Source organism: Plecotus auritus (genome assembly GCF_963455305.1).
Source record: "Plecotus auritus genome assembly, chromosome: 2".
In the NCBI taxonomy this organism is placed as follows: domain Eukaryota; kingdom Metazoa; phylum Chordata; class Mammalia; order Chiroptera; family Vespertilionidae; genus Plecotus; species Plecotus auritus.
Window position 1 is genome coordinate 14,760,311 of NC_137771.1, and position 63,707 is coordinate 14,824,017.

Genomic DNA, 63,707 nt, shown 5'->3' on the forward strand with positions numbered 1-63,707 from the left:
CAGTGGGGAGTGTGCAGGAGGCAGCTGATCGATGTTTCTCTCTCATCGATGTTTCTGGCTCTCTATCCCTCTCCCTTCCTCTCTGTGAAAATCAATAAAATATATTTAAAAAAAAAAAAAAGAAAAAAAAAAAAGAAAAGAAAATGTGGTTATTTTGGGATAGAATGATTTGAGGACTTTTTCTTCTTTACACTTTTATGTATTTTCTTTAATTTTCTCCACTGAGCATCTACTGCTTTGATAAAAATAATGAAGTAGATTTCAAAATAAAATACAGCTCTTGTCACACAAAATGTTTAAATAAATAAATAAATAAACAAATAAATTATTTATTTATTTATTTATTTAATCCTCACCCAAGGATATTTTTCCATTGATTCCATGTTGCAGGCATATCCCCAGTGGGGAGTGTGCAGGAGGCAGCTGATGGATGTTTCTAACTCTCTATCCCTCTCCCTTCCTCTCTGTAAAAAAATTAATAAAATGTATTTTTTTTTTTAAAAAAAAAGAAGGGAAGATGACACCAATACCTATGAGTAGAGAATTGGATACATGAATTGTGGTAGTCACACAAATGCTGGGCTACTGCTTTAAAAAGTCAGTGTTATAGAAAAGATGTGTATAGTCCTTTGACAAGTGAAAAAACCGGGCTGTGAAACAGTTTGCACAGGATTAACCCATGTTTGAAAAAAGGAAAAGAAAGAAAACAACAGTAGGTAATGCCCGCCCACAGGAAACACTGGGACTGTCCACGCCAGAATATCAGCGTGGTTTTCTGTGGGACATGGAAGTGCAGGTATTTTCCCCCTCCTTTTGCTTGCTGGTGTCAGAAATGAGTGTGTCCCACAGAACTCTCTGCCCGATAGGAACGTTCTCGGCCGCACTGTCCAGTACGGTGGCCACGAGGCACGTGTGGCTACCGAGCACTTCACTTTTGTTTAAATATGTTTTTATTGATTTTTTTTAGAGAGAGAGGGATAGAGAGATAGAAACATCATTGATTGGCTGCCTCCTGCACGCCCCCCACTGAGGATTGAGCCCACAACCCAGGCATGTGCCCTGAGCGGGAATCGGCCCAGTGGCCTCTTGGTTCATGGGTCAACGCTCAACCCCTGAGCCATGCCAGCTGGGTGCTACTGAGCACTTTAGAGGTGGCTAGTGAGACTGAGGAATTGACTTTAATATTCCATTTAATTTTAATTAATTTTATTTTTAAAAGCCACCTGCAGGCCCAGCCGGCGTGTCCTATGAACCAGGAGGTCATGGTTCGATTCTCAGTCAGGGCACGTGCCCGGGTTATGGGCTGGATCCCCAGTGTGGGGTGTGCAGGAGGCAACAGATCCATAATTCTCTATCATCATGGATGGTTCTATCTCTCTCCCTCTCCCTTCCTCTCTGAGATCAATAAAAAGTATATTTTAAATAAAATAAAATAAAATAAAATAAAATAAAATAAAATGCCACGTGCAGTAAGTGGCGACTGCATGGGGAGCACAATTCTAAGTTGTTTATAAAGAATGCACCTTGCTTTGCAAAGAGGAAAAAGGAGCTGTCATTCTTTTTCTCTGGTTTGTGTGCTCCGTGCTGCTGCGTGCAGCCCTCCTTTGGGGTCTCAGGTGCAGCCAGTGCGTGAGGGCTTTGCGAACTGTCAAGTGCTGGAGAGCATTTATGACCTTGCTCCCTGGCATATGTCATCAGTTTGGCTCAAGTAAATTCTTACAAACAACCACACAAAACTGTAAAATGCTGTACTCAGGAGGTGCTGCTGTGTGTACTGTTCTTCCTCTTGCGCTGGCCCTTTTTCCTCCTCCATCCTGGGCTCTGAGATAGAGCCCTGACTAGAGAAAGCATCTCGGGGGGCTTTCTGGAAGGAGGGGGTGGCCTGGAGCCTTCATACCCCCCTGCATTTGTTCAGCAGCCCTGTGAGCCCTTCCCCTGACGGGGACCGCACTGGCCACCAGGTACCGTGGGCGACAACGTGCACTGTCTGCCAGGCGGAGCTCAGGGTCCAGGCTGGGGAGGCGTGGAGTGGAGAGTCACAGGCTTGGACAGAGAAGGCCTGCGTCTGAGCTCCAGCTCACGCTCCCCGGGGCGTGCCGTTCATCTTCCTAATCCTCCAGTTTCTCTTCCGTAAAAGGGAGAAAATAGCGACCCTGCCTGCCCATCCCACAGGGTTGATCAGGGCTGGGAAAGTCTGCAGAGATGTTCGTGGTCAAAGGACATGCTCTTCTGGGAGAGTAACAGGGAGTGACAGCCAGTTCCAATGCCACCGCAGACATTAGCTTAATAGTTTATCATAACACACCATCGTTTCTTTTTAAAATATATTTTATTGATTTTTTACAGAAAGGGATAGAGAGTTAGAAACATCGATGAGGGAGAAACATCGATCAGCTGCCTCCTGCACACTCCCTACTGGGGATGTGCCCGCAACCAAGGTACATGCCCTTGACTGGAATCGAACCCAGGACCCTTCAGTCCACAGGCCGACGCTCTATTCACTGAGCCAAACCGGTCACGGCCACACCATCGTTTCTTGAAGCACCGTTAAAATATCAATCTTAGAAGGACCCGAGAAAGTTATCATTCAGCCATGTGACATTTGTGGATCCCCTACCATGTTCCCAGCCAAGGTGAGGTAGGGGGTCTGTCTGGAAGTACAGACATGGATTATGGCCCTTCCCTTGGGGGCCTGACAAGGGAGCAGAGGGGACACGTAAGAAAATAGCCAAACTTCATTCAGCCATTCCACTGACGTCTGCCAGGCCACCGGGGACACAATGGAACAGGACAGCCTCTGCTCTCAGGAAGCTTTCAAAGGCAGTAGGTGAAGCAGACCTTCATCAAATAACCCCTCAGATATATAACACCAACTGTGATGAGAGTAGGAGGAGGAAGCACGGGGTGCTATGAAAGCTTATCATGGGGGACCTTGATTTAGTGGTGATGGGAGGGTCAGAGAAAGATCTGAAGGTGTTTCATAAGAGGCAAAGGGGTGGAGAAAGAGAGTCCAGGTGGGAGAAAGGTATGTGCAAAGGCCCTGAGGTGGGAGGGGGAAGAGCACGCGTGAGGCCAGTGTGGCTGAGACCCAGTGGGTGGAAGGGATAGGTCTCTTCTGTGGCTGGGGAGCGGGCAGCGCCCGCGGGGTCTGGTGGGCCATGCTGGGAACCAATGAAAGGTTGCAGGGGAGGGGCAGTCAGAGTGGGTGTTTATCTGGAAAGAGCGCTGAAGGGGTAGAGTGGAAGCAGGTTGACACAGTGGTGGCTGGTGTAAGGGAGGTGGCAGTGGGGATGCAGGAAAGAGTTGAGAGCTGTAGGGGAGATGAATGACTAGTGTTGGATTTGCCCTGGGGGAGGTGGCAAGAGGGATCCTGGTGTGACCAGCTCTGTGAATGAGGAGGGTCTGATTAAAGCTGACTGGAGGGGCCTGGGGCAGGCCTTCCAATGGAGCAAATCTCCCCTGGGCTGTGGAATGGTTTGCAGCGCCCCCTGGTGGACAGAAAAGAGGAAGATAGTCTCTATAGCTGAACCCGGAGGCGCAAAACTGTGCTTGGGGATCCCGCAGTGAAATGAAACTAACGTTTGTTGAGCCCTGGCCATGTGCCACGTCTATTCCAAGTGTTTTACTTCATCATCTCATGTGACCCCCACAACAACCCTACGAGGTCGGTGCTATCATCATTCCCCTGCTATGGATGAAGAAACTGAGGCTCAACAGGGCGCTGCTGTGGGGATATGAACGACAGCGAGGCTGCCAGACCTGCCCTTCCGCCATGGTTTGGGTGACCAGACCTGCCCATACCGCTCCTGTGGTTTGGGTGACTAGAGTCTGGAAGAGTTGGAGAGGGGAGAGGGATGAGGCCAGGTTGGAGAGATGAGCTGGCACCAAGTCCTGCAGGGCTGCCGTGTCGGGATGGGGATCCGGACTTTTAGCACGTTCTTAGGGTGAGGGTGATGAGATCGGATGTGCTTGTTTGAGAAGCCACTTTGGGACCAGATGGAGGGAGAAAAGCCAGAGTGGGGAGACTGAGGCAGGGCATGGGGGAGGGCAGGAAAGAGGGCAGGAGTGTGAGGCTGGAGCGACAGGGCTCAGGGCAGGGTCAGACTCCAGGCAGTTCTAAGATAGAGTCATTGGTGGTTGGCAGGCAGGGAGTGAGGGGTGAGCACTCACACTTGGGTAACAGGATGATGCTGTTTATTTCATTCATGCATAGAGCATATTTTTATTGAGCATCTACTAAATGCCATGTCCTGGGCGAAGTGCTGAGAACACAGGGAAGAAAGATAGCACTGCTAGCCTGAAGAAGCTCAGAAGGGAGGTGGGAATTGATGGGAGAGAAAGGAGGGGAAGAGAGGGATGCATTTGGCTGGGGGCGTATTGAGTTAGAGGGGGCAGGGGATAGCCAGGTGACAGTGTCCAAGGGGCATTGGATAAAGGGTCTGGACTCTGGAGAGAGGTCAAATTTAAGATACAGGATTTAAAAATCAAGTCTTGAGCACAATTTGGTAGGCTTATTGAAAGGCATTGAATAGTACATTCAAAATGAGTACATTTTTATGATTTACTAGAGGCCCAGTGCACGAAATTCGTGCACGGGGGGGGGGGGTGTCCCTCAGCCCAGCCTGCACCCTCTCCAATCTGGGACCCCTCTCACAATCTAGGACTGCTGGCTCCCAACTGCTCGCCTTCCTGCCTTCCTGATTGCCCCTAACTGCTTCTGCTTGCCAGCCTGATCACCCCCTAACCACTCCCCTGCCAGCCTGATTGATGCCTAACTGCTCCCCTGCCAGCCTGATTGCCCCTAACTGCCCTCCCCTGCAGGCCTGGTCACCCCTAACTGCCCTCCCCTGCAGGCCTGGGTCCCCCCCAACTGCCCTTCCCTGCAGGCCCGGTCGCCCCCAACTTCCCTCCTCTGCTGGCCTGGTCACCCCTAACTGCCCTCCCCTGCTAGCCTGATTCCTCCCAACTGCCCTCCCCTGCTGTCCATCTTGTAGTGGCCATCTTGTGTCCACATGGGGGCAGCCATCTTTGACCACATGGGAGCAGCCATTTTATGTGTTGGAGTGATGGTCAATTTGCATATTACTCTTTTATTATATAGGATAGAGGCCTGCTGCACAGGTGGGGGCCAGCTGGTTTGCCCTGAAGGGTGTTCTGGATCAGGGTGGGGGTTCCCTTGGGACGTGGGGTGGCCTGGGTGAGGGGCCTGTGGTGGTTTGCAGGCCAGCCACGCCCCCCAGCAACCCAAGCAGAGGCCCTGGTATCTGGGATTTATTTATCTTCCATAATTGAAATTTTATAACCTTGAGCGGAGGCCTGGGCCAGCCAGGGTGTGCAGGAAGCTTGGCTTCCTCCATCGCCAGGAAGCCCAAGCCTCCTGTTCGCTCCGTGGCCGCAGCCATCTTGGTTAGGTTAATTTGCATACTAGCTCCTGATTGGCTGGTGGGTGTGGCTGGTGGGTATAGCAGAGGTATGGTCAATTTGCATATTACTCTTTTATTAGATAGGATACTGTAGATTATATCTCATTAAGGCTTAAAATGCCATTAGGAGAAAAACCCCAACAGGTCCCAAATTTTCTAAGAAATCATGAAACAGGGAGGAGAAGAATATTCCAGACAGAAGAGAGAGGGCAGCAGTGAAAGCCTGGTGACATGAGTGGACGTGGGTGAGATGAGTGGATGTGGTTCAATTTGGGCAGCTTGGGAGGGGTCGGAAGGAGATGTTGCCTCGCTCTCTCAGGCCAGTTGTACTAGTCACTGACCTGCAGGTGGTGCAGGGAGTTTTGATCCTTGATCAAATCAAGCCTGCCTATCTCCAGAAGGGGAGGTGCCATCCTCATTTTACAGACAGGGAAACTGAAGTTCAGAGAGGTTAAGCAAGTTACCTAAAGTCACATTGCCTTTTCAAAGGGATAGAATCAGTCCAGTTGGCTCGATTGACTCCAAAGTTTGGGCTCCTAATTAACACCCCATGAGTTTTGCCACATGCAACAAATGTCCCCATCTAAGCACAGGCAGGCAGCGGTGGGTTGGGACCTGGGTAGGGAGACCTGGGGTTGAGATACCGGCGCCACAACAGCGCCATCTGCTGGCCAATAATGGAAAGACGCTCACTCTCCAGCTTGGCACACACAATTCTCTTTTTCTGCCTCTTTCCTGGATCCTGTTTCCTCCCAACAGCCCTGGGAGGCTAGTAGGCAGGAATTGTTGTCTGGCCTCAATTTACCAATGAGGAGACAAGGCTCAGAGAGGGAAGATTTCTCCAAGACGATTCAGAGAAGCAGAGGAGGAATGTTTGAAATGTTTGTCACACCCCATCTGTCCCCGATGTGGACTCAGCCCCCCTGAGTGGCCCCCAGGGCATTTTAGGGGCATCTAGGCCAACGCCCTCCCTTTCTGATTCACAGGTAGGGAACCAGCTTTCGGCAGTGGCCTGACCTCCCCAGGTGGGTCTGCACGGATTTTGACTGGCAGAGGACCTGTGCGGGGTCATGCTGGATTCTGGGCTGGGCAGGAGTCCCTCCCCACTGGGGAATCTCAGCGAGGAGGCATTTCTCTTTGAGGGATGGCTGCCCTTTCTCCTTCTCCAACCCCTCGGGTATCTGGGTCTCAGGTTCAGGAAGGAGGGAGGGTTTGAGAAGAAGAAAGGAGGCCCAGGTAGAACAGGACAGTTCGCTGGAAGAGGAGAGGCAGGGCCCCAGCAGGAGGCAGAGGTGCGGGGTCAGAGCAAGGCCAAGGTGGATGTGAATGATAATGACGGCTCAGCTCCCACTGTTGAGGGGCAAACACCCTGTAGGCAGGTGCTTTGTGGTGATATCACCCTTAACCCTCTCAGCGACCCCCAGAGGTGGGAAGGTTTGCGACCCTCCCTTAAGGTTAAGGAGCAGCATCAGAGTTTGAATAATGGGCCCAAGGCCAAGTGTATGAAGCTGGAATCTGAGCCCAGGAAATGTGACTCCCAGGAGGAAGGGACTGGTGGAAAGTGGAAAGAAAGGGGCAGCAGGATATTGGAGCAGACAGGGGGAGGGGGAGCAGAGGGTCCTGGTGCCTGGTATGGGTCCTGGTGTGTACGCACTGTGTATGTGCCGCAGGGAGGGTGTCTGAGAGTCTTGATCACGGCCGTGGGGCATGAATTGTCTGACTGTGGCTGAGTGAGCTGGGGTTGGTGAGGGGCCTGGTTAGTGGCAGGACCTCACCCAAGGACTCTCCAGCCCTCCCACCTCCCAGGCACCTGTATACAACTGGAGCGCAGACACACCGTCTGTGGCGTCCTCAGCACCCAGGTGCCGGCGGCTAACTCACAGGCACCTTCAGCTAAGCACGTCCTGGACACAGGACTGTGGGTCCCCTCCCTGCTCAGCCTCCAGGTGCCCTCGGCACTGGTCAGGTCTCAGCCACCTCATCCATCTCCGCCTGGCCCGGCCTCACGTGGGCAGGCGCCCACCTCCGGGGGCCTGTGCTCAGCAGAAGGGCTAGGACCAAACCCCAGCTCCCGGCTCTCACGTGATGGAGACGCAGTGGCAACCCTTCAAAAAAACTTTTTGTTGTTTTAAAACTGGCGTTAAAGATACGCAGTATGGCGGTACAAGTTGGTCAACTACGGAAATATTTCTCCTCCGGTTGATAAATAGCAGCTGCCCCAAACCCTGTGAATGCCCCAGCCCACCCAGAGACCCTCCCGCCTCTGTAAGTATTTCTAGAAAGGATACCCCTGTAATTCTATTTCCTTTGGACAGATACCTGGAATTGAGTTGCTGAGTCAAAAGGATACCCACTTAGAGGCTTTAGATTCCAACATGCCCTGCAGGGGAAGTTTATTGAAAGTCCCATCAACAAAACATTCGAGTGCGTTGTTTTCCCACATCTCCCCCAACCGTGGTTTTTACAGTTCTGTACTGAAAGCCTGGAAGGTAAAAAAGTATATGTTGTTTTAACTTGTATGTCTTTGATTTAGAGAAATGTTGAATATTCTTTTTTGGTTTGTTGGCTCATTTGTGTATTGGCAGAGCCTCTTCTTATTGATTTGAAAGAAGTCTTTGTACATTAAGATGATGGAACAGCAAAGTGGACTCTTGATTCCAGACCTGATTTGCCTCTTCTTCTCGTACTCCCTCTGACCTCCTCCGTGGATCCCGGAGGAGAGGAACAATGTTTACTCAACCCAGGAAGGCTTTTTATAGGAGGAATCCCGAGAAGATGGAAAACACTGGCTGGCGTGGCTCAGTGGTTGAGCTTCAACCTATGAACCAGGAGGTCACAGTTCCATTCCCGGTCAGGGCACATGCCCGGGTTGTGGGCTCGATTCCCAGTAGGGGCCGTGCAGGAGGCAGCCGATCCCTGCCTCAGCTGTGGAAAGGTCCAGGGTCCTACTGTAGCCAGAATAACTGAGTCACGCCTCATGACAAGGTGTGATCTTTCTGGCTTGCTACACTCTCTGGGCCAAGTGGGTCCCCACCCAGGAAATCTCCTCGCTCGAGCTGCGCTGACACAGGTAAGAGCAGGCCACTGCCATCTCACCAGCCCTGGTTCACGTCGTCTCTGCTGCTCACCGGCTGGGTGCCCTGGCACCAGGCCCTCCCCTTCCCTGTGCCCCAGTGCCCTCATCTCTGGCATGGGGAAGTCATTCCCCGGCCCCCAGTTGTTGTGAAGATTAGAGGAGGTCATTCATGTGTATAACGCACTGGGCACAGTGCCTGGCACCGAGTAGGTGCTCAAGAAACGTGTCTAATTAATAACTGGGGGCTGTTTTTCTTTCAGTTCGTTCTTGTTGTGGCGTGAGTGTGTGTGTGCGCGCCCTTGTTTAGTTTTCTGTTTTGTTTTTTTAACTGAAAAATAGATTTTTTTAAAAATATATTTTTTATTGATTTCAGAGAGGAAGGGAGAGGGAGAGAGAGAGAGAAATATCGGTGATGAGAGAGAATCATTGATTGGCTGCCTCCTGCACGCCCCCTACCGGGGATCAAGCCCGCAACTTGGGCATGTGCCCTTGACCAGAATCGAACCTGGGACCCTTGAGTCCACAGGCTGACGCTCTATCCACTGAGCCAAACCAGCCAGGGCTGGAAACATATTTGACTTTCAGGAAAAATAATAAACCGAACCTCCGCACTTCAACCTGTGCGGTTAGGAACCTCTGGTGACAAGGAACACAGGTGAATAGAGAAGAAGGAAATGGGGAGAATTCATTACGAAGACTCACGGACTCCAAGGGCTTGGGCTGGGGTTCTTCTCGCTGCTTCTTCCTGGAGGCTTGCTGCGTCCCCCTCTCTCTTCCTCTCCTTCCCTCTCCCTCCCTCCTTCTGGACTGGCTTTCTTCACCCGGGTGGCCACCACCAACTCCTGCTTCTCCCCGTCACAGTCTCAGCCACGTGCAGAGACTCACCATCACGGACCCTAAATCCCCAAACCAGGTTCCTGTTAGAGAGATTGTGAGCTGCCGGGTCCAATCAGATGTTGACCCTTAAATATACAGCAAGCCCTAGCCGGTTTGGCTCAGCAAGCCACCTGCGCTGGAGAGTAAATGAGCTCATCCAAGCTCCTCCCGTAGGCAGGGGAAACAGAAAGAGTTGAGAAGCTTGAGTTTTCTGAGAGGCAGGGGTGGAGGTGACCGGAAATGGAATTCAGAGCGCACAGAATTGACCCCAGATGGTCAGAGTGTGACCTTACCTTGTCTAATCGCTGCCCACGTTTTATAAAGGAGAAACACTGTCCAGAGGTTCGTGGTTTGTCCAAGGCTGCCCCGCCAATCAGAGACAGAGCTGGACCCAGAACTCAGGCCTCCTGGCACCACGGCTCAGCCTCAAGGTTTCAGAAGGCCAGAGCAGTGTTGTCCCAGAGAACTTCCTGTTGATGGCGATGTCCTAATCCACCCTGTTCGGTATGGTGGTTACCAGCCACGTGGGGCTCGTAAGCACCTGAAATGTACCTATAGTGGGTGAGGAACTGAATTTTAAATTTTACTTACTTTATTTTATTTTTTATTTTTTTTAAATATATTTTATTGATATTTTACAGAGAAGAAGGGAGAGGGATAGAGAGTTAGAAACATCGATGAGAGAGAAACATCGATCAGTTGCCTCCTGCACACCTCCTACTGGGGATGTGCCCGCAACCAAGGTACGTGCCCTTGACCGGAATCGAACCTGGGACCTTTCAGTCTGCAGGCTGACGCTCTATCCACTGAGCCAAACCGGTTTCAGCCAAATTTTACTTACTTTAAATAGCCCTAGCCAGTTTGGCTCAGTGGATAGAGTGTCCATCTGCAGACTGAGGGGTCCTGGGTTCGATTCCAGTCAAGGGCACGAACCTCAGCTGTAGGCTCCCAGCCCTGGTCCGGGCGCATGCAGGAGGCAACCAATCAATGTGTGTCTCTCACATCAATGTTTCTCTCCTCTGTCTTACCCTCTCTCTTCCACTCTTTCTAAAAATCAATGGAAAAATATCCTCGGCTGAGGATTTAAAAAAAATTTAAATAGCCACATGCGGTTAATAGCTACCATATTAGACAGGCAGCGCTAGAGCTGGAAACAGTTGGTTTTCTTGGAAAAAGAGTAGAGCCTGGCTGGTGTGGCTCAGTTGTTGAGCATCGACCTACAAACCAGGAGGTCAGGGTTCAATTCGCGGTCAGGGCACATGCCCAGGTTGCGGGCTCAGTCCCTAGTGGGGGATGTGCAGGAGGCAGCTGCTCAATGATTCTCTTTCATCATTGATTTTTCTATCTCTCTCTCCCTCTCCTTCCCTCTCTGAAATCAATGAAAAATACATATACTAGTATATATATAAATTTTAAATATATCTTTCTAGTTTTTAAAAAATATATTTTTATTGATTTCAGAGAGAAAGGGAGAGGGAGAGAGAGATAGAACATCAATGATGAGAGAGAATCACTGATCAGCTGCCTCCTGCACATCCTCCACTGGGCATGTACTCTTGACCAGAATTGAATCTGGGACCCTTCAGTCCACAGACCAATGCTCTATCCACTGAGCCAAACCAGCTAGGGCTATTTTTCTAGTTTTACTGAGAATTAAGGCCACAATCCAGGCATGTGCCCTGACCAGGAATCAAACCATAATATCCTGGTTCATAGGTTGATGCTCAACCACTGAGCCACTCTGGCCGAGCAATAAAACAAAAAATATGTTTTTAAAAGCTGCCATAAGCCTCTTGGTAAATAAACATTTGCACGTGTTCTCAATGCTTTAATTAGAATAGGTTCCTAATGAATCTTCTGACACATACTGCCCAACTGCCCTTGAGAAAGGTTAGAGCTGCCATTGGCAGTGTTCCTTCGGATGGTGTTTGAACATTCGCACGCTGGGCACTGTCCTTGGTGCTGAGGGTTCTGCAGAGACAGATGCGGCTCTGCTCATGGCACTTCATCGTGCTGGGGGAGGACAGGGTATAACGGAGTGGATGGCGACAGATGCTAAGAAAACGCTAATGAAGGGTGAAGGCATGACATGAGAGAGTTACTTTAATATCAGGTGGTCAAGGGGGCCTCTCCTATAATGACATTAACACAGAAACCTGAAGCGTTGATGCCCAGTTCCCCAACCCTAGGTAGTATCACACATTTCAGTTAGTGAGATACAGGGGTCTGATTGCTAGGTCTTTTTGAGAGCTTATTAAGCACCCACTATATTTTGGATGCTGGAAAGAAAACAAAGCATCCAGTCAGCGGACTAGGTAGAGTTAAGGTTTAGACTCAGCTCTCAAGAGACGCCAAGCCCTGACCGGTTTGGCTCATGGATAGAGCGTCAGCCTGCGGACTCAAGGGTCCCAGGTTCGATTCCGATCAAGGGCATGTACCTTGGTTGCGGGCACATCCTCAGTAGGGGGCGTGCAGGAGGCAGCTGATCGATGTTTCTCTCTCATCGATGTTTCTAACTCTCTATCCCTCTCCCTTCCTCTCTCTGTAAAAAATCAATAAAATATATTTAAAAAAAAAAAAAAAAGATGCCAAGTTCTTCAAACTCATGGAGGAACTCGTCCTCGCTGAGGAGGCCCGTGTTTGAATGGGGAATTGGCCGCATCATCAACTTCTGACTTGAGCCTTGGGCAACCTACTTCTGACCCTCAGTTATCCCCTCTGTAAAAAGAGGAGATACTCTTCTTTTTTCTTACAAGTTTGAATTATTTATATAAAAATGCTTACTAAATTTTCCAAGGCCTATCTATCTTCCCGCCCCCCACACACACACTTCTGAGAGTTGAATATTAATAGAAAGAGTAGCTTTCTTCTTGGGCCACCAATTTTTGAGTCCATGAGACCAGAAGTGTTGTGTGTGGTTTCTGCACTGCAGTCTGCTCCTCTCCCAGGGAAGAAGCTTTCCTCTTCTGGAGCCCTCTTCCCGGCCACCAAGGCCCTCCCTCACCTCCCTTCCCAGCCCTTTCCCCACGGCAGTCACCGCCTGCCCCCTCCTCAGAGGGCCTCACCAAGGACTGAGTGACCGACCCACCGCTGTGAGTTTGCTGTGTGTGACCCAGGACACCTCTCCCAGTTCTGCCTTTAACTTCTAGTTCTGAGGAAGAGGCCGGTGTTTCCCTTGGCACTGATGGGAGACGGAGGTTCAAAGCCGGGAGATTTGCTCAAGGACGTATGGCTGGAAAGGAGACACTCCATCGGGATTCTGATAGTCTGCCCGGCCTAAGGCCCAGGTGCTGACCAGTCCTGCTGCTTTGATGGTCTGGCCACCCACTTGGCCCTTAACTTCAAGCACCTTGATTCTTTCTGTACCTCTTCTGTCCTGTATTTCCAGTGAACGGATATGTCATCTTTCAGGGTGAAGATGATGTCTCTGATGGGCTTTGGCTGGGGCTTTCAGAGGGATAAATACAATGTCTGCTTTAAAAGCATGCATATTGCCCTGGCTGGTTTGGCTCAGTGGATAGAGCGTCCACCTGCGGACTGAAGTGTCCCGGCTTCGATTCCAGTCAAGGGCACATGCCTGAATTTCGGGCTCCATCCCCAGTGGGGGATGTGCAGGAAGCAGCTGATCATCATTATTGATGTTTCTATCTCTCTCTCCCGCTCCCTTCTTCTCTAAAATCAATAAAAATATATTAAAAAAATAAAATAGCCCTAACCGGTTTGGCTCAGTGGGTAGAGCATCGGCCCGTGGACTCAAGGGTCCCAGGTTCGATTCCAGTCAAGGGCATGTACCTTGGTTGCAGGCACATCCCCAGTAGGGAGTGTGCAGGAGGCAGCTGATGGATGTTTCTCGCTCATCAATGTTTCTAACTCTCTATCCCTCTCCCTTCCTCTCTGTAAAAAATCAATAAAATATATATTTAAAGATAAAATAAAAGCATGCATATTATGCACTGTCCTACTAAAAGTCATTTCCCTAGAAGGTCTTATACTCAGTGATGCTGCCCCTGCTTACAGTCTGCTTGTCCAAGGGCATATCGCTATTAGCTGGCCAAGGCAGGGCCTCAGCTGCCTTGAGGAAGGCCTTAGTAGCCTCCACGGCTCAAGGAGAAGCCTTGGAGTTGCTCTTGTGTTGCCTGAAGTGTCCTACACCTGCCCTCGCTAATGTGTTTTTCTTTTTGCTGATGCGTTTGCGTCATGAGAGGAAAGCATAGCACGTCTTTTTGCCTCTGCCTCTCCGGACCTGGATGTCTCAAGCAAGGAAGGAGCGGGAGAGTGCGGGGGCTAATTCTGCCCCCCTCGGCTTCCTTTCGGGGACCTGACTGGTGCAAGAACCACAGAGCTGGGCTCCTGGCGAGGGAAAGGTGCAAAGGGGAGCCCTGGGGCAGCTTTGGCCCTGACCTGGCTCATCTGCTCTTAGAACCGGATTGGACTCTGGCATTAGACTGCAGATTTACGTAGTGTCTATAAAACTTACTACACTTCTGTGTGCCTTGTTTGTCCATCTGTAAAATAGGAAACAATAGTATCTGACTCCCGGGGATGGTAAAGGTCAAGTGAGTTGGTACCTGCTGGCCATGGTAAATTAGCTATTGATTAGCTATCCTCATCAACACAGTGTGGGTACTGGGTCAAGTGAGAGCTATTTGGGGGAAGTTCAGTGGAGAAAGTTGGGGGGCAGAGAGAATAAGACTGAACTTTGGAGGATGAACTCTTTTATCTTCCTAGGGGACATGTTTCCCTCATTATTTTCTTTTTAAAAAAATATATTTTTATTGATTTCAGAGAGGAAGGGAGAGGGGGAGAGAGATAGAAACATCAATGGTGAGAGAATCATTGATCGGCTGCCTCCTGCAGGCCCCCTACTGGGGACTGAGCCCACAACCCGGGCATGTGCCCTTGACTGTAATCGAACCCGGGACCCTTCAGTCCGAAGGCCGACACTCTGTCCACTGAGCCAAACCGGCCAGGGCCAAATTATTTTCTTAACTTCACTTTGACAATTTGAGAGTCGCAGAGAAGTTGCATCAACTCTCATGTATACTTCACCTAGATTCCCTAAATCTTAAATGGACCACATCTGCTTTATCCTTTTCTCTCTAAGTACAATATGTTTTTCGGAACCATTTGAGAGTAAGCCACAGTTATAATGCTCCTTTACCCCAAACCGAATGTGTAATTTTTAAACCCAAGGACATTCTCCTATGGAACCAAGGTTAAGTAATCAGAACGAGGGCTTTACCGGTAAATTAACATGGGTACATTGTGAAGTCTACAGATGTCATTCAGATTTTGTCAGTTATCCCCAAAACATGCTTCACAGCAAAAGAAAACCCAGGATCATGTGTTTGCGTTCAGTTGCCTCTTTATTCCAAGGTTTGAAACAGCCCCTCCTTCGGCTCTGCCCTCTCCTGGAGGTCTGGCTGAGGCCCCAGCTCTGGGTGAGCCAGTGGCTGCTTGAAGGAGGAGGCTGGAAGGGAGGCCTTTTCCCTCCTCCATCAGACCAGCTTCCCAGAATGCCCTTTTGTCCCAACGGATGGAACAGAGAGAGCCTAGGGGCCTCTATCTCCCCTCTAGGGACCAGAGAAGGGAATTATGGCGGCATAAGGAAGCGGCTTGGCTCCTTTCCCACCAAAGTCCTCTAAGTTCTTCTTTCCCCATTGGTTCCTGTTAACGGAACTGGCTGACTCAAGGTCAGCTCCTGCCTGGGATATGGATCCTGGCAACCTCTTGGGTCCTGCTGCTAAGGATTTAGTATAAGTCAGGGAGCCCTCTTACAGCCAGGTTTGGAGACCTCATCTGTCAGAGACTGATCTATAAGCAGTCTTGGTGTCTGCAGGTGACCCTCTCTTAATTGTATACCATGTCTAACACTTTTTGGGGGGTTGCTTGGGTATGGTAGGGTTATAGTAATAACAAGACTAACCACTTATTGTGGACTTACTATACGCTCTACACAATTACCTCATTTAATGTTCACAATATCATGTACCCATTTTAAAGATAAGGAAAACTGAGGTTGAAGGAGGTCTAATTAGTAACCTGTCCAAGGGCATATAGCTATTAGCTAGCCAAGACAGGACACATCTGCCTGTCTTCACAACTCAGGATTCAAGCCACTCTGTTCTAACTGTATAAATGTCATTTGTTGCAGAATAAATTATTTGCTTCATAATTTGTGTAATTGATTTAATGTAGTTCTGGCTGTCTCATCACGCAAGACCCCCCAGGTCCTGAGACTGGGCCGGGGGAGGAGGAGGGCCGGGAAGCTCAAGTAAAACCCAGTCTGGAAGCTTTCAAAACTGAAACTCGGGTCCTGGTGGTCCGCCAGCGTTGCCTGCAGTTGCTAGCAGTGCCCACGAGGGGGAAGCCGACGCCACGCCGCGCCTCTCTCTCTCCCTCTTCTCTCTGGTTAGCGTGGGAAAGAGCCCGCCTCCTGTCCCATAAGGCCCTGCTCCGGAAACTTCACTCTCTCTTTCGTCACTCATCATGGCGGTGAGTAACCGAGGCCCGGGTTAGCTTCCCTTCATCCGCCTCCATCCACGGCCGGCCGAGCCCCCGAGGGCTGCCTCGCCTGCAGCCCGAGGAGGACGGAGCCGTCGCTGCTGGCCGTCCCTAAACTTCGGAGCCCTGCGGGCCGAGAGCGCGGAGCCGGCCCCCGGCGCCTCCCTCACGTCCTCTTCAGAGCGAGCTGGGGCAGCCGCCCGGAGGCCCCGAAGCACGGGCCCTGGGCTGCAGCGAGAGCGAGCGGCTCGAACGAAGGGGTCCGCACCTGTTTCCGATCCCGAGGCCCTGAGGCTTGGCCGGTGCTGGGGAACCCCGGCCGGGACCTCCGCACGGGAAGGGCCGGCCTTTTGCCGCAGTCTCGGCGCTGCTTCCGAGTGGGATGAGGGACGCGGCACTAGCACGTGCTTCCCGTTCCCTTAACAGTTAAATTCTATATTTCCTTTCCCCTCATCGGCCTTATAATGGGGCGCTCCTCGTCACCCTACATGTTGAGCCCCTGGGGGTTCATCCTCAGTGTCCATAACCTTGATCCTCGGGACCTGCCCGACGTTTCTATTCCCCTCTTCCGCGCGTGGAGGAAGGAACAAGATCCCGAGCTGTCTTCCTCGATGCCTCCCAGACGAGCACGGGGACAGCTGCTCAGCTCTTAGGGCTTTCGGTAGGAGGTGGGCTGAGCAGAGGTAAACGTGCAATGTGTAGAAAGAGCGCTCGCAGCTGTGGCGGCTGCGTGTGGTGACCGCTGCGCTCCCTGTTCACAGCAGGATCAAGGGGAAAAGGAGAACCCCATGCGGGAACTGCGCATCCGCAAGCTCTGCCTCAACATCTGTGTGGGGGAGAGCGGGGACAGACTGACGCGGGCAGCCAAGGTCCTGGAGCAGCTCACGGGCCAGACCCCTGTCTTCTCCAAAGGTGAGTGGCGGCACGAAGGGGGCTGGAGGCCGGTCAGCCTGGGCGTTTAACTCCCCGTCTGCCAAGCCTTTTGAGCGCCCATTTTGAAAGTGACGGATGACATCCCAGCTTTTTGGCCTAACCCCCTAACCCAAGAAGTATCTTCCTTTTAGGGTTGGTTGTGGCGTTTGGACTTACAAGGTTTTAACGTGAGCAGAGATTAGGACTAGCCCAAGCAAAGATTTTCCAAGGAAGGGACGGGGCAGAGGGGAAACGCTGGGGAAGCAGTAAATGGTATTAGGCCTGATTAGCAGGTAGGGTTATATAGGCGACATTGAGAACAGGGTAAAGAAACACCATCTGCTTTAAGATAGTGGAATATGGCAAGTCCTTGGGTTCAAATCCCGCCCCTTATTGCCAACTGTGATCTTAGACAAGTTAGTCTCTCAGAACCTCATCTGTAAAATGGGGATGACAGTCCAATAAGGTTTTAGCAAACATTAGCTATTATTGTCCTAATGTTGTGTTTTTTTGTAGAACACAATGGTCACCTTCCTTTCTAGGGGCCTATTCTGGTTGTGAACTTGCCTTCCTGAGACCTTGACATTACCACTGAGCTCTTAATTGCTTAAGTGTGGCTGAGTGACTTGGAGTTGGAAAAGTCTTTGTGTTTCAGGTGAAACCAATGAAAAGATGTAGGTGACACTGGTTAGAAGACCACCACTTAGAGTGTGGATAGATCCTTAGTATCTCTTTGGCGTTAGGGAGATGGTGTTCTGGGGAATAGGCAGTGGGAGTGTGACAACACCTGAGTCCCTGTTACTCCCCGGCCTGCAGCCAGATACACCGTCAGGTCCTTTGGCATCAGGAGAAATGAAAAGATTGCTGTCCACTGCACAGTCCGCGGGGCCAAGGCAGAAGAAATCTTGGAGAAAGGTCTAAAGGTGAGGCCCATCCCATCGTGGGGTGATGCTAACGAGCACCAGTTTAACACCTGTACCTTTTTTTAAAGTATAATTAACATAACTTTGTATTAATTTTGTGTGTGCAGTATGCTATTTATTGAAATTATCACAGTAAACCTGACTAGTTACCACCTGTCACTGTACAACATTAAAAAATAATTTTTTCTTGTGATGAGGACTTTTAAGATTTAGCAACTTTCAAATGTGCAACACAGTATTAACCATGCTGTATATTACATCCCCATGACTTATTTTATAAATGGAAGTTTGTCCCTCTTGACCCTCTTCACACATCTCTCTCTCACACACGCATAGACACACAGCAACCACCAATCTGTTCTTATGGCATCTAGGAGTTTTGTTTTTTAGATTCCATCTGTAAGTGAAATGATGGTGTTTCTTTCTCTGTCTGATTTATTTCATTTAGCCTAATACCCTCAAGGTCCTTGGCATTATTGCAGATGGCAAGATTTTTTTTTTATGGCTGAGTAGTATTCCATTGTGTGTATATATACCATATATTTATCCATTCATCCCCTATTGAACACTTAGGTTGTTTTCATATCTTGGCTATTGTAGATAATGCTATAGTGAACATAGGGTTGCGTGTGTCTTAATTTTTTTGAAAACCTCCATACTGATTTTCATAGTGGCTGCACCAATTTACATTCCCACCATCAGAGCACAGGAGTTCTCTTTTCTCCACATTCTGACAACACATATCTTTTTTATAATAGCCATTCTGCCTGGTGTGAGATGTTATTCCTTTGTGGTTTTGATTTGCTTTTCCCTAAAGAGAGGAAGGGAGAGAGAGAGAAAAAACCATCAATTTGTTGCTCGACCTATTCACACACTCATTGATTCTTGTGTGTGTCCTGACTGGGGATCGAACCCACAACCTTTGTGTAAGGGGTCGGCACTATGTCTGAACTTCTAAAGGATTCTTCCTGCATTTGGCAGAGTTAAACTATACTCTGATGTTACCCTGGGTTTTTCCCTGCCCTTGGGAAGTTGGGAAAGTTCTGTGAAATCCATAGTTGGGATGTGATTTGGTGTAGTGGAGAAATCAGATTTTGTTTCTGGCCAAATTGCATCTAATTGTATTTCTGGAGTGCCGAGTGTTACCAGCCAAGTTTGTTATTTTGGGGGAATTTGAGTTGACAAGGAGTGTGATGGCTACATTTATCTCCTCAGGTGCGAGAGTACGAATTACGAAAAAATAACTTCTCAGATACTGGAAACTTTGGTTTTGGGATCCAGGAACACATCGATCTGGGGATCAAATATGACCCAAGCATTGGTATCTACGGCCTGGACTTCTATGTGGTATGAATATTTGGTCTTTTCCACTTCTTATCTGGGAGGAGCGTGGAATCACTACTCCTTCATTTCATGTGTGCTATTTTGATGTTCAGATGTTGGATTGAAACTTTGAGTGTTGTCTGCCTTTGTCTTCTTTCCCTTTGGAAGATGTGCCTCATTTGTGCCGTGTTTAGGGATGCAGCACTGAACTAGACAGACAAGGTCATGGCTACTGTGAAGCTTAAAGTCTAGGATCTGGCAACCACCAATATGGCTGTAAGATGGAGGAAGAAACAATGTCATCCAGCCACTGGACTGAAAATTTGAGAGCGAGCGTTGGGCGCCTCATTTGGCATTTGGGTTGGCTGCACTGAGGCTGCTCTTTCCAGCTCCTTCCCCTAGCCCCTGCGGGAGGGTGGCTTCCATCCAGAGCGCAGGCTTGGCGATGTGGCTGGTTTGTGTCAGATGGGGATTTCAATGTAGGAATGACCATTTGTGTTACTGTTATGCTTTGGTCCAACCATCAAACTAAATAGCAAAAACCAGAAGTCCTGACTAGTGTGGAGCCTGAATGATGGCAGCACCCTTGTCGGATTTGGATATCCAAACAGTCATGAGAATCGGGTGCTCGTTGGGAGTCAGGGAACAGCAAACCTAATTTAAGAAGGACTTTTTGCGCTGAAGTGGAAGGAGAGAAATAAAACTATTTCTTTGTAACTTCTCAGAATTTTAAATTCTTTACAATGCACATGTAGTAAAATTGTTCTTAATATTACTTTTAAAAATTAAAAGTGCTTTGGAAATTGGGAAGCAGTGGTGGAGAATCCTTAGCTGCCACTGGAAGTGAGGTAGGGAAGAGGGCAGGTGCAGCCAAGTTCCACCCTCCAAAACAAACCTATAGTGCAGTGGTCGGCAAACTGTGGCTCGCGAGCCGCGGTTTGCCGCTCTGTTGACTAATGAGTTTGCCGGCTACTGCTATAGTGTGTGTGGTGGTGTATTGTCCAGGGTGCTGGTACCAGTTCCATCAGTTCCAGAATTACTGGGCCTCCAGATGATTTTTGAAGATCGATCTCTCCAATGTGTGAGTCTTGTCTGTCTGCTGTTGACTCTGAGCTGGCTAGGTGACTGTTGGTTATTCCTGGGACAGGTGCTGGGTAGGCCAGGTTTCAGCATCGCAGACAAGAAACGCAGGACAGGCTGCATTGGGGCCAAACACAGAATCAGCAAAGAGGAGGCCATGCGCTGGTTCCAGCAGAAGGTAAAGCTGATTTATCTCAGGTGAAATGATGGAATGTGGTGAATGGAGCTGGGATTTGGGGATGCAGAATCTACCTCCGATTGGTTGGTAGCTTCTTTGAAGATAGAGTATTTGAGCAGCTTGGCAAGTGGGGGCTTCCAGGGTTAATGGTTTAAAAGAACACCCAGAGTCAGGCCTTTCTCCGCCCCCATGAATGCTGATAGCTCGGAGGGTGGGAAAACGGCTCTCCAAGAGCCCCCTTTTTCTTGGGATATAGTGCAGGTGAGCACAGTGTAGCAGTTGTTAAAACTGGCCAGTTTCCTGTTTAGTTCAGAATGGGTATGGGATTCAGAGCCAAATTATGTGTCAGATTTGACTTCTCAAATGAAACATTAGCCATTGCTGCGATCTTTGCTGTTGCCTCCTGTTCTGAAAAAAAAAAATCTCTTCTCTTTCAGTATGATGGCATCATCCTTCCTGGCAAATAAATTCCCGTTTCTATCCAAAAGGCCAATAAAATGTTTTCAGTGAAATGTACGTTACTGTGTGTGTTCTGTGAAAGGAGCCTGGCCATATTCAAGTCCTTGGACCTCAAGCCATTAAAGCTTCAATGGGAATAGCTGGTAACAACCCTGTCTTCCTGTGGATGCCAGCGTTTCCTGGCAGGGCTAAGCCTGAGCTTTACAGCATTGCCTGTGCTCGCCACACCCTTGTTGATAGGCTGTGGTGCAGTAGTCACAGGAGACGGATTTTAGAGGGGAAGGTACGATCGGGGCTGGGATTAGAGCCTTGATTAAAGGTGGGGTGCAGTGTTTCCATGTTCTAGGAGGCTCCCCCTCACTCAGTGAGTCTGTTCTTCTCTAGAGATGTTACTAACATGCCTGGTGAAGGGATTACAGGCTTCGGTGTGATGCTTGGGATTAAATTTTGGTTTAACTGTTCAGACTCAGTGTTCCTTTAAAATGAGCGTCTGTAAGGTTGTTAAGAGGCAGTATAAGTAGAGAAGAGGGTGGCCTTTGAAGCAAGTTTTCTGGATCGATTCCCACCGTCTTCTAGGTGTGTGAACCTTAAGCAAGTTAATCCCTGCCTTAGTTTTCTCATCTGTATTATGGAGGCAATAATAGTAATGTCCCTCAGAGGCTAAAATGGGTTAGTAGTTGTAGAATGTCTAGACGTGTACCAGGCATGTGGTGCTCAAAAAGGGATAATGTTGTGTTAATGGATGAGAAATGTTTCTCATAATCAGTTTGCTCCCCCTTTAGTGTGAAAGTGGAACTTTCTTGCCTACATATTTCCAGGTCACTGAAGTAGTGACATTCAAAAGCCACCATTTCTCTCTTGTGACTAACAAGTTCAGTTGTCCTTGGACCACCTTTTCATTGCTGTTCATGGTGCTGTAATGTTAGCTGTCTTCATAGGTATTTTAAAACCCAGAGATTACTTTTTGTGCCTAGTTTTTTATGAAAATGTGACTTATTTTGTCTTCCTGATAATAAAGTCTTCTTACCCAATAAGACCAGATCCAGTTGGCTACCAGGAAGAATCATGAAATATGTTGCCAAATACATTTTATTTCACTTAAGATATAAATGTTCTACCACTTCTCAAGCTTTTACTGCAGGGCCAGGGCTATCACCTTGTAAACAGAATGAGAACTTGTGACGGGGTCTTGATTCTTGTAATTCAGCTTCATTTTTCAGGGGGAGCCTCATTCATGTTAACTTCTGTAATTATAGTAACAACTGCCGGAATGAATATTTTTTAGAACAGACTTCTTGGTGAATAGCTAAGGTGTTGGGTGCTAGCTGCTATGGGAAGTTGCATGTTGTACAGGGGAGATGAAGAGCATTTGCTAGTTTTATCTAAAAGCACTTCAGAAATACGGACAGTGGCAGTCCCTCTACTGCTGTCCTAGTGCATGTCAGTGATAGCACTTCGCTCTTTGCTGTGTATCTGTATGTTTTTATGTTTGTATTACTATTTAATTTTAACCGTATAAACCTGCCTACCCTTCATTTGGTCCTTCTGTATTCTCAGTTGAGTTAATTTCTCTGTTTTAAAATTAAACTTCCCTGGGCTCCTGGCTCATTGAAAAAATAACTCTTGGGAGTTCAGAGATCTAACTGGGTTTTAGTGCTAGCTCTAGCTATATTTTAAGTGAGTCATGAAACATCTTGGGGACTGGAGCAAGTGGGAGTACTTCCCTATCCAGTTTAGAGCAGATAGTACCAGGAAGGCTTACCCTCTGTTCTGGTTAGCACTGGGCCCTAAAGCATTGATATTTTAGGTTGAGCTGCTAGAAGGTGGATGGGATCACCTGGGGAATTGTTGAAACTCTTGGGCCCTGCCTCAGACATCTACTGCATTAGGTCTTGAAAAATTGTGTGAGCATGCATATGTTGTTTTGAATTGTTAGGTAGAAAATACAAGAACTTTATGCCAGGTTACTATTTTAATTTTATTTATAGATTTTCTAGCAAGGGGAAAGGAGAGAGAGAAACATCTGTTTTTTGTTTCACTTATTTATGCATTCATTGTTTCTCCCCCATTGGAAACACTAGTTAGCAAACATGGCTAATTTATCTTCTAGGCTTTTTTTTTTTAACATAACGGAGGAAACTTGCTATAATTTTAATTTGCCTTTTTCCCTTTTAATTATGTTATGGTACAGTGGCTTCATAATATGCCATCTAGATGTGTAGGACATAGAGCCTTATCTATGTGACCAGCACTGAAGGTCAGGAATGTCCGTTCCATAGAATTGCCCCAGTAGAGACGTGTGTGTGTGTGTGTGTGTGTGTGTGTGTGTGTGTGTGTGTAAAACATTTTTAAAAAATAGATATTTTTATTGATTTCAGAGAGGGAGAGAGAGAGAGAAACATCAATGATGAGAATCATTGATTGGCTGCCTCCTGCATGCCACCCACTGGGGACCTAAGCCCCCAACCCGGACATGTGCCCTTGACGAATCGAACCTGGGACCCTCAGTCTGCAGGCTGATGCTCTATCCATGGAGCCAAACCAGCTAGGGCAAGGCTCTCTTTTTGTCCTGTTGTCCTGGTCCTCTGTCCAGTATCTGTAAAATCCTTGCATAATATCTTCAAGCTGTAAGGTGGTGTGGTATAGTTGAAAGAATGCTAAGCTGGAAAAGTCAGAGTTGTTCTCACTTCTCTGCTTCCTCTGTTAGAATGCTGACAAGGAAGTTAACAAAGCAAATTGCAGCTTTCCTGGCTCTCCAGAGCAGGCTGGACTATTGGATTTTGTGTATAACCCTTTTTCCTGCAGTTTAACCACCTGCTAATCCCAATCTGTCAAAACTCCACACATGCTGAGGTGCTTTAGCCAATGGTGGGTAAAGATCACAACGAGTAGGCTGCCAGAGGTCTGAGTCCTGAAGGGTTAAGGCCCAGGGTTCCTAGGTGAATGGTGAGGTCGGTGCCCAGAAAACACAAATAGTTTAAGCTGCCAGCCGCTAGGGACCTAACTGGTGCCTGGGGTTACAGAACCACTTTCAGAGCAGCTTGTTATGGAAACCTCAGTTTGTGGTTGTCAAAGGGGAATCCAACCTAAGGCACCCGGGGGCACTGGGAGGACTTGAACTTGACTATGTTCAAGATGTAGGTACGGGAAGCTTAGGACACATACAGATGGATCGTTTTCACAGGTCTGAACAAAAAGGAGTTGTGGTTGTACCAATTGAGGAACTTAAGTAATTTGCTTTTAAAGTGTGTAATTATATTTGTCACTTGCTTTTATTTGCTCTGCTATAAATGTCTCTTACCTAATCTGAAAGTAGCTTGAAAGGCAAAGGTATTCAACAATTTAAGCAGAAATGATGTTCTAGACTCCCTCAGTGACCCTGGTGAACATAATGCTTTGACAAGTCTTTCAAACCTTTTAACACCATGTTGATAGTCTGGAAGTGTTGTCCTATAGTGTATTTCTGGTTTTTTGCTTTTAAAGGTTGGTTCTGCTCAAATATATGGTATATCATAGTGGATAAGATCACAGCGTTTGAAATTTAGACTTCTCAGATCCCTTATAGGTCCCTGGCAGGTAGGATTGGCTTATATTCTATGAAGACTTCCACTAGCTGCCATCTGGCCCTTCTTCCAACCCTTGATTTTAGGAAATAGTTGCACAATGGTGGTTACTCCCAGGGGACAAGTATACTCTCCTAGGTGTTGTTTGGAACTCTTTCCTGGCATATAGTTTTTATGGCTACGACGTGTGAAAATGATGACACCGAAAGGCATAGAAGAGGAAATGAATTGCCCAAAGTCATCGTAGAGGTGGTGGAGCCAGTCTTCAAACGGAGCTTGTCAGATTATAGAACCTCCAGACCTGCTGTCTTTTGTAGGTTTGTAGCTCTTAAGCAATGAGACTGAACCACACATCTGTTCCTTGAAATATACTTCCAGCAGCTTTTCCCTGACATTAAGTTGACCAATCTACAAAATGCTGTTTTACCATTTAACTGATACTCCTCAAGTCCCGAAGGAGGACCGGCAATCATAGAAATGGAGTTGGTCTTAACTTGTCAATATTGAGTCTACACTGCCTGTTCTGGGATGTGACTGTCCCTCTTTAGGAGATGACGCCAGGTGTGGGGGTGAAGGAGACACTATTGCCACCTACCCCTGACAACCCCAACCACACCCCATGCCTTCCCTCTTGCATCACCACTTCTAAACCCCCATTTCCTTATTTTTGAGAGCTTTTTTAACAAAACAGAAAACATGAAAAAGCAATAATTAAGTCTATAGGGACAAACACCCGAGTAGCCCCCAAATTATAATTAAAGACAGTACCTCAAAATGGGAGGTGTGTGCATTTTTAAACAATATTTTTTTATTGATTTCAGAGAGGGGGGAAGAGAGAAACATCAATGATGAGAGCGAATCATTGATTGGCTGCTCCCGGCATGCTCCCTACTGGGGATTGAGCTCACAAGCTGGGCATTTGCCCTTGACCGGAATTGAACCCTGGACCCTTCAGTCCGAAGGCTGAGCCTCTGTCCACTGAACCAAACCAGCTAGGGCAGACTGTGTGCATTTTGTAATTGATGTTCTGTAATCTCAGTCACAAGGCTGCCTCTATATGTCTCCAGTGGCTGACCCCCAAGACCAGCTTGTTCAGATTGGGCACAGATAGCAATACTGCCATTTACTACCTGGGTGAGACCTTGGGCAAGTCAGCCAACCTCCCTGGGTCTCAGGACTTGTGTAAAATAGGTCACAAGAATTAACGGTAGTATATATGTAAATCACTTGGCACATAGTAGGACCTTGAGATAAGATTATCCTGGATTATCTGGGTGTGCCCAACATAATCACAAGGATCCTTATAAGTGAAAGAGAGGGAGAAGAATTAGAGCTGTGGCTCAGAAGCAGAGGTTGGAGTGATATGATTACTGGCTTTGAAGATGGAGGAAGGGGGCCAGGAGCTAAGGAACATGGGTGGCCTCTAGAAGCTGGAAAAGACAATTTCCTTCAAAAAGGCGTACAGCCCCGTGACACCTGGATTTATAGCCCACTGAGACCCATTATGGACTTAACTTCAGAAATGTAAAATAATTTTGTGATACAAATCCAAAGTTGTATTCCCACAAACATCTATTCCTTTGCCACCCCTAGAGGTGCACACAGCAGTGTTCTCAGGAGGGACCAGGGAAGAGGCTCTGCTCTGGAAGAGAGGCTGGGACCATTTGAGCAATAAAATGTGGGGTTTAGCACTTAATGGTATGGTCTAGGGATTATGCTGTGGGCATCTTGGGGGGGAAAGGGGCATTCTGCCTTCCACAGGTGGAAAGAAAAGGGGGTTGGTCAGAGGCTAGTTTTCCTTATACCACCCTATATCCAAGAACTCAGAATTCTAAATTCAGTGTGGCCTTCCAGGTTATTATGAAGAGACATTTGTCAAGGTAGGAGAATAGGATAGAAACTATATTTAATGGTTTATTTTAATTTATAACATTTATTTTCACCCAGTCCCCTAACTGCCCTCTCCTCTGGCAACTATCTGTATCCATGAGTCTGTTTCTGTTTTGTTTGTTCATTTATATTTTTCTTTTAATTTTTAGATATTTAGACATATGGGGCCACCATTTGCATTCCTCCCACCAGCCCTGCAAATATTAGGGGTAAGCCTAACCCAAAGTCACCATACCACAAGCGAGTTCCCAACTTAGAACATGGATCATCTGTTTCCACCACACAAGGCCACGTCTTCAGAGAAGGAAGACAACAGGCTGCTACCATTGACTATTGTACTCAGTTTTGATGCTGTATTTATCCACCTGCCTCCCTGGCGGTTACAGTATGAGTTTTTGAACCTCCTATCCAGCACCTTGCTTCATGAAGCTTCTAAAGCTGTGATTCTCCTCTAACTAGTTTCCAATCTGGTCATACCTTGCTTGTCTGCCTATATATATAAAAGCCTAAGTGACCGTTTGACTGGTAGCTATGATGTGTGCTGACCACCAGGGGGCAGACGCTCAACACACAGGCATGGAAACATGGAACAGACTGATGAATCTCAGAAGGGAGAGGGCAAGAGGGAGAGCAGGAAGAGATTAACCTAAGATCTTATATGCATACTAGAGGCCCGGTGCACGGATTCGTGCATTGGTGGGGTCCCTCAGCCTGGCCTGCGGGGATCGGGCCAAATCCGTGCACCAGACCTCCAACATCCCCCGAGGGGCCCTGTATTGGGAGAGGGCTCAGGCCAGGCCGAGGGACCCCACCAGTGCACGGATTCGTGCACCGGGCCTCTAGTACTAAGTATTGTCCTGTGTGAGTACTTCTTAATCCAGACCTTCCTCTGTTTCACTCAAATTCATTCAAGTTTACCCCAGTTGATTGTGTCTTCCTAAATCTCAAAATCCACTTGCTTCTCTACTTCCTTAGCTGAGGCTCTCCTTCTCTCACCTGGATCACTAAAACCACCACCCCCTCTGCACCCAGCCCCACTTGTTTCCCACGGAGCTGCCAGTTCAGAGCATGGTCTCCTATGGCCTGCAGCCCTGGCTACAAATTAGAATCAGGGAGTTTTTAAAAGTGATCCCAATGCACCAAGTCCCCAGAGCCTGTGAGATTCAGAAGAAACTGGTTTGGCCTGATCCCCGGCTGAAAATTAGAATCACCTAGAAAAAGAAAAGAATCAGCTAGGGAGTTTTTAAACAACGCCTCCATGGGCATACAGAAATGGTGTAGTCACTGTTCCTTCCCTCAGAAGCTCTCAGTCTAGTGGAGGTGCCAGACAATGATAGCAATAGGTAGAGTGGTGGGTATGTGGATAATCTGGCCAGATCTGGGGTTGGGTTGAGTAGAGACTTTTGAGAGGAAGTGGTTCTCAAGCTGAGTCTTAACTAGGCCAGGAGGCTGAGGACTAGAATTTTGGGCTAATAGAAAGGCATATTTATAGGCCCTGATGTTACAGCAGTGAAAGTTTGGGGAATCTCAGATAGGTCATAATGACTACAACAGAGTGGAAGGAGGCAGAAATAAGACTTAAAGTACTATGACCCTGTTATTCCATACACTTCATGAGGGGCCTAAATGTTATTTATTCTTCACTTAGCCTCCATGCCAGCAAGGTGTCTGGTACATAGCAGATGCTCAGTAAATATTTGCTGGAAGATTGAATGATACTGAGTTCCTGAATACCATACAGAGGAATCCGCACTCTATATCCTGGAGACCAGTGGTTCTCAACCCTGGCTGCACGTTAGAATCACTTGGGGGAACTTTAAAAACTAGAAATTTGGGCCACACCCCAAGCCAGTTTCTTCTGAATCTCACAGGCTGTGGGGACTTGGTGCATTGGGATCATCTTTAAAAACTCCCTGATTCTAGTTTGTAGCCAGGGCTGCAGGCCATGGGAGAACATGGGAGGGTTTTACCCAAAGTCAGATTTGCATGCTAGAAGTGCTCTGAACTGGCAGCTCCGTGGGAAAGGAGTGGGGCTGGGTACAGAGCGGGTATTGATTTTAGTGATCCAGGTGAGAGAAGGAGAGCCTCCGCTAAGGAAGTGGAGAAGCAAGTGAATTTGGAGAGATTTAGGAAGATACCATCTGAAATAAATAAAATACTTAAAAAATAAAGTGTACAAATTTAGGTGAACGAAGATGTTTGATCCATCAATTTTTTAATAAAACAAGGACAAACTGGAGACAACCTAAATGTTTTTAAGGAGATAAGTTAAATAAATTATATTATGTCATAGACGAGAGTACCATGCTGATAGGGAAAGTGCTCTATGGGGTGGAAGACACACTGCAGGGTGGTATGTGGTATCCCACTTTGGTGTTAAAGGCAAACAAAATGTTTATGACTTGAAAGAGTGGCACTGAATTGTGAACTGGTGACGACAGAATTGTTGAGCCCAGGAGTTGGGGACATGATCTGTAGAAGCTCCAAAGGCCTGCCAGTGTTGCACTGAGATTGAAGCCCGACAATGAACTATAGGGTTCAAATCCCAGTTCTGCTTCTTACTAGCTGTGTGACCTTTGACAAGCCATTAACTTCTGTGCCTTCATTTTTTCACAAGTAAAATGGAAATAATTGCCCTGACCGGTTTGGCTCAGTGGATAGAGCGTCGGCCTGCAGACTGAAGGGTCCCAGGTTCGATTCCGGGTAAGGGCATGTACCTTGGTTGCGGACACATCCCCAGTAGGGGGTGTGCAGGAGGCAGCTGATCGATGTTTCTCTCTCATCGATGTTTCTAACTCTCTATCCCTCTCCCTTCCTCTATGTAAAAAAATCAATAAAATATACTTAAAAAAAATAAAATAAAATGGAAGTAATTGTTCTTATCTTACAGGTTGAAGTGAGAAATTATTTAGTTCATGTACAACACCAGTGCTTAAGCACATGAATGTGCTTAATATTAGCTAAATCCAAGATCCGTGAGTTGCATTCCAACCTTGCCACTCACTGGGCAATTTCTTAACTTCTCTGAGCCTCGGTCTCCTGCAGGGTTGTAAGGATTGGGATAGTAGTATGTAAATATCTTGCTGAAGAAATTGTGTCTGGCTGTAGTTCCTGGCCTCATTGCAGAGTTGGTAACACCAGTCTCTGGATTTTATCCCTGAGAGTAGATCCCATTAATCTCCAATTGGTGGCGGGGGTGGGTGGGGGGGGAAGGAGGGGAGCTGGGGAGAGCACACTTTAGTGCTCCCAGGCCTGCAGAGAGAATGGAAGTCCCAGCACGGAGGGTGGGCCAGTGGTGCAGATATGGTAAAAGGCTGGGTTCAACTGCCACTCAACTCCAGCCACGTGTTGCCCCATGGAGACTGGGTCAAGAGCTGCCAGATTTTACTGTTTTCCAAGGGAAGTTGTGAAATCTCTTGATTTTTAACTTTTGGCAATTAGTTCAATTTTGTAAACACTGTGAGGGCAAACAAAATGTGGCAGCAGGCCATATGTAGCCCATGAGCTGCCAGTTTGCTGTCTCTGCTCTAGCCTTTCTATGCTTGGGTTAGCAAAATATTGACTAAGTGCCTGTTGCACCTGTCTGTACTCCTTCCGTGCTTGGTCAGATTTATTGTTTGGCAACCTTGGGCCTGCTGGCCCAGTACTCCTATCAGGTACTAATTCAGCCTGGTGGGTTTGAAATGCTATTTAATTGCGGTTTTACTTTTCACTTCCCTGACTACTACTGAGATTGAATGTCTTTTTATATATCTATAGAAGTTTCCTCTTCCTCAGTAAAATTTTTGTTCCAAGCCATCCTCTAATTGCTGATAGACTTAGGGCTTTCCTAATGGAGTTTATCTTTTGAATAACATCACACCCACTGGACTAGACTTCTTGCCTGCACATCTTAGGAGGCCCAGCAACAAGCACAGTGCCTGGCACAGAGTAGGGGCTTGATAAATATTTTGAATCAAGTGCTGTTTCAAGAGCATGATATTTATTTAGCAGTTCTTGGCACAAGTATTATTGGTTTAGCTATGAACTTATTTAACAAGCACAACTCCCCTACTTTGATGAGAAAACAGACTAAGAGAGATTTGTCTGTGTCTTGCTCCATTGAAACCAGGAAGTAAAAAGAGGAACTGGCTGGCTGTAAGGGAACAGTGATTCTTTTAGGTGATTAGGGGAGTATCTACTGAAAGGGGTATTGGAGCTTGAGAGAGGGCAAGATTGGAATTCTGATAGCCATATACACAGAGATTATCCTAACAGGAGGCTGAAGAGGATAAGGCCGAGCTGTGAGTACCCTCTTGCTAGTTTGCGCATATCAGTACTGGAATTGAATGTGCCCCTTGTCCCATGACAGAGAGTCATCCCTCCTTCAGTAGTCAGTCACAAAATGAAGCCTCTCTTGTGGTGAAGTGGGAAGAGCATTGTTTTTAGAGCCAGAGACCTGGGTTCCAGTCCCAGTGGTTCCCTTACCTCAGCAAATCTGTTTCTTTTTCTGTAAAGTGGGGACAATAATACCCACCTCATTAGGCTCTCCTTTAAATGAGAAAATAGTTAAAGCACCTACTTCTGCTAACAGTGCTGAGCATCCCATTTTATTTTTGTTATTGTTGCTACCGTAACTACTCTGCCTTCATACTGGGTTAGAGGATCCTCTTATCTCGTGGGGAGGATCTGACACATAATAGTCGGTGAGTCAATCTGCCTGTCTTAGGCAGTTGTGCTCCCATGAGTGGTCTTCCTGTGGGTTTGCTGATCAAGCCTGGTCTTTATCAGTGATGACAGCTTCTCTGATTCTTGGTTACACAGCAACTTCTCTCGAGAGTAAGTTCCTTGAGGGAGGTCACGGTGCTTGAACATGGTGGTTCTGTGCAGCTGACAGTCACGCTGGTTCGCACACAGTGGTATGGCTGGTTTTGCATCTGTGTTCAGATAGAGTACCTGCTCTTTGTCTTCAAATAGAAGACTGCCATCTTCACAACTTACTGAAATACTTGTGGGTGTGTTTATCTGTTTCAGGGTGCCTTGAACAGGATTGGGGGAGGGAGTACACTGTGAGCATTGCCTTTTCCCTCAGCTCATTTTCATCTACCCTGCACTCAAGCCATGCTTCCATGTTCTCCAGTACTGCAGACTCAGACCTCCAGTCCTTTACACCTGCTGCCTCACCTGGAGTGCCCTTCCACTCACTTCTCACCTGGAAAATTAATTCCTTCCTAGCTCTAGGACAAATGATCATTTTCCGAAGCCGCCTCTGACCCTGGCGGCTGAATTAGGCCTTTCTTCTTTGTAGATCTTCGTTCTCTCGCTCACTTGGTTAGCTAAGCTTGAGGGTTCTACTCTGTGCCAGGCAGAGGCTACTGACATTTATTTTTTTAAAAAGTGGTCCTGCCTTGCTCGGTGTGGCTCAACTGGCTGAGCATAGTCCCCTACACCAAAAGGTCGCCAGTTTGATTCCTGGTCAGGCCACATGCCGGCTTGCAGGCTCTATCCCCAGTAGGGGATGTGCAGGAGGCATCCAATCAATGTTTCTCTCTTACATTGCTGTTTCTCTCTCTCCCCCCTTCTCCCTTCCTCTCTCTCTGAATAAAAAAATAAATAAAAAATCTTTTTTAAAGAAGTGTCTTTTCCTTAAAGGAGTTCATAGGCGTGTAGAAGGGACAGACCCAAGCATGCAGACAGACATGCTAACTACATAGGGAAGCTATGAGGAGGAGCACTTCACTTGTTTTGGGGGATAGATGACAAGGAAGGTTCTTGAAGGTGGTGACACTTGCATCCTAAGAATGTGTGGGTATCCAAGTAGAGGGATTGATTGGCTTTGGCAAAGGCACAGAGGAGAGAAATAAATGTGGTGTGTGCAGGACAAAGGCAAGCAGTTGGTTTTGCTAGAACGTAGGCAGGGGTCAGAAAATGTAGGACTTTCTAGTAGGTTGAACCGTACGAAATAGTCATTTTTGTATGTTAAAGCAAAAATGATCAGATATCATCCATTTCTTTTGGTTCAAGCTAATATGTCACCCTAAGGTTCTTGGATCATAGTGTTTCCCAAACTTCTGTCATTCCTGAGCCACTTTTATGATGTTTACCTTACATGAGTTTCTACCTACTAAACATCCACTTATTTTTATTTATTTATTTTATTTATTTATTTTATTGATTTTTTACAGAGAGGAAGAGAGAGGGATAGAAAGTTAGAAACATCGATGAGAGAGAGACATCGATCAGCTGCCTCCTGCACGCCCCCTACTGGGGATGTGTCTGCAACCCAGGTACATGCCCTTGACCGGAATCGAACCTGGGACCCTTCAGTCCGTAGGCCGACGCTCTATCCACTGAGCCAAACCGGTTAGGGCCACTTATTTTTATTTAAAAGGACTCACTTGCCCTACCCAGTTTGGCTCAGTAGTTAAGAGTGTTGGCCTGTGGACTGAAGGGTCTTGGGTGTGATTCTGATCAAGGGCAGGTACCTCTGTTGCCGGCTTGATCCCTGGCCCAGGTCAGGGCGCATGCGGGAGGCAGCTGATTGATGTGTCTCTCTCACATTGATGTTTCTTTTTCTGTCTGTCTCTCCTCCTCCTTCCACTCTCTCTAAAAATCAATGGGAAAAAAGAATATCCTCAGGTAAGGATTAACAACAAAAGACTCACTTTTTTTATTGAAGTAAATTTATTTTAAAAGGAAACTTTATGTCATTGTTATTATTATTACTTTGACTCACCAATCCTCCTCAGTTAACAAGTGAGGTACCAGACTCCTCTTTATTTATTTATTTATTTAATATATATTTTACTGATTTTTTACAGAGAGGAAGGGAGAGGGATAGAGAGTTAGAAACATCGATGAGAGAGAAACATCGATAAGCTGCCTCCTGCACACCTCCTACTGGGGATGTCCCCACAACCAAGGTACATGCCCTTGACTGGAATGGAACCTGGGACCTTTCAGTTCGCAGGCCGATGCTCTATCCACTGAGCCAAACCGGTTAGGGCTCCTCTTTTTTTTTTTTAATTAATCCTCACCTGAAAATATTTTCCCATTGATTTTTAGGGAGAAAGGAAGAGAGAGGATAAGACAGAGAGAAACATTGATGTGAGAGAAACACATCGATTGGTTGCCTCCTGCATGCGCCCTGACCAGAACCCGGGTCAGGGAGGAGCCTGCAACCAAGGTATGTGCCCTTGACTGGAATCGAACCCAGGGACCTTTGGTCCACAGGCCGATGCTCTATCCACTGAACCAAACCAGCTAGGGCAGGTTCCTCATTTTTGATTTGTCATTTACATTTGAGCTAGTAGCTCAATCTCTCTGAGCCTTGGATTCTCATTCTTTTTTTAAAAAAATATATTTTATTGATTTTTTACAGAGAGGAAGGAAGAGGGATAGAGAGTTAGAAACATCGATGAGAGAGAAACATCGATCAGCTGCCTCCTGCACACCTCCTACTGGGGATGTGCCTGCAACCAAGTTACGTGCCCTTGACCGGAATCGAACCTGGGACCCTTCAGTCCGCAGGCCGACGCTCTATCCACTGAGCCAAACCGGTTTTGGCTTGGATTCTCATTCTTAAAAGGCCTCACAAGATTGTTGGGAGGTGGAGAGATGATATATAGAAGGTGGCACAGAGCTGAGCATTCTAGAAGGCACTGGGCAAGTGGCTGTTATTCTCACTCCCCTGTGGTACTTTCTTAATCTCTTAATCTCCTCTACTTAACCCAATGGTTTTTCATCTTTTTTTTTCCCCAATGAGAGGAGGGAGATGTAGACACCCAAACTCGGATGGTTCAGAGACCTCTTTAAGAATGAGAACCCAAGCACTAGCCGGTTTGGCTCAGTGGATAGAGCATCGGCCTGTGAACTGAAGGGTCCCAGGTTCGATTCCGGTCAAGGACACATGCCCAGGTTATGGGCTCAATCCACAGTGGGGGATTTGCAGGAGGCAGCCAATCCATGATTCTCTCTCAACATGGATGTTTCTCTCTCTCCCTCTTCCTTCCTCTCTGAAATCAATAAAAATATATTTAAAAAAAATAAAAAAAGAATGAGAACCCAAGACTCAGAGAAGTTGAGCTACTAACTCAAATGTGGTAAATGAGCATCGACCCATGAAAACTTAATCCAGGATGAATTGAATCAGTCCTTCTCTCCTCCCTACCCCTCCTATTACCTGTCTAGCCCCATCAGCTCCCAGCTAGCTGCCTTTAGTTTACTACTTCATTCCAAGGGCACTCTCAGCAAAGACCACAACTACATGCTAGGTTTCTGGAGCTGAGGGCATGCTATCACTTAAGTTTCCTAAGCATCAATTTCCTTCTCTATAAAATGGACAGTGATGCCCTAACCCAGTGGTTCTCAACCTTTCTAATGCCGTGACCCTTTAATACAGCTCCTCATGTTGTGGTGACCCCCAACCATAAAATTATTTTCGTTGCTACTTCATAACTGTAATTTTGTTACTGTTATGAATCGTAATGTAAATATCTGTGTTTTCCGATGGGCCCACAGGTTGAGAACCGCTGCTTTAGAGCCTAAGACCATCGGAAAGCGCAGGTATTTAACATTACGATTCATAACAGTAGCAAAATTACAGTTATGAAGTAGCAACGAAAATAATTTTATGGTTGTGGGTCACCACAACATGAGGAGTTGTATTAAAGGGTCGCGGCATTAGAAAGGTTGAGAACCACTGCGGCCTAACCGGTTTGGCTCAGTGGATAGAGTGTCAGCCTGCGGACTCAAGGGTCCCAGGTTCGATTCTGGTCAGGGGCATGTACCTTGGTTGCAGGCACATCCCCAGTAGGGAGGTGTGCAGGAGGCAGCTGATGGATGTTTCTCTCTCATCGATGTTTCTAACTCTATATCCCTCTCCCTTCCTCTCTGTAAAAAATCAATAAAATATATTAAAAAAATAAAAATAAAATGAACAGTGAGGATTAAGATAACATAATTGGTTGGTAGCACTTTGCTGTCAACACACATAATCTCATTTAATCCACACAGTAATGCTGTGAGGTAGATCTTTCATTCAACTCAGACAGTATTTGTTGAGCGCCTACTATGTTGCAAGCAGTCTTAGCCACAGTGTTGCCTCATGGAGCTTACATAATGAAAAGAAGTTTAAAAACATGAGCACTAAGTAAGGTCATTTCAAACTGTGATAAATGGTATAATAAAAACAAAACAGCCTTGGCTGGGTAGTTCAGTTGGTTGGAGTGTCATCCCGATACACCAAGGTTGTGGATTCAATCCCTGATGAGGGCACATACAAGAATTAACCAGCCCTGGCTGGTTTGGCTCAAGGGCCCGGTGTTCGATTCTGGTCAAGGGCCCGGTGTTCGATTCTGGTCAAGGGCACATGCCTGGGTTGGGGGCTCAATCCACACTAGAGGGGGAGGGGTGGGTGCAGGAGGCAGCCAGTCTGTGATTCTCACCATCCCTTCTCGCTCTCCCTCTCCCTCTCCCTTCTCTCTGAAATCAATAAAGATATGTTTAAAAAAATCAGTGAATGCATAAGTATGTGGAGCAACAAATAAATACGTATTTATGCATTCACTGGTTGATTTTTTTCCCTCAAAAAAAAACAAAAACCCAAAAATCAAAAGTAAAGAGCTAAGGAAAATCATTTAGGTCAGCGATTTTCAAACTTTTTCATCTGGCACACATAAATTCATTACTAAAATTCTGCAGTGTCCAGCCAGTGTTGCTCAGTGGTTGAGCATTGACCCATGTCCCAGGAGGTTGCAGGTTCAATTCCAGGTCAGGGCATATGCCTGGGTTGAAGGCTCATTCCCCAACAGGAGGTGTGCAGGAGGCAGCCGATGGATGTTGATGTTTCTCATCCATGTTTCTCCCTCTCCCTTCCTCTGTCTCTAAAATTTAATAAAAACATATTTTTAAAAAATTATGTGGCACACCAAAAAATATATTTTTTGCTGATCTGACAAAAAATAGGTATAATTTTGATTCATTCACACTGGATGGGTATTGTCATGATTTTATTTGACAAAGGGAAAAGAGGTCAGTGCCCCTGACTAAATAGTCACGTATTGCGTGTTTGAAAAGTCTTGCTTGCAGCATACCAGCATGCCACTGCTGATTTAGGTTATTATCTGGATACAGTTTACATAAATTCACGATATAAATGTATTAAAGTATTTACTCATTACTCTCTGATTTTTATGATAGCATTTTTTCTGGGGTGCTTCTCCATGGGCATTGTAGAATGCTGCTATCTGCCCTCTTTAGATAATGGACCTCAGAGGATTTCTAGGCCTTTTAGATATTCTTAAATTAGTGGGGATTTCATCCAACTTCGAGGCAGTCTGAAAGATGTGGATTTTGAACCTCAGACACCATTCCCTGGAGCTGGCAGTCTCCACTTGTATAACTATATTTAAGGAAGGCAAACCCAGCCTGTGGAACCCAGAAAGATGCCATCCCTGATTAAATAACCAACTGAACATGTTTGAAAGATGTGAAACAAAGATGAATATAGTCAATTTGAAAAATGAGCCCATTGAGAGAACAGTGGCTACAGCTGTGCAGAACAAACTGCTCAGATGGAGTTTCATAGTCTCCTTCACAGCAGAACACAAGATTCCCTTTACCAAGGCAATGAATCTTCCCTAATAACTGCTGCTTAAACACACACACACAAGCACCTAATATGACATGAATTAATATGACATGAATAAGCGTCACAAGAAATCTGTAAAGTAGGAGGAAGTAATGTCAGTGACTTTAACGACCTGGAGCCACGGTTAGCACTGGTAGAATTGAGTGTTGGAGCTCAGGTTGTTACTGATTCCCCAACCCTGTGTCCTTTACACCCATCATCCAACCAATCTCAGATGCAGCCTACTTGGTAAGATAGAGTGGCAGAGCCAGACCAGGAGAGGCCCACGGGGAACCCCTCTGCCCACCAGTATTCCTCACTCCACACGCTGTCCAGCCCATAGAATCTCACTTGATCATGCCGTGAAAGGTGAGGGCTCCGTTTTCTATTGAGGACAAGATGGTTGGTGGCTTTTTCTCACTTACCTCAGTTTTTTAAATGACACTAGCACCAGCCAACCTGGGATTGCTCTTCTCCAAAATTAAAGTAAGTAGCCCATATTTGTTGCAAACACTCAGAAGTGTGTATAGCAGAAGGTAAGAGCTTCCTGCCCATCTTTCCCCTCTAGTGTAGCCTCAAACATGCCTTCCCAGCTGAATGAGATGGGTCTTTTAATTCCTCCCACAGGGGGCCCTATACAGTGCTGGCAAGAGAGCTAGGGAGTCCTCAGGTTTTCAGATAATACTCTGGGCTAGCCTTAAATGTAATAATAATTAGTTAAGTTTTCAACAAACCTTCACAGAATGTCACCTGTGTGCCAGGTCCGTGGTCGGCAAACTGCGGCTTGCGAGCCATATGGCAGCTCTTTGGCCCCTTGAGTGTGGCTCTTCCACAAAATACCACGGCCTGGGCGAGTCTATTTTGAAGAAGTGGCGTTAGAAGAAGTTTAAGTTTAAAAAACTTGGCTCTGTTGACTAATGAGTTTGCCGACCACTAAGCTAGGTGTTGTTGAGCCAAGATGGACAAAACAGCCTCTGACCTAGGCGTTGAACAACCTTGTGTAAACTAAGGATTATAGTGGTAATCCCCTAATGAACACATTCAAAGGACCATTTTAAGAAGTGGTTATGTCTTTTCAATCAGAAAGACATAATTAACTGATCAGAGTAGTCGGAGTTCTTTGCAGTTAAGCCTAACTCAGGCTGACATAGATGCAATGGAAGGGTAGGGTAGATCTCTCCAGAAGCCCCTAGCAGCATGAATTGTTTCTTTTCATTCTGGTTGTTGAGATCTCCCTGGGTACCATGCGCAAAATATTCCACAGCTTCCCAAGTATATGCCAGGTCAGTTAGTCAGCAATTCTGCTTCAAGAATCTGCTCGTTTTCCATTGCATAAATGCTACATTCTCAGCATGGGAGGAATTTAAAATGTAAAAGTATTTGCTGTGTAAAGGAGGGAGACTCTAGGGCTGGGACTAGAATCTGCTCCCCTCACACCCAATTTGATGCCTTTTCCATTACACCCCATGATTGAGTTTTACAACACCAAGTGAGTGGTCATTAATCTTGTATGGACTTATCCAAGACTGATGATCTCAACTGGATTGTGCCAGCAGCAGAGATTTAATGTTGGACAGGTCAGTCACTGCATTTGATAAGCAAACAACCCAGTGACACGACAAAAATAGGTAATTTATCTACACCTTGAAAAGGGTCAATTTCAGTGGGAGAGGCACTAAGCAGAGGGTGGGAACACAGGTGGGAGGGCTTCTCAGCATAGTGAGTGTATGAAAGTGCATTTGAAGAAACATACTAAGTTTCCTTTTCCAGATTAAGGAACCAGAAGACTCTCTGTGCTTCCCCCCCCCCCCCCCCCCCCCGCATTGAGAGGCCAGGTACATTGCCAAGTTACTGCTGGAGATCTGCCTAGGATCTAACCTTATCTAAGCAAATAAGATGTGATCATTGCTGGTATTTTTTCAGTTGAATTTATTGGGGTGACATTGGTTAACAAAACCTTACAGGTTTCAAGTGTGCAACTCAATGAAACATCTGCACACTGCACTGTGTGCCCAAAGTAGTCTCTTTCTGTCCCCATTTATCCCCCCTTTGCCCTCTTCCACATTCCCCTACCCCTCAATGTTGGTATTTTAAGTCTGTTTTCAACTGTTTAGTTCTTTTTATTTTTTTAATATTTTTATTGATTTCAGAGAGGCAGGGAGAGGGAGAGAGAGAGAAATATCAATGATGAGAGAGAATCATTGATTGGCTGCTTGCTGCACGCCCCCCACTGGGGATCAAGCCCACAACCTGGGCATGTGCCCTTGACTGGAATCGAACCTGGGACCCTTCAGTTTGCAGGCTGTTGCTCTATCCGCTGAGCCAAACCAGCCAGGGCATTTAGTTCTTTTTAGTATTAATAATAGTAACAATAAAATTTAGTGTTAGGATAAGAGTAAGTGCCCTCAAGGATGGTGTCTTGGGTTGGTCTGATTCAGGCCCTGCTGCTTCAGAGGAAACAACCCCATTCATTCATTCATTCGTTCGTTCGTTCGTTCATTCATTCATTCATTCATTCATTATTTGGTTCCTATGGTACCAGATAGGGTTTGGGAGGAAATGGAGACACAGGCTATTACCTCAGGTAGCTAAGCTGTTTGATTTTTCACAAATCCCTTTCTCTCTGGGCCTCCATTCCTCCACCTAGACTATTTAGATTCAAATTCCAGCTTCACCTCTTTCCTGTTAAGTGATCCCATCCAAATTAATTTGGTCTCCGTGAGCCTCCATGTCCTCATTGGAAAAGTGGGGATGATATAACTAAAGTTTCATCGGGTTGTATTGAAGGTGAAATTAAGGTAGCACTCAACCTAGGGTGGTCGCAATCGTTAACCCCTGCTGAATCCCTGAGCGGCGGACCCGCCCGGGAACCACTGACAGGTGTTAATTAGGGCGTGGCTCACAGTTCCCCACCCGATTAGGATTAGGATTTATAAAGCCAGAGTCTGGGGCTGTGGCCTCACTCCGTCTTAACTAGGTACGAGACACGCCTGCCAGGCCTTGGCTCTGTACACCGCGGGCTGGAGCGGGCTGCCGGGAACGGCGGACATAAGAGAGAGCGCCTGGCCCCACCGGCCCAGCTCTCGGTGCGCGCGGCCGCGGAGCGCGCACTGGGGCCCGGCCCGCGGGGCCTGGGGGCGGGGCCTGCGGCCGCCCAGCTCCCCGCGCTTCCCCACCTCGCCGAGGCCCGGAAGGGGCAGTAGCGCTTCCGTCTCCGCCGGGGATGCACGGAGGGCGGAGCTGCGGCCCGAGGACGCGACGCGAGCCCAGTTCCGGCGAGGAGGCCGCGCCAGTGACAGCGATGGCGGCGGAGTCGGCGCTCCAAGTTGTGGAGAAGCTGCAGGCGCGGCTGGCCGCGAACCCGGACCCGAAGAAGGTGAGCGAGTGGGCGGCGCGGAGCGGGCGGGCGTTGAGCGGGCGCGGCCCCGGCCCCGTAACGGTCGTGGGCCCGAGCGCGGCCCCTCCAGGTCAGCCGGAGCCGTGGGGCTCGGACCCGGAGCCAGGCCCGTCGCGCTCGCAGCGCGGAGTCGGGAAGTTCCGGCCCTTGGCCACTGCCCACGCGGAGACATCCGCACGTCAGGCGGCGGGTCTCGGCGGCCGGGCCTCCCTGCCTCCCGGCCGGCCCGGGGCGGCGGCGGCGGCGGCGGCAGCGGCAGCGGCGCGCACCGTGCGGACACCGCGTGTCCGCGGGCTCCCGAGCCTCCCTGGTGTCCCGGGCCAGCTGTTTCCTGTCGGGAGCGCTCGCCCGGAGTTAACTCCTGCCCGCCCCGTCCCTCCCTGCGAAGGTTTCTAGTCTTTGATGTTTGTTGGGAGGAGGGGGTGATTCTGCCTGTGCACGATGGAGGCTAGGCTTGGTGTGTGGTCCTGCGTCTCCAAGAGACGTTTTGGTACTAGAACTTGGACCTTTTCACTTTCCGAGTAAATCCCCTAAAAAACGAAGCAATATGAACCTCACGTCTCCTCTGTGTACAGAGCCTAAAAACTTAGATTGTGATTGGAAAAATAAAAAGAGGTTAGAAGTTGCGTGTAGATTTCCGTCTGGCCTCACTTCATAGAAAGGTAAGAGCTAACGTTTCTCGTTTTGCAGTGAGTGATGGGCAACCATTTTTAATTGTATCCAGCTAGTTTTGTTTTATTTTTTTAAAGCTTTTCTTAAGTTGTGTATTCTTCTCCCTCTCCGACTTTCTGTTATCCATCTTATCCGTGTCTGGGAGAGGTGGATGTTAGAATTTTTAAAAATTTAAATACACGGATGAAAACACCTCGGTTTGACATTCTCTGTCAGCATTCTAGCTAGAGTGTGCAGTTTCTAAGAGTTGGGTCTCAGCCCCAGAGTGCCTCTGAAGAGGAAGTAATCGAGGAGGCGGTGGAGATGAAGGGGTGATGAGATTCTGGTTCTAAACCATTTACCAGCCATGGACGTTGGGGACATTCTTTGCTCAGCCTGCTTCCTCACCTGCTGCTTCCTAAGACTAAACTAAAAGGCAGAAGAAAGAAGTGCCAGGTTCATGGGAAGTGCCCAATAGATATTAATCACCACCCTTCACAATTTTTTTGAAGGGACCCTTTCTCTTCACCTTGTTCCCAGCTTGTCAAAGATGAGGGTTTTTTTCTCCATTTGTAAAGGCTGCATACAGCATCTCACCATCAGGCCACTTTTTAACTCTTCGAATTCATACCTAGCTCAAAGATCCACCAAGGAAGCCATTTTAGTTTTAAATCTGTGAAAATGTAAATGCTTATAATTGCGTTATTTTCTATTGTGGCTTCAGTACTTAGTGGCCAGGCATATTTACAAGTTTCTTTTTATAGCAACCCTTTTTGGACGTCTGATAAATGTTCATTATTTTTTAGTACCAGTTTGTTTTCCCAAACTCTGTAGGTTTGTGACTGATCTTTAAAACCTTAAAGCAATATTATGTAAATCCATCTCCCAACCCTAATTTTGGTCTAAAATTAGGTTAAAAATATGCACCATGTAGTATCACCATGTAGTCATTCTTCCACTAGAATTTAAATTTTGAAGTAGCTTTTCTAGGAGTAGATGTGAATGAAATTTCAAATCGGGAAAAGGTTTCACTTCTCGTCCTATTTGAACTATTAGAGATGATTGCCAGTATTTTGGGCTTTCTCTTCCCAGATAGGAAATCACCCTGAACTTCTGGCTTTGTGTTCTGAAGTGAACGTTAAGAAGATGAGAAAAGCCCTGGCCAGTTTGGCTCGGTTGGTTGTCCTATACACCAAAAGGCGGCAGGTTCCATTCCTGATGAGGGCACATACCCCGGGTTGCTGTTTGATCCTTAGTCGGGGTGTATGTGGGAGGCAACCTGTGGCTATGAGGTTGTTTCTCTCACTTCGATGTTTCTCTCTGTCTCCTTCTCCCCCTCTTCCCCTCTCCCCCTCCATCTCTCTAAGATAAATTTTTAAAAATTAAAAATAAGATGAGAAAATGTTGGGAGATCATTTTTGCAAAGGGCACATTAGCTAGCGTTCAGAAATGAGCTAACTGCAGGGGGGAAACTGCAAGCTGGCACAATGGCCTTTTCCTCAACCTTCTGTTAACCCAACAAGCTCCCACAGGTTGTTCTTGAAATTGCAAGATGATTATATAGCAGTACCGAATTCCCAACTAAATCCTGATTTCAAACCATTATTACCCAAAGGGTGGATTCCATGCATATGTTCGTGGATTTTCTGGTATTAATATTGGTGTTTAACTATTTTCACTTTTTTTTAATGTTTTTGTGGTTTGTTTTTTTAATATTTTCATTGATTTCAGAGAGGAAGAGAGAGATAGAAACATCACTGATGAGAGAGAATCATTGATCGGCTACCTCCTGCATGCCCCCCACTGGGGATCAAGCCCGCAACCCTGGCATGTGCCCTTGACTGGAATCGAACCTGGGACCCTTCAGTCTGCAGGCCAACACTCTATCCACTGAGCCAAACCAGCCAGGGCTATTTTCACTTTTAAGGCCATCTATGGTCAAGGTTTACTTGGTGCAAAGGTGTCAGGCAGAGATCAGGATCACTTGATTCCTACTATTTTATGGGAAATGATTTTTTTAAAAAAATATATTTTATTGATATTTTACAGAGAGGAAGGAAGAGGGATAGAGAGTTAGAAACATCGATCAGCTGCCTCTTGCACACCCCCCACTGGGGACGTGCCCGCAACCAAGGTACATGCCCTTGACCGGAATCGAACCTGGGACCTTTCAGTCCGCAGGCCAACGCTCCATCCACTGAGCCAAACCGGTTTTGGCTATGGGAAATGATTTTTATGGCTGGTAAAGTTACCTGTCCATTGTTACGTTTTGAATGTGAGACTACCCAGAACACAGTTTGATGGCAAGTGGAGACTTAAGGAGTCAACTTTATGAACATATTTTGCTCTTTGGGTTTGAAGGAGTGTGCAGAGGACAACTGAAATTCCTAAGCATGTATTGTGCAAATGTTTGACATTTCTCAGTTCTCAGTGATCTGTTATCAGTTCTTGCAAACTCTACAATGGTCTGTTGGCATAATAACAAGTTTCCATCTATCCGAGGATGCCCAAAGTGCTTTTACCTTGTTAGTGCTTTGTGTGTGTTTTTTCTTGAGCCTCATTGACAATAGAGGGCTCTGAAGTCCCTTTTCTCTCACTTAGGGAGCTAAATCATTTTGAAAATCTCCAGGGCTTTAGTTTTGTCTGCTTTTAAGTCGCCCTTACCGACCCAAAGCAAACCAGGAAGATAGCATTTACTCCTCCAGTTCATGCTAGGCTTTGAGATGGAACACACCCTCAGTGACTTCTGACCCATCCTTAATGTTGGCGTCCTAGAGGTCCTGAGGATCCTTTGTCCCCAGGGTGACCTTTACGCTGTGTACTCTAAACTGTCTGACAGTATACTACAAGGAGGAGCTTTTTGCTTTGGGGTAAGCTACAGCTCTGTTTCCTAAGGACAGTATTGTTTTGGATGTTTCTCCTGGCTTTGTAGCACATGCTGTGGTAGTATACTTGATTACTAGCTCATTAGGTAAGTCTCCATATCTATAAAATGGGGAGAATAATATCCACTTTATAGAGGTGGTTAATGAAGATGGAGTAAATGAAGTGACACATGTAAGAACTTAACATAGTCATCTAGACACAGTAGATGGTATATAAATACCTTCCTGGGAATGGTATTAGGGGAGACAACCTATTTCTAACCTTTTCAATGCTTCTAAGTTTTCCTTTAAGGAAAGGAATTGTCATTGATCTTTGTACCCACAGCTTTGATGGCAAGAAATGCACATAAACTTTCTCCTAAGTTGGATGTTGGTGATGATCAGATTTGAAGTGGAGTATAATTTTCACTCAACTATGAAGGTGATACTCTCTAGATCCACTACTTGCTTCTCAATTGTTCCTTGTCACACAGTGTTATTACTTGTGATCCAGTTGCTCTACCTACTGACCATATTCAGTAATTATTGAAGTAGGGTGACTAGAAAAACATACTTGCTACTCCACCTATAGCATTGTGACATACTTACTATGCCCTAGGCTACACATGGAAAAAGAACAGATTGTGTTCTCTACTGTGTAAATGTAAAGGTAGTCACAGTTCCCTATTTTGAACTACTTGTAATTTGCAGCTTCTTGAATGGTAGTATGTTTACATGTACATATATATTTTCTAGACACATGACTAGTCATGACTTTCGGTGGAAATGGAGCAAGTAGAACTTTGAATTGGCTGTGGACTATCTGGTCGAGGTCAAGGGTAGGCATTTAAAGTTCTGTTTGAGCTCTAGCTGGTTTTGCTCAGTGGTCCAGTGTCGGCCCTCAGACTGTAGGGTCAAGGGTTCAATTCTAGTCAAGGATATGTACCTCCGTTGCAGCCCCCAGTTGATGTATGTCTCTCACATTGATGTTTCTCTCTGTCTCTACCCCTCTCTTCCACTCTCTCTAAAAATTAATGGAAAAAAATATCCTTGGGTGAGGATTAACAAAAAAAACAAAGATCTGTTTCTTGATGAATGAAATGGTTAATTATAAACACTATTGAGCTTTTATAGGATTCCATGGCTAAGGACTACGCATGGTTGTTTCAGTGAATCCTCACACTTGTGAAGTAGAAACAGTATCCAGTTCCTGTTTTGCAGATGGAGTGAATGAGGTGCAGAGAGGTTACTGACTTGTACAAGATCGCCTGGCAAGGAGGTGACAGGGCCAAACTGAAGCCTGTCTCTGACTCCGGAACTCTGTCCTAACAGTAGTGTTATCCTGATTTTGACCTAGTTTTAGGGACTACGGAAAGGAAATGTGACCAAACCCAGATCACTTTTCTAATATACCCAGACATTGTGTGTTTACCATTAATGGCAAAGCTCTGATTCTGGCAACTTGAAATTGGTCTTGCCTTCCCATTGTTTCCAAAAACCAGTTCTGTTAAACACTGCTGACTCTGCCTGGAAACATGATACCCTTTCCCTGTGGAGACTTCTGCTCCTTTTTCTTTTCCTCTGTGCCAAGTCCATGGGTAATTTCCCTAAAATCAGTACCTTTGTTAGAAATTCTCTCAAAATGGGCAAAGTGATAGTTGATAACTTTTCTTAGAGTTGGTAGGTTTGATTCTCTTTAAGTCTCATTTCCTGTTGGTGTAGCACAGTGGTTTAAAGCCGGGAACCTAAGCCACAGACCTGAGTGAATCTCGCCCTACTTGCGTCCTAGGGCAAGTAACTTACGTTTTCCGAGCCTGTTTTCATGCTTGTAAAATTGGGGTAATCACCATACCTGTTACTGTACAATACTTAGACTAAGTATTTAACCGTAGGATATTATTCTTATTTGTTCCAGTGAATGTTTATAGGAATTAATGTTTATTTTATTCTCTCTATAGCTATTAAAATATTTGAAGAAACTCTCCGCCTTGCCTATTACAGTAGACATTCTTGTGGTAAGAACTGTATACCTTTAGATCTTCTATAAAACTATATCCTTTTCCCTTCCTAATGGGAGAGATTGTCCAGTAAGACAAAGAGCATGGGCTTTGGAAGTGAAGGGAAGGAAACACAAGATCATGTATTGTATGATTCCATTTATATGAAATGTCCACAATAGGCAGGTCATAGGCAGAAAGTAGGTTAGTGGTTGCCAGGGGGTGGGGGCGATTGGGAGCAGCAGGGTTTCTTTCTAGGGTGACAAATGTTCTGGAATTAGACAGTGGTGGTGGTTGCAAAGTATTGTAAATATTCTGTAAACCACTGAACTAGACTTAACACTTTAAAATGGTTAAAATGGTGGATTTTATGTTACATGAATTTTATCTCAAAAATATTTTTCTAAAAATTGAAAGAATGTTGGCTTTGGCATCAACTAGTCCTGAGTTCAAATCCAAGTTCTGTTACTTTAGCCCAGTGGCCAGCAAACTGCGGTTCTCGAGCCACATGCGGCTCTTTGGCCCCTTGAGTGTGGCTCTTCCACAAAATACCATGGCCTGGGCGAGTCTATTTTGAAGAAGTGGTGTTAGAAGAAGTTTAAGTTTAAAAAATTGGGCTCTCAAAAGAAATTTCAATCGTTGTACTGTTGATATTTGGCTCTGTTGACTAATGAGTTTGCCACCACTGCTTTAGCCTGTTCTGTGTAAAATGGGGTAGATTCCTGCCTCACAGAGTTGTTACTGTGAGGATTGATTGGGATACTGAATGCAAAGCCGTTAGCTCAGTGTCTGGCGCCTGCCAGAATCACTGGTTATTGTAGAAGTGTTTTAATTCAGTATCTCCTCTTCCGATCTGCTATGCTTTGTTTGCTACTGTGTGTCAGAGGTTTGGGGTACAGAAACAAACTAATTTTGTACTGAGGCTTGCAAGATACATTTTAGGAAGGAAGTTATTGGTTTGTTGAAAAGCAAGAGTCTGATTTCTTTGAAAACAGTGAGCCTATTTCCACAACCCTCTAACAATTCCTGTCCAATTTGCAGGAGACCGGTGTTGGGAAGACAGTAAATAGCTTCCGAAAACACGAGCACGTGGGAAGCTTTGCCAGGGACCTCGTGGCCCAGTGGAAGAAGCTGGTTCCTGTGGAGCGGTAAGAACATTACTCTGGGTCTGTTCAGTTTCATGGTTAAATCTGGCATTTGGCGTGTTTACAGACAGAAATGCTTGTCTTTATTATTCCTCTCTGCCTTATTTAAAATATTTTGCCTCAAATATTAAAATAATCCATGATTATAGTATTAAAAAGTACTTAAAAATAGAAATAAGGATCAAAATTTCTTAAGTCTACCACCCAAAGATAAGTATTATTAACAGTTTGATGTTTCTAATGTTTTCTTAAAAGGCTTTTTATGTAGTTGTGAACAAACTATATATAAAAGCCCCCTTTTTTTTATGTAACAAATATGTCCCTGTATGAAGCATTTTCATGTCTATAAGATATTTGATCTTTGTGTCCTATAGTTAAACTCATCATTTTCCATTAAATATATGAGTTTCCAGGTTTTGTGTTTTTCGTTTGTTTGTTAATCTTCACAGAAGGATATTTTTTCTGTTGCTTTTTAAATTTTTTTTAGAGGGTGGTGGGAGAGAGAGAGAGACATCAGTGTGAGAGAGATCAATTGGTTGCCTCCCACATGAGCCCCGACTAGGGCCGGGGATCGAACCTGCAACCCAGGTACATGCCCTTGACCAAGAATCGAACCCAAGACTTTTCAGTGCATGGGCTGATGCTTTAACCACTGAGCATGCCGCCCAGGGCATGAGTTCCTAGTTTTAAAAAGTTAAATGTCTTTGAGCAGAACAAATTTACTTTCTTCCCAAGACCTTATTTCTAACTCTTGCCTTCTCTGTGGGTCTTTTGTGAGTTCAGGGTCCGTGACTGTGTCCTGAACAAGGATAACGCCGAGATTTTTAACTGCTTTATCTGTATATTCTTCTATTTAGAAACACTGACCCTGACGAACAGGACTTTGAGAAGAATGATTCCCGAAAGCGCCCCAGGGATGTTCTTCAGAAGGAGGAGGAGGAGATAGAGGGGGACTATCAAGAAAATTGGAAAGCCTCCAGTAGCCAACCGTATAGTCCTGATCACAGACAGAAAAAACACAGAAAACTCTCAGAGTTCGAAAGACCTCACAAAGTGTCTCACAGTCAGGAGAGACGAGATGAGCGAAAGAGGGGCCACAGGGTTTCACCAGTTTACTCTTCAGACCATGAATCTTCTGATTATGGCCATGTTCAGTCCCCTCCATCATCCAGCAGTCCTCGTCAGATGTCCGTGGACCATTATAGGTCCCCCGATGAGGATCACGAGCCCTTTGTTCCACAACAGAAGCCTGGAAAGGGCCACAGTAATGCCTTTCAGGACAGACTCGGCGTCAGCCAGGAGAGACACCTGGGTGAGCCCCGGGGGAAAGGGGTTGTGAGTCAGAACAAGGAGCACAAATCTTCCCATAAAGAAAAACGTCCAGTGGATGCCAGGGGAGATGAGAAGTCTCCTTTGAGCAGAGAAAAATCCCACAAGGCCATCTCCAAAGAGGAAAACCGTAGGCCCCTCTCCGGGGATGGCACAAAGGAGAAAGCGCCCTCTAGTGGTATCAAGAAAGAGAAGGACAGAGAGGGCAGCTCCAAGAAGTTTCTATCCCCCTTGGAGACTGCTTCAGACAACCACCGCAAAAAGCAAAAGCACAAAGACTCAGAGAAAAGTAAATCAGACAAAAACAAGCCAAGTCTAGACAGCTTAGACAGAGGAAAGGGGGCCGGAGACCTGCTGCCCAAGGCAAAAGAGAAGGTTTCTAACAACCTAAAGACTCAAGAAGGGAAAGTGAAAACTCCTTCAGATAGAAAGTCAGGGGGCTCCCTCCCTAGAGTTGAGGAGACGGATATGGATGATGAATTTGAGCAACCCACCATGTCTTTTGAGTCTTACCTCAGCTATGACCAGCCCCGGAAGAAAAAGAAAAAGATTGTGAAAACATCAACTGCGACTGCTGGAGAAAAAGCACTAAAAAAAGATTCGAAAGGCACTAGTAAAAGCTTGGACGCAGTTCAGAAATCGCCTAAGGTGAACGAAAACAAGTCAGAGAAGCATCAGGCAGCTGGAGCCGATGCAGCCAAGCCGAGAAAGGTAACCCCTTCAGCCCCTTGGTGGCTTCCCATTCAGAGCGTCTGGCTCTGCGGAGCTCCTAGGACCCAACCTGCTGCTGTTTGCTTGGCTGGCTTTTGTGTGGCTGGTTGAATTTCAGTTTGAAGTAATTTCCTCCAGGCCTCTCCCTGCCAGGGGGTGGGGGATACCCAAGAAAAGTGCTTGCTGAGGTGCCCTGGGTGCTGGGCTCATCTTTATGTATTTCCTGACCTAGGTAGTGAGACATGCCTGTTGCCCTCCTCCAGCCTGGATCTGCCTGGCCCACTCTGTTGGGTATGGACTGGAGGAAGGGAAGCTGTGCCTGTAGAAAAGGGCACTCCAGTCACTGGTCTCTCCTCTGCAGGTCCCCACCGATGTCCTGCCAGTGTTGCCAGACCTCCCATTACCTGTGATACAGGCCAATTACCGGCCACTTCCTTCCCTCGAATTGATATCCTCCTTCCAACCAAAGCGAAAAGGTAATTTTCTGTATCTGTTTTTTTAAATGGAAGAAAGATTTTAAAAATCATGATCTGTCATCAGATTTTGGTGAGTTTCTTAATTGGACAGGTTCTGGAGTTTGATGTCTTGGGTTTGAAGCCATCTCTGCCTTCTACAATTTACATGAACTTGGGTAGTAACTTAATTTCCTTGGACTTCAGTTTCATATTCTATAGGTGAGAATAATAATGGTTTGTTTCTTAGGGCTGTTAAGTGGATTAAAAGCTGATAAAGCTCTTAGCTACCATGTTTCTTTCTTTTTTTTTAAAATTGATTTCAGAGAGGAAGAGAAAGGGAGACAGAAACATCAACGAGGAGAGAGAATCATTGATCAGCTGCCTCCTGCACGCCCCCTACTGGGGATTGAGCCTGCAACCCGGGCATGCGTCCTTGACCGGAATTGAACCTGGGACCCTTCAGTCCACAGGCCGACGCTCTGTCCACTGAGCCAAACTGCCAGTTTAAAAATCTTTTAAAAAATGTGGAAAGCCTATGTACTGACATGGAATGATTTCTAAAATGTGGTAAATGAAAAAAATGATGATAGTAGTGAGTATGTTATTAATTGGTTAAAAAGAAACACAATTCATATTTGCTTACTTTTGCATAGACTGGAAGGACACAAGGAACTGGTAACATTGGTTGCCGCTGAGAAAGGGAACTGGGAGGCTGAGGAATGGGGTGGGAAGGAGAGTTTTCACTAGATAGCTTAGAGCCTTTTGTAACTTATGTTCTGTTTTTCTTGCGTTACAGCACACTCTTCTTCCCAGGAAGAGGATGAAGCTGGATTCACTGGACGGAGAATGAATTCTAAGATGCAGGTGTACTCTGGTTCCAAGTGTGCCTATCTCCCCAAAATGATGACCTTGCACCAGCAGTGCATCCGGGTACTTAAAAACAACATTGATTGTAAGTCACATGCTTCTCTCCAGCTCTCAAGCACGTTGTGCCGCTAGGGCCATATCACTGGGTGGCTTGGCTACTACTCAGCGCTTTCACCTTTGATTCTCTGCAGCAATCTTTGAAGTGGGAGGCGTCCCGTATTCTGTTCTTGAACCTGTTTTGGAGAGGTGTACGCCTGATCAGCTGTATCGCATAGAGGAATACAATCATGTGAGTATCCTGTTTGGGTGGGAAGAGGGCACTTTTCTGGCTTGTGTCTCCAAAAACTGTTCTGGGCATGTTTGTTTTGCCAATGGGCCTTTAAACAAAAATATTTTAGCATCTGTCTCTGGCATCTTAAGTGGGCCTCTTGGGCTAGAATCTTAGGTGGGATTCAAAGGGAGCAGGAAAGCTCTTCCCACACCTCCTTTGAGCTTAACTGGTCACAGAGGCAAAGGGAGAGTTCTGGCAGCACCACCCTGGGATCCAGGCCCGGGACAGAGCTTTGTGTTGACACTCAGGGGTCTGGTGAATTTTTTAAAGAGCACAAGGGGCCCTAACCGGTTTGGCTCAGTGGATAGAGCGTCAGCCTGGGGACCCAAGGGTCCCAGGTTCGATTCTGGTCAAGGGCATGTACCATGGTTGTGGGCACATACCCAGTAGGGAGTGTGCAGGAGTCAGCTAACAGATGTTTTTCTCTCATCGATGTTTCTAACTCTCTATCCCTCTCCCTTCCTCTCTTGTTAAAAAAAATCAATAAAATACATTAAAAAAAAAAAAAAAAAAAAAAAAAAAGAGCACAAGGGGCTGGGTGTGTCCTAGGCACATTGAGATCGATCCAGAAATCCTTTTAGATGGCCCCTCTTATAGTTCAGTGTAGTACTTGGGAAATGCCTGGATTTGACTTCATTCCGGCTTGACCCTTCACTGATGTTTCTAAAGGAAAAGAATGATCTTAAACTAATTTTGTGTTGTCTTATCTCCTAACCCCCCCAAAAGCAGCTAGTATAGTACATCACATTTAACTTTAATTTTGTGATTTGATTTTTTTCTAGAGCCATGGTATTTTAATATATTTCTATATAGACCAAATAATCATTAGGAAATCTAAGTGATTAAGGGTGGAAAAGAGATACATAAGAGTGCCTGCATATAAATGATGTCCTGGTTCTGGTTTTAGGTATTAATTGAAGAAACAGATCAATTATGGAAAGTTCATTGTCACCGAGACTTTAAGGAAGAAAGGCCAGAAGAGTATGAGTCATGGCGGGAAATGTACTTGAGGCTTCAGGATGCCCGAGAGCAGCGGCTACGATTATTGACAAAGAATATCCGGTCTGCACATGCCAATAAGCCCAAAGGTAGGCGGGGCAGGGCAGGACCGGCAGGACGGGGCCTGGCAGAATAGTGAGCCCTGTGCTCTGGTCCACAGCAGGGTCTTGGTAGACCCCGCTGATGTAGGGCCTCTGGCCCCTAAATCTCTTGTATTTGCACAAGTGGGGCAGAGGTGAGGTTTTTCTACCACTGCTTACACTACCCTACAAAGCAGTTTTCAGGGTTGGTGAACCCTCAGCTTTGGGGGCACTTGTTAAGCTTTTAAATGGCAATAGTGTAGATCATTGAAATAACAGTAGCATCTCTGTTCCAGAAGGCAGGTATTAATCTCCATATTTCTCCACAGGCCGACAGGCAAAGATGGCCTTTGTCCACTCTGTAGCCAAACCACCTCGTGATGTTCGAAGGAGGCAGGAGAAGTTTGGAACAGGAGGAGCAGCTGTGCCCGAGAAAATCAGGTACCATTTCTGCTGCTCTGGTTTCTGCAAGCTCAGAGAAGAGAGTCCATGAGATTTCATTCTCCCTGAGAAGGCAGCCCAGGTGCAAGAAGCAATTCATTTTGGGGGGAAAGCATGGCAGTGCAGAGTGGGTTCTGGAGCCCCAGCTTCCTTGACTGCAGTGCAGGCTGGATAATTATTGCTGACTCTCAGAGAGGCCAAGGTTAAGTAGAGAACAGGGCCTGACTTCTGGAAACACTCACTTATGCTTTCCCTTTCCCCATTTAAGCAAAAATGGGGTTTACTGTATGACTAATTTATTTAATACTAGTGGTCCAGTGCACGGATTCGTGTATATTGAAAGGAAATTAATTAGAAGGTGGCCAGCGGGGTGGGACTAGGCAAGACAGCGAGATACGCCCTGGAGCCAATCTCCCACGGTCCCTCCCCGGCTGCCCATGGTGCCGCGGCTTGAAGGGCATCTGCGGTCACTGGTCACTGCAGCTCTTCAGTAAACCAGATTTGGGGCCAACAGTGCCCCAGCAACAACAACAACCCACGGCCAAAGGTGGAATCGCACGGCTCCATGAGGAATCAGGCTCCCTTCTCTCTGGTTCCAGGGTGCATTGAGCGTCTGCCCCCGGCGGTCCGCGCACATCATAGCTACCGGTCAGATGGTCGAACCGTCACCAGTCACTTAGGCTTTTATATATATGTATTTTAGAGAGGAAGGGAGAGGGAGAAATAGAAACATCAATGACCAGAGAGAATCATTGCCTACCTCCTGTACACCCCCCCCCCCCCCCCCCCCCCATCGAGCCCACAACCCGGGCTTGTGCCCTGATTTGGAATTGAACCATGACCTCCTGGTTCATAGGTTGATGCTCAACCACTGAGCCACTGGCCTGGCTGAACTCTTTTTTTTTTTTTTTATTTTTTTATTTATTTTTTTTTTTTCTGGCTGAACTCTTAATTTTTACCTGATCCTCTCTTGGTTTTCCCATCTGGGCAGATGGCAACTCCATCCTTCCTTTTGCTCACACCACTGCTCAGATCGTCCTTGACTTCTCTCTCTTACCCCCATATCGGATCCAGCACAAATACCACCAGCCCTGCCTTCTAAAGATGCCCCTAATCTGACCCTCGCCACCTCCATGGCCTAACCTGTGTCCGGGACCATCAGTTCTTGCCTAGATTTGTGTAACCGCCTCCCCACAGAGCACCCCGCTTCCACCCTTGCCCTGCAGATTTACACCTAAACAGTGAAAAGTTAGTTGAGGCTATCATTTCCTCTGAAGGGCTGACACTGTCATCTCAGCCACTTCCAGAAAACCTGGAGGTAATATAAATACAATCTGGGGCAATATTTATTAATTAAAAGTATCTGATAGTTTACAAAGACACTAAATAACAACAAAAGTATAATTGACCTTAAAATGCTCAGTGAGACTGAGGCTTCACATCTTCAGAGTTCTGGGAGTCACTCCTCCGGCAGGGAGGTACTCGTCAAAGCCACGAAACTGAGTCTTCCTCAGAAAGGCCGGCAGCTTCAGGGTGTTGGTGCTGCGGGTGGATTTCTCATGCTCGTGACTAACCAGCTTTGTTGTGTGTTGCAGGATTAAGCCAGCCCCATACCCCATAGGAAGCAGCCAAGCTCCCTCCAACAGTGGCAGCAGCAATAGCTTTACTGCCAGCCCGGAAGAGCCCGCCTACGATGGCCCCAGCACCAGCAGTGCCCACTTGGCGCCTGTGGTCAGCAGCACCGTTTCCTATGACCCTAGGAAACCAACTGTGAAGAGTGAGTGACTTGGGGTTTCTGCTCAGATATTTCAGTACTAGTGTTTGAACCCCTTTAATGTCATTACCCTGCATCATTTTGTGTGCTGGATGTAGCACATGTATGATGCCTTGCACATAGCTGGTCTAAATGTCAGTGCCTCTTTTCCCCCGCTTTGTTCATAATGCATGTGTATCTTTCAAATAATGATAATGAATGTTCATTTTCACAATCTGCCTTTTAAATTTAAATGTAAAACCTTCTCCAGGCAATAACAGGGTTCATAACCATTATTGACAGCTACATGATAGTTCATCTTATTGAGGTTTTTACAACCTTAAAACCCCAGCTTCCAAGTATTTATTTTTATTGTTTAAAGTATTACAAATAGTAGTACATATGTCTCCTTTTTTCCCCCCATTGACCTTCCCCCAGCCCCAAGTATGTATTTTTTATATCTAGTTGGGTCTGTTTGTATGTTATTAACTTGATTACCATAGATGATGCCCAGTATTCTAAGGAGGTGTCCTAACTTAAAAGCATTATTCTCTCTTCACTTCAGAGCCCATGGGAGAGTAGGAATCCTGACTTAAGCTTTGGCTGAGCGCAGGTTAACCAGTCCTTAGGCAGTATTTGCATTTAGCTCGTGTTAGGCCTATTGCTACACTGGGTAGACGGGTGGGAAGGGAATGCTTTCTGCTGGCTTGGGTGTTGTGAGACAGAGTTAAATTATGGCTCAGCATGGCCTTCAGAGTCCGGATTGAATTCCAGTTCTGCCACTTACTGGGGCAGGTTGGCCAGTGTGTGAGTCTTGGTGAGGTTGTTAGAATTAGAAATAGTTATTGTTTCAGGTCTGGCAGGTGCTCAGCAGGTGGTAGCTCTGTGCTGCTGCTTCTGTTGTGATGTTAGCCAACAGCTACTACTTGCATCCATTTTCCTGGTGGTGCAGAACCAAGAGTGGCAAGACTTCAGCTGATTGTAAACTTCTGGTGTTGTATGTCTAAACTGCCACGGATCTGAAACAATGGCCTTATTTCTCTTTCCACAGAAATTGCCCCCATGATGGCTAAGACAATTAAAGCTTTCAAGAACAGATTCTCCCGACGATAAACTGAGGACTTGCCTTGGAGATGGAATTTGGGGGCGAGGAAGACAAGGACAGTGGGGGTTGGGGAATGGAACTTACAAAGGAGACCCAAGTCATCTGCTTTGTGGCAGCTTTGGTCTCTGAGTCCTGCACAGTCCGCAGGTGTCGCATCTGTGAGCCTGTGCGCGCCACTGCCTCCTGCCTGAGAACACTTCAGAACTCTGAAGAAGATGTGAAGCCTCAGTCTCACTGAGCGTTTTAAGGTCAATTATACTTCTGTTGTTATTTAGCTTCTTTGTAAACTATAAGATAGTTTTAATTAATAAATATTGCCCCAGATTGTATTTATATTCCCCCCAGGTTTTCTTTTTTTGTTTTTTTGTCCTCTACCACATACTTAGCCTTTATGTTCAGGTCCTTTATTAAAGTTAAACAAAGGCCTAATGAAAGCCATTCTCCTGTCCCAGTCAGCTCTCCTGAATGGACTCTGGTACAGAGGGTGGACTGGGCCTCCCCAGAGCCTGTGTGGTGCCCACTCCACAGGGTGAGGAGCGGGTCCTGGGCTGCCTGTCCTAGAGGGGCCTCAACAAGCAGACAGGAGCATCCAGGTTAGACCCCTCACCTCAGACCCTGCTCAGTGTTGCTTTGAGTTCCTCTGCAGGTACAACTCTTTATTATTCATTAAATAGTATTTATTAAGGGAGGTTATTTGTAAAGGTCTAGTCTTCCCCCCACCCATCCTTTTTTGCAGTTCCCAGTTATTTTTATTTTTTATTTTTGAGGCTCACTAGAGGACACAGACCCTTGGGAGAGCAATTTGCACAGAAGCCCAGCATTTTTACAATTTCCAGTGTCTGATTCAAAACTTTAGGGTTTTGTTTTGTTTTTTTTTGTTTTTTCCCCCCCCCGTTTTTCCTTCTCCCATTAGCATGGGAGAGAAACACAAATACATGGCAGGGCTTTCGGTAGGGCTCCCCACCCCCAGATATAGCATCAGAATTTTAAAAGCCAGCACTTTAATCTCAATCTCTATGAATTACTACTAGAAGTGAATGGTTTTAAAAGTTGTAATGCTATGTTGGAAATTGATTTTGTTTTTGCTTTCTTTAAAAGGTAAGATCATGTGATTGAAAGAGCACAACAATTTGCTGTTTTGTAGAGAACTTTGCAGCTGAAGCTCTCTCTACTTTACGAGTGTGTAAGCCAGAATTTGGAGGGAAGGGCCAATGTAGCAAAAGTGTCCAAGCTATAGCATCAGGGTGGGAGAGGACCGCAGGGGCATCCATGTGGTTTGGGAAAGGAGGGCCGCACTTTTGAGTTTACTTAGGAGCAAGATCAGTGCATTGCTGTGCAGGTGCCTGCTGTGATGTGACATAAGTATTGCTCTGTTTTAATTTGCTGTTTTTTAACTGGGTGAAACATTATTTCTCTTAATGGATTTTATTTCTCTTGATTGATTGTATTACCATTCCATCCCTATCCCCAAATCTTAGGAATATTAGGAAGCCTCTTACCTAAAACCAAATGAACATCTGGGTCAGGTGCCTAGAATAGCTTCCTCAAGGTGTCCACCTTAAATCTGTCTCTTAGCTGTGTGTCCAAGTCTGTCATTGAGACCAGTTTTTCACATTTCAGATTCAGTTGTGTATGATTTCATTTCCTTTATTAGGAGTCTTTAGACAGGGAGGGAAAAACACACATTTTCATCCCAACATCATTACCATAAAGATTTTAATTACCTGTTTGCATAGAGCCAGGTCTTTCCTCCACCCCTTCCAAGCATGTCTGCATCAGGGATGTGACTTGGTGAAACCAGGAAGGAAGGAAGAGGAGAAACCCGATTTCTAAATGACCTCCGCACCTGGGTGCTTGAAATAGCTGCAGAGCAGACATAGGATGACGTCGAACTTTTGGTCTCATTTGTGAAAACGTGTGCAATTTTTTTCCTGTGCTACACTACATACAAATCAGCAAATTACAAATTAACCCTTTGTGATCGTTGATATAATGAGCAGTTTCTTTAGGGCTTTCTCTTTCTTTCCGGCAAGCGGGAGGGGAAGGAGCAAGGTGTCATCCTGCTCTTCATTTGTATTTTGGTCCCAAAATGTAAATATAATTTTCTATGTTACTTTTTTGTGGTAACTACCAAGATGAATATTTTAATTAGATAAGTTATATGAAATGAAAGAAAAATTCCATGTCTAAATAAAAAACAAACAAAAAATCCCATATACTGTTCGTCTTTCTCCCTTATTGTGTCAAAGAATGGAAGTTGGTCACAAAAGGTCTGGTTCCTGGGCTGTGAGGCAGAGATCTTAATCCCTGGGCTGGATAAAGGGGGTGGATTTTTGTCTGTAGCATAGCAGGCTGGGAAAGGGGAGAGAGCCCTGTAAAAAAGGGAGGGACTCCGGGTAAAAGGAACAACGAGTGGGGACAGGCACTGTCCTTGGTTATACTTGGAGCCCTGGACTAAGCTATTAATCCCATTATAGTTGAAGCTGAGGGTCAGACCATGAAACAGCACAGCCAAAAGCCACATAGCTAGGAAGTAGCAACAGAAAGGATTTTAAATTCAGATTCTCTGACTGCAAAGAATACCCCTCCACCTTTCGGTCACTTCTTGTGGGTGTGAAAGACAGAGGTAGGTCTCCTCAGTCCTACACTGGCTTCCTAATGAGAACATAATGAACAATGAAGCGGACAGGTCATGCCAACAAGGAATTAATGAGAACCTGCCATGTTGGCTGAGCTGCTGGAGTTTCAGCAGTTGCTAATGAAGCCAACGGCTTGGTTTCAGCCCCTGCATACATCCAGTGGGTTGGATCTTACCTTAAACCTACATCTCACAACAACACAGTTTTACTACCCCTTCTCTCCTAAAGAAGGCATTTTGGGTGTATATATAGTCTAGACCAGTGGTCGGCAAACTGCAGCTCGCGAACAGCGGTTTGCCGCTCTGTTGACTAATTAGAGTTTGCCGACCACTGGTCTAGACTTATTTTCTCCAATTCTTTATTGGATCTAATTCTCACTGTTAGAAATTACTATGCATTGAAGTTAATTGTGGAACATGGTATCTGATGGATGACTTTATCCAGAGTTTGTAAGTTAGCCCTTAGTCCCTTATTCAACATTTGCTGAGCCTGGACCTGTATTAGACCCTGGACTACAGACTAACACAATCAAGTCTGGCACTCAGGTAAGAGTAACTGGCCCTGCTGGTTATGCACCTACTATGTGCTAAGCAGCACTCTGTCTTGTATACATTGTCTCCGTTATCACAATGATTCCACAAGGTAGGTGGTCATGGCCCCAATTTAAAAATGAGAAAACGGAAGCACAGAGAAATTAGGAACTTAGGGTCACACAATCAGTGAGCAGTGATGCTGTGTGTTGGCCTGACTCCCAAGCACACATTCTCAGTCACATTTAACTATCTCATAATCAAACATACATATCCAATGTAAGGCTTCTGCAGCAAGCTGACTCCAATGCAAAAGATGCCCGGGCCAAGGCCCCAATCACTTCTAAGAATGATTGTTTTTTTGTCCGCTGCACGTAACTGATGCCCAGAAGAATCCTCAGCAACTCGCTAATTGCCTTGACAAATGCCCCCGTCACAGGGCTTCTCCACTAGCATTCCACATCCACTTGTGTCTCTCCCTGGTTATTGGCTAAATGGTGACATAGACAGTTTGTCTTCACAGGTCCACAGACTTCTCTTTCTGTGATGCCTACTGTCTTATTTTAAAAAACTTGGAGGAATATGAGGAAAGTTCGGGTCATCAAGATTGTATATAGCTCTCTATACCTGTGTTTCTCCCACTCAAGTACTAACCAGGTCCGACCCTACTTAGCTTCCGAGATCAGACGAGATCGGGCGCGTTCAGGGTGGTGTGGCCGTAGACTATACCTGTGTTTCTCAAACATAGGGTTTCAGGTTGGCCCCTAAGCTATGTCCAGAAGTGACATCCATCATTTCCATCCTATATCATCGGCTGCACCTAAATTCAAGGGGACAGGAAAGGACAGTTCATCCATGTGCCTGGACACAGCACCAAGGACGCCACGGGCAATCACAGTGCCCTAGATAATCCACAAGGCCACCCAGTCTTGAATCCCACAATTCCTAGATTTGTGCCCTTGAGCAAGTCACTTAACCTCTCTGTGGACCAACCTTGCAGAGCTATCATACAATGATCTAATGAGTTAAGAAAAACATGTAAAGTGCTTAGAAAAGTGCCTGGCAACATAAAAAGAGCTCAGAACATGCTAGCCAGGATGGTGGTGATGAATTAAGTGAAGTAGCCAACATGGAATGGACATTTATTAAAGGATTGTTATAACTGAAGTTCTGAGGAAAAAAAGACTTGTCCAAGGTAACCCAAATACAACATGGTGGTTAAGAGCCTGAACTCCAGAGTCTCAATTTGGCACACAGTAAGTACTCAATATATCTTTAAAATTAGTTTTTATTGATTTCAGGGAGAGGGAGAGAAAGAAACGTCTATGATGAGAGAGAATTGCTGATCAGCTGCCTCCTGCACACCACTTACTGGGGATCAAGCCTGAAACCCAGGCACGTGCCCTGATTGGGAATCCAACAGTGATCTGATTCATGGGCCGATGCTCAACCACTGAGCCACACTGGGCTGGGCCTCAATATTAATTAATATTTGGAGAAGGCTCACTGTGGTAAGTACATAGACTCTGGAGGCCCACTGCCTGTGTTCAAATCCTAGTTCCACTATTAACCAGCTGTGTGACCTCTTGCAAGTTACTTAGCCGTCATGGGCCCTGGTTTTCTCATCTATAAAGTGGAGATAATAATAGGACACTTGTAGTTGTAAAGATTAAAAAATACACGTATAAATAAGGCCCTTTGGACAGTGCTTGACATATTATTAGTACCATTTGCATACTAGCTATCATCATTATTATATTCTTCAGTTTGCCTCGAAAGTGTTTTAGCCTATTGAGATAAGTGATATGGGAAAATAGATACAAATTCAGGTTTTTGGTGTTTTGTTTAATAATTTGTTTATTTTTTTGTTAATCCTCTCCCAAAGATATTTTTCCCAATGATTTTAGGGAGAGTAGAAGAGAGAGGGAAAGAGAAACATCAATGTGAGAGAAACACAGTGATTGGTTGCCTCCTACATGAGCCCCGACCAAGGCCTGAGCCTGGGTGAAGCCTGCAACCGAGGTACGTGCCCTTGACTAGAGTGGAACCTGGGACCCTTTGGTCCACAGGCCAACGCTCTAGCCACTGAGCCAAACTGGCTAGGGCCAAATTCAGTTCTTTAAAAAAATTTTTTTTATTGATTTTAGAGAGAGAGAGGGAGAGAAACATTGATTAGCTGCCTCTCCCCCCTCAACAAGCCAAGCTACACATGCCAAGGCCAAATTCAGTTCCTGAGTAAGAAAATGTTTGCAGGTGGAGCCTGGAAGGAGGAGAAAGAAAAAAAAAGGAAGCTCTTCCCACCTGCCCCAGACTAGCCCCAGAAGCCAGTGAGATTCCCATTTGTCTTCAGACAAACAGAGGAGTGCAAACCAAGCAGCAGGCCGAACAACAGGCTAAGGCGATTCCCAAATCAGCTAAGTGCAGTTTTTTCCAAATTCAGCCTTCGAAGCAATTGCTGTTTTCCATCCATCCAGACGGGGGCGCTGAGTTGAAAGGCTTGCTCAGCAATAGCAATAGACAACTATTGAACCTTTCCCATCAACCCAAACATTTTTCATGCATTATCTTATATTACCCTCATAATAAAACGCTTCAAAGTAGGTACTTTTACTCCCATTTACGTACAACAAATGTGAAGCTTAGGGAAGCTAAGCAACTTGCCCAGCAGGCCATTCCTAATATTGTGGGCCTGGGTCAATAGTACAAAAGGAAACATACTTAAAAAGTTATAAACGGAGCTAATAAAATGTGAAATAAAATACTGCCTATTCTGCTGCCTTGACAAATAAACCTTCACAATGAGCTGGAAGGCCACATTCACATTTCTGAGTCTCATGGAACTCTGTACTAGAAGACAGTGGTGAATGGGGGAGAGCAGGACCCTTGCCCCGCCCCCTTCTCATCATATCCCTAAATATTTCCCTGCAAGGGGCCTTGTGCACATGCAAGCAGATGTCCTAACCTGTATGCCCACGTTCTGTACTAAGAGTTTCTAAACTGGAAGGGTCCATTAGGTACCCGGCACAAAATGACAGAAGAGCCACAACATCATCGCATGTCAGAATACTAGGTTACCAAGAAATCTTAAAAGCTTCTAGAAAGAAACTGAGGGGAAACCCAGACAAAGAACCAGGAATCAGAATAACATCCTACTTCTCAAAGCTGGAAGAAAACAGAGAAATCTCTTCAAAATTCGTAGAGAATTGAATCCTCAGTCAAATTACCAAATAAATATGAGAAGAATGAAGGCATTTTTAGGAGTCACTTAACATGTATGGTAGAGTGGTAGCCACCTCTAAGGTGGCCTCTAGTGATTCTACCTCCTGGTGTTCACACCCTTCTGTGGTTCCCTCACACTTTGAGTATGGCTGACCTGTGGGACCATGGGATATTGCAGAATTGCCAGTACGTGACTTCTAAGGCTAGGTCATAAAAGACCTTGTGGCTTCCATCTTGCTCTCTCTCGTGTCCCTTGCGCTGCTGAAAGCCAGCCACCATGTCATGAGGACACTCAAGCAGTTCCAAGGAGAGGTTCATTTAGCAAGGAACTGAGGCCTCTTGCCAAGAGCCTGCTCCGACTTGCCAGCCATGTGGGTGCACCATCCTGGAAGTGGATCCTCCAGCCCCAGTCAAACTCTCAGAGGACTTCAGGCTCATGAGCGAGCAGAGCCAGAACCACCCAACTAAGCCAGAAATGGTGAGATAGGTGTTTTAAGCCATTAAATTTGGGAGTAATTTGTGACACAACAAAAGATAACTCAGGCACCGCCTCAGTGGTTGAGCGTCAACCTATGAGCCAGGGTACATGCCCGGTTTGTGGGCTCGATCCCCAGTGTGGATGTGCAAGAGGTAGCCGATCAATGATTCTTTCTCATCATTGATGTTTCTATCTCTCTCTCCCTCTCCTTCCTTCTCTGAATTATTTATTTATTTATTTATTTATTTATTTATTTATTAAGAGAACTCAGGTATACTGGGGTGGACGAAGTCACAGTGTTTTGCAGTTCTTCCACTCAAAAGGTGAAGTCTATCCACCCTTCAATTTGGATTTTGCCAATGAAACTTGTTTTGGCTGAAGGGACATTAGCAAAAATTATAGAAGCCGAGAGTTAAAAAGTGCTTGTGCAATTGGATCTTCCCTCTCTTGCTCCTGGAACTCTGCAACTGCTGCCATAAGCTCAGGTAGCCTGCTGGAGACATGTGGCCCATCACCTCAGGTGACAGCCAGTATCAACTGGATATGTGAGTGAGGCCATTCCAAACTACCTAGCCCAAGCCACCTGGCTCAGAAAAGAACTTCCCAGGCAATCTACAGAATCATGAGAAATAAGAAATGCTTGTTGTTTAAAGCTTTTAAGTTTTGGGGTGATTTGTTACACAGCATAAACTAACTGATACAACATATTTACTTCCTGGGAATCTTTTGTTTCAGGAAACTATAGGATGTGCTCAAAGCCTGGTTAGTTCCTCAACTTATCTGGTTTTGGGCAAGTTAATTCACCTGTTTCAGCCTCAGTTTTCCTCATCTTCAAATTGGAGATAAAGGTGGGTAACACTACCTGTCTCTTAGAGTTCATGTGACAGATAATTGAGATGAACTACATAATGTGCTTAGCACAATGCCTGGCCCATCATGCTCAATAAATCAGTAAAGGATGACAATGATGCAAATGACAAAGAAGCCAAAGGGAGAAGTCCTCAGTAAGGCCTGTGTTAGTCCTGCAGGGGGACACAATATTTCCAAAGAAAGGCTACTGAGTGTATCATTCAATTAAACATTTACTAAGCTGCCGAAACCGGTTTGGCTCAGTGGATAGAGCGTCGGCCTGCGGACTGAAGGGTCCCGGGTTCGATTCCGGTCAAGGGCATGTACCTTGGTTGCGGGCACATCCCCAGTGGGAGGTGTGCAGGAGGCAGCTGATCGATGTTTCTCTCTCATCGATGTTTCTAGCTCTCTATCCCTCTCCCTTCCTCTCTGTAAAATACCAATAAAATATATTTAAAAAAAACCCACAAAAACATTTACTAAGCTGCTACCACATGCCAACCCCCTTGCCTGAAACTGTGATGTGAAAGCAGGGATAATTCATGACATTGAGCTATGCTGAACCAGAGCCAAGTTTGCCTATTTCACAAGGAATTGAACTAGGTAGGACATCAAAATATTTCTGAATGAAACTCGAACATTTGGATATTTGGGTTTGTATTTCACCAACCTCATCTTGTCTGTATGCTCCAGATCCAGAAGGGAAGAGCAGGGGAAATCCAGCATATCCCATCACTCTCTACAGCCTGTGTTTTCACCCTCACCAAGGGGTAAGAACACATTCTATCCTGAAACCAAAATCATTTCAACTCTAAACAGCGGCTTTCAATTATTTTGACTTCAGTCCACAATATGAAAAACATTTTCTGCTGCACCTGGGTGCACAAACCCAAAACTGAAACAAAGTTCCATTAATCGGGGCTTAAAATGTGTGATACGTTCTGACTTTCTTACTATATTCTATTTTACTTTTGGAATACTGGTCATATTCCTCTAAATGGACTTTAAACCCTTTAAATGGGTTGCAACCAGCCCTTTGAAAAAACTGCTC

The 63,707-nt window shown here is 46.0% G+C and overlaps 2 protein-coding genes across 3 annotated transcripts; both read left to right on the top strand.

Annotated features, from left to right (window-relative positions):
* The first annotated feature begins 15,745 nt into the window (after positions 1 to 15,745).
* RPL11 (ribosomal protein L11) lies at positions 15,746 to 20,807 on the top strand. 2 transcript variants are annotated; one of them, XM_080655688.1, is made up of 6 exons: positions 15,746 to 15,870; positions 16,641 to 16,791; positions 17,608 to 17,714; positions 18,930 to 19,061; positions 20,185 to 20,295; positions 20,733 to 20,807. In XM_080655688.1, the coding sequence occupies exons 1-6, from the start codon at positions 15,865 to 15,867 to the stop codon at positions 20,760 to 20,762; spliced, it is 537 nt and encodes a 178-aa protein (XP_080511814.1). In that variant the 5' UTR covers positions 15,746 to 15,864; the 3' UTR covers positions 20,763 to 20,807. The 2 variants fall into 2 exon arrangements, with proteins under 2 accessions (XP_080511814.1, XP_080511815.1); XM_080655689.1 differs by having other exon boundaries at positions 15,790 to 15,870; positions 16,644 to 16,791.
* Positions 20,808 to 39,931: 19,124 nt separating this feature from the next.
* On the top strand, positions 39,932 to 57,129 carry ELOA (elongin A). The gene is made up of 11 exons (XM_080655859.1): positions 39,932 to 40,192; positions 45,687 to 45,743; positions 46,767 to 46,873; positions 47,728 to 48,910; positions 49,272 to 49,386; positions 50,162 to 50,317; positions 50,424 to 50,521; positions 51,471 to 51,651; positions 51,972 to 52,083; positions 53,679 to 53,860; positions 54,888 to 57,129. Exons 1-11 carry the CDS (start codon positions 40,040 to 40,042, stop codon positions 54,947 to 54,949), a joined length of 2,406 nt encoding a protein of 801 aa, XP_080511985.1. The 5' UTR covers positions 39,932 to 40,039; the 3' UTR covers positions 54,950 to 57,129.
* Positions 57,130 to 63,707: the final 6,578 nt, after the last annotated feature.

Bases quoted from the DNA above. Each gene is read 5' to 3' on its own strand.
- RPL11 (XM_080655688.1), top strand. The intron at 16,792-17,607 runs GTGAGTGGCGGC...CCCGGCCTGCAG, and splicing joins GACCCCTGTCTTCTCCAAAG to CCAGATACACCGTCAGGTCC. The intron at 20,296-20,732 runs GTAAAGCTGATT...CTTCTCTTTCAG, and splicing joins TGCGCTGGTTCCAGCAGAAG to TATGATGGCATCATCCTTCC.
- ELOA (XM_080655859.1), top strand. From the start codon at position 40,040: ATGCACGGAGGGCGGAGCTGCGGCCCGAGGACGCGACGCGAGCCCAGT. The intron at 40,193-45,686 runs GTGAGCGAGTGG...TTCTCTCTATAG, and splicing joins CGAACCCGGACCCGAAGAAG to CTATTAAAATATTTGAAGAA. The intron at 45,744-46,766 runs GTAAGAACTGTA...TCCAATTTGCAG, and splicing joins TTACAGTAGACATTCTTGTG to GAGACCGGTGTTGGGAAGAC.